Below are 72089 nucleotides of genomic sequence, written 5' to 3'. Positions count from 1 at the left end.
TCTATCACAGACTTCATAAACTACTGGTACTTCCGCTACCTTATGGTGACGGAACTGTACATGGTCGAGAAATGGGAACGAGTGACGATCCGTGAGTTGCCTTCAGTATCTCTCGCAGATTTGTTCTGAGTCCTAAAAACTTCACTTTTCGCCTTTCCAGATGTAATTTTCCTGGTGATCTTCTTACTCTTCTGGTACTTTAACTACTCAGTATTATTATCGTTCACCGGCCGAATCCTGGGAATTACCCCCATTTCGAGTGTTCTCCATGCGGCGACCACTTCAAAATTCTCGGCGGCAGCATAGTGGCAGCTCCCATTCCTTTCAATTCCTTTTGGATAATTCTTAGGATTTAAGTTCTACGTATATTTTCTGTCAGCTTTAGTCTCATATAAGGAGTTTAGTGCTACAAACTGTACATAGGATGTTACACGAATTTCTGCGGAACACGGAATGAATGGGAGTGCGGCGGGGCGAAGAGAGTTGCATGAATCATCCGCGAAATGGTCGCGATAAAGTGGCGATTTTTGTGCACTTTGTAATTAGAGAAGCTATAAAATACATGTTTCAATTAACGCTGGTGGGTTTTATTGACGGTTGGCGAAAGTTAACGTGATTTGGTTCGATGAAACGTGAATGGCAGTGATATCGAAATCAGGGGGACGTAATCAAAAGAAATGAAAATTCCATGGCCCAAGGGTGATAGCGCCAGTTAAGATTATTAATAATCAATTGCGAAATCAAGGCCCTTGAACTAGAGGCGGCTTGAGATAACTTCCACTCTTATCTTTCATGGGAAAAGTTGTCCATGGCTATTGTTAACAGCGAGAAATGATAAAATTTTGTGAAGACGTGGAGGATAGAAACTATTACTGCAATCAAGCCAATTTTTTTAGAAGCAAAAGCACTTAAGAGATCGGTATATCAAGCACCAGGAAGGGGACAGACCTCAGTGGCGCAAGAGCTTAATGGTAAAGGCGCTATCTGAAGGAAGGCTTGGAACCAGAAGAGTCCCTTAGGACAGACGTAAGCCATCTTTATCGGAGCCAGGAAAGCAGGGAACAGAGATTAGCCCACATGAGGGGAATGATCCCAAAAATTCCAAACCTCAACGCAAGGGGGGAGAAATCATAGGCAGATCAGGGGTGCAGGTAGAAATCAGGAAGCCCGCTATTAGCAATGCTTGTGAGGTCAGAGGCGTTCGATTGGCCATACTGCCAAAAACGTTTCCCGAGCAAACATTCACTCTTGAGGATCAGGAAACTATCGAAGATATTTTAGTCAGGCAGATGTGCAAGGAAGAGTGCGAAGTTTGTTTTCACCGGGATACGCTTTCGACTAACTACGGACATACGGCGGACTATAGTTCCTAAATTGCCAGGCTGGGAAGGAGTAGAGTTGCCGACATGTGTTGGGAATTATATACCAGGAGCACACCTGGTGGCAGTATTTGTTTCTAAAGCCGTAACCCTAGAGACGGAAGATTCATGGGCCTCCCGATAGATCTCCATACGCTATTATGGAGAGTCTTCAGCAGCAAAATTAATGGCAAAAGACTTCTCACGACCCGGCGGGTGATCGATCCCAGGAGGCGATCAAATGTCGAATTGTCAACTATAGAGTCGGCAAACATGCCCGTGCACGTGAACGGGGAAAAGCCGATGAAAGACAGTTCGGCGGAGAAATCAGGTGGAAAACCCACCGGGGTCCCCAAGGGCATTTCAGAGGTCAATGAGGTGGAAAGGGCTGAATGAAGCAGAAGCAGTAGACTTGCCCAGTGAAGGGGAGAAGTTGGACGTTTAAGTGTAAGAAAGCGCCATGTCGGAGGAGGAGAGTGATAGTCCGAGAGTTGTTAAAAGTTACAAAAAATAACGGAGCCAATAACCAGCACTAAGATAGCTGACGTAAGCTTCCATCATGCAAAACTGCATCTGCAGTCATTGTGCAAGTTCGAACGATAACATTGGAATAGTGCTGGGTGTACCGGGGGCACATTCACAGTTTGCATGGACGAAGCTTGCAGGTAATTTGGGACTCCTCTTTAGAAAAACCAAGAATTTGAATCATTCGTAAACATAATTTAAAATATATATTCCTTCAGAGTTCCTGATCGAAGATCTGGTGGTTAACCTAGTCTCACTGGAAGCCGGGGGGAGTACTCGAAAAGCAACCGTGGCATCGGGCTACTTCCCTGGAAACGTCATCCGGATCCCACCGGAACTTGTCGCTAGACAGGTGCAGTACTGTAAGAGGAGGGCGCTACCACTTCTCCTCGCTGCGAAGTCTGGGGAAGCAGCGGCACCAATCGAAGAGATGAGTAACTTCTTGAATTTATTCTTAGCAATAAGTCAGAGATAACATAGGGAACAGTGTAACATTCGTGGCGTTTGTCTGAAGAAGGAAGTGAGACATTTATCGAGAATGAGGAAGACAGAGTACATCTGTTTCTCAGGACTCATTTCTTAGGGTCCTACCGCACGGCGGAAGGCGGCTGTCACTGTCGGACACCTCAACAACGAGCAAAAAGAAAGAAAGGATAACTAGAACCTAGCAAACGCGGTATGTTCAGAAACTAGAGGAAAAAAGGAAAAGGATCCTTTTCACCCTAACATCATTCGTAATCAAAAAAGGGGAGAAGGTCATAGACAACTATAATATAACTACCGTTCCAATGCGTAATCCCCTATGTCCGTGTCAACATGCTTACCGAGCATATCAATATGTATCAACTGACGGATGTATTATGCGACACCATAGAAACAAGAGAAATAGCACTGTGTGCGTTTTCGGATATCGAAAGAGCATTCGATAACACATTGCACATAAGGATACAATATGCCTTGATCCGCAGGGGAGTGGGAAACACCCTGGTCTTCTGGATGGGCAGAATGTTAGAGAGTAGGCAAATAGAAGTACCAGGTACAAATTCTATTGTCATGGATACTACTCAAAGTTGTCCACAGAAAGGATTGAACTCAGCACAATAGCCAGGGAGTTACACAAACTGTAGAAACTGGCTTGCGCATGTATTAGTGGGGCCCAACGACATCCCTGGATGTGATTCTCGGATTAATCCCTCTCCATCTGCACATACAAATGCAGGTAAGGAGGGCGATCATCAAGATGGGCCCCAATATCAATGAGGCGAGGAGTTGCCTAAATTGAAAGAAGATTGATATTCTTTCTAGGTGGTACCCGTAATTATTGATACCGAGGGATAACATGGCAAAGGGGTTTCACTTCAATAAGAAATTCGAAACAAGTTGGGGTAACAGGACAAACTGGGAGAGCGTGGCTTTGACCGGTTGATTTCCTAGGGCACCGACGGATCCCTCCATTGTGATTGGTCCAAGGAAAATGTTCTTGAAATCAATGGGTAAGGACACTAGCATATTCCAGGTGGAAATATACGCTATAGACAGATGTGCCCTCTTTAACAAGGGGTAGAACATCGCTATTCTGACCGACAGGTAATCGGCGATCAAGTCCAACCAGGAGAACTCTAAACGGGTATTAGAATGCCTTGAGAGACTAAATACGTTTGGCTCGCACAATAAGGTCTGTATAATCTGGTTTCCAGGCCATGTTGGTTTGGAAAGCAATGAGGCAGCGGACGAACTGTCCAGATAGGGAGCAGGAACGCCTCTACACGGGTCAGGACGGGAAACGGGTTTATGGCACTGACAATAAAAAATGAAGAGGAACGGCTGTGGGAACTGTACTGGGCAAACCTACAAGGAATGGAGCAGTCCCGGGTGCTTATTGAGGAATACGAACTCAAGTGATTAAGAACTGTTTGAACATCGCCAGGAGGAACCTCCGGATTATAGTGGGAATACTCACTGGTCACTGACGACTAAATTATCACCTGGGAAGCTAGGGATGTTTGCAATTTTATTTGTACAGTGTGAATAAATACATCACTATCGGCGTCATTTCGTAGGATTTCAGTTTTTCTCCTCTTACTTCTTCGCTCAATTCATTAAACGATGGTCGAGCAGAATTGCTGCGCTCTTGGCATTTCAAAAGTCTTTTTCAGTCAGTCATCTTTATTTTAAAGAAATCTAGCTTCCGCTTTATTTGCCTTTTCTCATCTTTGTTTAAATACTGATTTCAAATGTGAAAATTTACGCTTGAACTGCTTAACTTCCTCATCAGAATAGTTTTCAGTAGATAAAATACAACTTTCTAGGTATTTTAATTTTTTGCTTTTTATCAAAAAATCACTGTTCTAACATGATACTTAAACAAAAGATTTGTCAGAATAATAATAGTTTAAAAATAGTTTTTTTCAAAATACATTGTTAGTTTTTCTGACGAACTTGGTTTCTCATCTGTAGCCCAAAAAGGGCCGGGAGCGGGCAGCTAATTTGATCATCATCAGCATTGCACTTTCCCGAAATTATTACCCTGATTTCATCCAGGTACTCATTCACAGCCGAGTCGACTTATATCCGACGTCAAATCACGATACAAATCCTACTGCCACCAATGAGATTTGAACCGCCACCTTTCGTACGACAGCCTTGGGCTCTAACCACACAGTTATCCGGACAGAAAGATAGGTCCACTTCAAGCGAAGTTCCGATTAAAACCAGAGCACGGGTCCAGTCGATAAGGAACTGGTAATGACTGTCTATTGTTCTCTATCTACATAACAGCGAAAATAACCAGTTTCTTTCTATCTGCAGTTAATTTTTAGACATTGAATTTTGACCGGCTAAATCGGTAAAATACCCCTACGTAAGGGCCGTCGGCTCTACTACGCGCTTGGGATCGTCACATTATAAGTGTCGGCTACTAAAACTATTGAAAGGGATGTGCAGCCCACGGTATGTTATATGACAGTGGAAATGGTAGACTCGGCTCTTACATGGTGGTCTTAAAAGACATCCAGACTAATTTGGGTAACGACCTATGTGATCGCGACACCACAATGGCCAAACTAACCATAAAAAATAAACAGGGAGATTTAAGTAATCCAATTACTTTTTATTTTAATAATCCGTTAAGTAATTAACACCACTTCTCATTTCAACAATCCTTATAAATATTTAAGATATTTTTAAATTAACAATTCATATGTTGTTTTCATTAATGTACACTTAACATTCTTTTTAATTCAACGAACTCAAAAAGACTTCTCTGCTCAATTCCCAACTTGATATCTCTTTTAAGTCCAACCGAATAATTTAAATTTTAGTGACAGGTCTCAAAAAACAAAATTACTCATCGCACACTTTTCTGAGATCTTCCACTCCATTGGCGTGCTACGCAAAGTGGATAGATCCGCACCATCTATTCGCTCGCACTCGCAACATTCGAAATAAATTTCGAATGCTGCGAATCCTGCCGCGCCACATCACTCCGCCCCCAGATGAAACCTAGGGGTTTCAGCGACTGATCCCCGAACTTCGTTCGCCGTTAATCCACAAAGCGGACACGACGTTGCTTCGGGGCGCACGCGGGTTTCAGCCTGGACAAAGAGACCGCCTTCTTGTGACCATCGATCTCGAGCTGGAAGAAATGTTCTCCCCGCTCGAGAACGCGGTACGGGCCCTCATATGGAGGCTGCAGCGGCTTCCGGACGGCATCCGTCCTGATCAGCACGTGCGTGCAAGTGTCCAGCTCCTTGGGCGAACAGGCAGGTATGGACGAGTGTCGAGTGGGTGGTGGCGCTTTGATGCGTCGGAGATTGTCTCTCAGCAGACGCACCAACCCCGACTCCGTGAGACCCGATCTCTTGTCGAAGACCGGATCGCTTGGGAGTCTCGGGTTCTCCCCGTAAACCAGCTCCGCGGGGCTGGCAGCAAACTCCTCTCGGCGAGTTGTTCGAAGGCCGAGTAGGACGAGAGGCAAGACTTGCGTCCAGGACGGGTCGTCGCGTGCCATAATGGCGGCTTTCAGCGTCCGGTGCCAACGTTCCAACATCCCATTGGATTGTGGGTGGTATGCCGTAGTCCGCTGGCGTTTAAAACCAAGGAGTTTGCCTAACTCGGAGAAAAGGGTGGACTCAAATTGCATTCCCTGGTCAGTGATGACCACTGCAGGGACGCCAAAGCGAGGTATCCACTCTCGACAGAGGGCTTCAGCACATGATTGCGCCGTGATGTCTTTCAGAGGTATTGCCTCAGGCCACCGCGTGAACCTGTCGATGATTGTGAGGCAATACTTATAACCGTGCGAGTCTCGCAAAGGCCCTATTATGTCGAGGTGTATAGTGTGGAAACGCTTGGTAGTGCGGGGGAATGAGCCCACTTCTTTCCTAACATGCCTGGAGACCTTACATTTTTGGCATGCGATGCACTCTCTGGCCCAGGAATTAATATCCTTGTTCATGGAGGGCCAGAAGTATTTTCCGGTGACTAACCGGTTTGTTGTCCTGATGCCGGGGTGCGCCAAGTCGTGAACTGCGTGGAACACTTCCTTGCGAAATGTGGCCGGAATGTATGGCCGAGGTCCCTTTTCCGAGTCTTCGCAGCAGAGCGAGAGGCTTGAGCCGAAGATGGGCAACTCCCGAAATTTGTATTTGGGGTTGGACTTGAGGCTCTGAAATGCTGAAAATTACTCATCGCACACTTTTCTGAGATCTTCCACTCCATTGGCGTGCTACGCAAAGTGGATAGATCCGCACCATCTATTCGCTCGCACTCGCAACATTCGAAATAAATTTCGAATGCTGCGAATCCTGCCGCGCCACAAGATAAAGAGATTCTATGGTGCTCTGCATATTTCCCCTATGACGCAGAGCTATCCAATATCCAAAAAGTAAAGGCATGAAGCTAGATGATTACAAATAGTATGAGAGAAGCTTTCGGAGAGAGATGTCCACCCAAGATGATAAAGAAGGGTAAAACTCCATGGTGGAACTCAGATTTGGCAAAACATAGAGAACGACAAGAATACTTCTCAAACGAGTTTTGGGTTTGATTTAGTCACTGGTTGGAATCGGTACAAAGAAGCTCAGAAAGCTCTAAAAATAGCATAAAGTCGGCGAAACGATAATCATGCTTTTGCGAAGCTACTAACTCTCTTGAGGCAACCTCAAAGCCGATGCGGATCCCTGTCGAAGAACATAGCTAGACACTGGGTTATTTACATGGACCGAGAGGTACACAGAAACTGATGAAGAAACGGCAAATCATCTGCTTGAAGTGCATCTCCCAGGCAGCATTCAAAATCTGATCTCAGGACCGACAGGTGCATACAGCCCTCAACCGAGATTCTGGAATCTGGCATGTAGAGAAATATAAGTCGTTCCATAGATACAAGTCAGCAGGTCTGGATGGCCTGATTCCTGCGCTAGTAATAGGGGGAATGGATGACCTAGATCTAAATATTCAGAATATATACTGTACATGCCTAGCACTGGCTTATATTCTAATTAACTGGCATCATTAGTGATATTTACTCCCAAACCAGGAATGCACATCTTTACGAACGCAAAAAGCTCCCGACCAAGCAGTCTGATGTCCTTTCTACTAAAAGGATTGAAAAGACTAGTAGATCGGTTCATAAGGGGCACATTAATTATAAGTGGCCATCTCACTATGGCCAGCACGCCCACCAGAAAGACAAATTCATGAAGACAGCACTCCATGAGCTCACGTTCAAAATTGAAAAGACGATGTCCGAAAAGTCTTAGGTGTATTCTTGGATATCGAAGGTGCCTTCAATAATGTCTCGTGACAATTTGTGGCGCGGCAAGATAGCATGGAATCGATCCGTTGTTGACCAGTTGGACCGTTCACATGCTGCCATTGAGAAAGATCCATATAGTGAACGGCCAGAAATCTATTGAGGCTGGATGTCTTAGAGGCTGCTCACAGGGAGACGTTCTCTCTGCTCTGTTATGGCTCCTGGTAAGGTTTGGCTCCTGGAGGACGCATAGATCTTTGCACAAGCATTTACGGATATTGTAGCTTTAATATAATAATTACCGGTAAGTTTGCGGACACAGTATGTGACGACATGAATGCATGTAATCAACAGTTGGTGGCTCTGTAACGGACTCACGGTGAACGCTAGGAACTGGACTAGTTATGTTCACTAGGAACGTCAGGGGCAGCTACATGTTACCCACCTTGGTAGAGGTGGAAATCCAGCTGGTACAAAGGAGTACTTCTCGACTTCAAGCTAATGTTGAAGCATTATATCCAAGAATAATATCAGAAATCTGGCAAATTGCTCTGGTGCTGTAGGACTGTAACAGGTAAAAGTTAGGGACATTCACCTCAGCGGAGTCATTGGATGTATTTTGATGTATGCATGCTTCGTCTGGTGGCCAGCTTGACCCAGAGCTTTGACCCTATGATGAGACGTTTCGAGCGGAACAGTTTTTGTAAGCTGAAATAGGCTCTGTTGGTTGACAAGAACGTGCGCTGATTTCATCATCGTTACTGTTATCGGTTGTGACTTTCGACCTTAGATAGGAGAAATTATCAACGGTTTCAAAGTTGTATTCTCCTATCTTTATTTTTCCCGTTTGATCAGTGACGTTGCCACCATATATTTTTGTATTGTCTTCATTGATGTGCAGCCCAAGATCTCGCGCCAACCGCCGCCTGCTCGATCTGGATGAAGGCAGTTTGTACGTCTCGGGTCGTTCTTCCCATGATGTCGATATCGTCAGCATAGGGCAGTAGTTGGGTGGACTTAACAGAATCGTACCTCTTGAATTTACCTCAGCATCACCGATCACTTTCTCCAGAGCCAGGTTAAAGAGGACACATGGTAGGGTATCCCCTTGTCCTAGACCGTTGTTGATGTCGAATGGTCTTGAGAGTGATCCTGCTGCTTTTATCTGGCCTCGCACATTGGTCAGGGTCAACCTAGTCAGTCTTATTAATTTCGTCGAGATACGAAATTCTCTAACGGCCATTTACAGTTTTACCCTGGCTAGGCGGCTTTGAGGTCGATGAATAGATGGTGCAACTGTTGTCCATATTCCAACAGTTTTCCCATCGCTTGCCGCAGAGAGAAAATCTGATCTGTTGCTGATTTGCCTGGAGTGAAGCCTCTTTGGTATGGGCCAATGATGTTCTGGGTATATGGGGCTATCCGGCCTAGCAAGGTAGCGGAGAATATGTTATAGATGGTACTCAGTAACGTGATACCTCTATAATTGCTGCACTGTGTGATATCTCCCTTTTTATGTATGAGACAGATAATGCCTCGTTGCCAATCGTCAGGCAATGATACGCTATTCCACACCTTGAGCACAAGCTGATGAACCACTTGGTGTAATTGGTCGCCTCCACATTTAACCAATTCGGCTGTAATTCCATCGGCTCATGCCGATTTTTAAACCGATGAATTGCACGGACTGTTTCTCCTAAACTTGGTGGTGGTTGTATTTGTCCGCCGTCTTCAGTTGGGGGACCTCCAACTCGCCGATGTTCTGGTTGTTCAGTAGCTCATCAAAGTACTCAACGCATCGCTCCAATATGCCCATTCTGTCGGAAATCAGATTTCCCTCTTTGTCTCGGCAGGATGAGCATCGAGGTGTATAAGGCTTCATCCTGCTGACTTGTTGGTAAAACTGCGCGCCTGGTGCGGTTGCTCCCTGTACTTTCCTAGTTCACAGACTTGTTGGTTCTCCCAGGCTTCCTTTTTCCGTCTGAGAAGTCGCTTCTCCGCCCGACGGAGTTCGTGATATTGATATTGATATCTGCTCAAATTAAGCTAATAATTGTATATTACTATGTTTTTGGAGGACTAGGATTGACTAGAAACCTCCCTTACGTTGATCCTAGAGTTGAAATAATACATATAGACTACAGTATGAAGGATGATATCCCCAAGTGTGATCAAAATCATACAATTACTATTAAAGTTACAGTAGCTCAAAGTTGTCTTCTCCCTATAAATATACTGCAAACCAAAATACTAAATATCAATATCACATTAAAGTGGGCAATTTGACATGCTAAATGTACATGTACATTACGGGCTACGTACAAATAGGACAGTTCTGCATTCAAATATACTTACATGAGAAACAAACAAAACCTTCCACACCTGAAGCGCCTAATTTTCGGTTTCCCGAGTTTTTTAGCTTTTTTTAATGGTTTGTATATCAGTATCAATTACTTGAGACAGATATATGTGTGTTTATGTATGCGCTAATAACGTTTACGGATAAGCGTGCGTAGAGATTTCCTCACATGAGATGAATACAAAACTTTATACCCGAAGCCCCCACCTCCAGCTATCCCGGTGCGGTCCCAAAGCACCGGATCAAGGACATCGGCAATTTTGACAATGATGTGAGGGGGACTGAAGTATCCAAAAGGGCCCTCCCTTGACATTCGTGAGCCTGGCTAGTTCAGAGGGCTGTCATTATTTGTTGGCCGACCTTCACACCCGATTTCGCCATTTGCTTAGAATTTTCGGATAGCTTAGCCTCTTAATCGACCTGGGTCAACTCTGATGATCTTGTGACCAGTTCGCAATCCACTTTGTCATTACAAATGTTTGTTTTTCCAATCGGATTTAAAACTACTTACATAATTCACCTTAAATTATTCTTTTTGTAGTTTTAATGCGAAATGTTGATGTTTAGAAAGATTTTATGAGCTAGACCTAGAGTGCACACTTATTCAAAATAGTGATGATATCACACCTTTCCGGTATTTTACATATTATTCCATATATCATTTCTTATGTATTTCAAGGTCTAGTGGGTCTGATGGATGAATTTTCTCGAATTGTTAAGTTTTAAATTATTAAAATATGCCAAAATATAAGTATATATATATCCAATTCGCTGTTGGATCTGTTGAGATCAATGTACTAAGAAAACAAATAAATGTAGCAATTTCTTCCAATTTCCATAAAAAAAGATAACTGACTGGTATCGATGTTTGATATGTCTGGCAAAACGAGAGCTATAAAACCGGAATTCCTGAAACCAGAATCTGTTTGGTAATTCACATTATATATATGTTACATAGTCGCGAATGGAAAAATGAAACAATTCTCCGTCGTTATCTTGAATATTTTCATTCTGTTCAATTATATTAAATCCTAACGTTTAAAAGATGATATGAGGTGTTTATATGCACATATATACACATATGTGTACATATTGTACTTAAATTTACATATCTACTATTAGACGTACCATACCGTGGATCATTCAAGTAATACTAATTTAACAATGTATTATGGATGACCTTGAATAAAATCATATTAAAAAATCTATTTCACCTTTTGACCCAATTCATGCATGGAAGTATGAGAGCTTATTTTTCCAGTTGAATTGAAGATTAAATATAGTATATTAGATGTTATACGTTTAATTTGGGAGTTTGTTCAAAAATTGTTTTATTGCTTGTGCTACTCCAAGAATGTAATTATCAGAAAAACGATTGCAATACATTGAAATCAAAACAGAAACGCACCAGTCAAAAGTCAAATTCATTTTGACCTTAACTTGCAATAACAATAATGAAAAAAAATTAAGATTAGTGGAAAAAAAAGTATTTTGAGGGTAGTATGCTATAGTACTGGAAGGCATGACCAATTGCTTTTGATCAATGATTTAATTACACATGATATTGTGACGAAAGACATTTTGGAAATCATGTGTAACGTCAGTCAAAACTCGAAATAATCACCCAAGTTTGGTAAGAATAGGGAGAATATTTAGCTGGGTTCCTTAATTATAGATCGACGTGAGTGGGGAATTCTCAGATGAAAGTCGTTTCTAGTAATACAATCGCACTTCTTTCCTGCACATTTTGCTGGGTATGAAAAAGCGGAGGCCCACCGTTACAGTGAAACTAGTTTGACAAGTGGTTAAGATTTTAGAAATTTCGTTTTTCAGCGAATAGTAGAAGCGGTTTCTATAAGTACTTAGGAATTCTCCAAGAAACCCCTGGTCGAGTTGGTGATTTGAAGGATGGCCCCTTTCGGAATACCTATGACATTTGAAACCGGTGTTGAAATCGCATCTCTCGGGGGAATAAAAATAAGTGCCTTGTATATGTTCACATAATTCCGAATATCAGAGCTGATGTTGCGGCATAACACCATCGCAATAAGGAGTAGGGGAGTCCTTTGCATGCGGCTGTTTAGAAGGTAGATTGCGGTTGATCTCCATTTGTCCGAAAATGAGTTGAGGAACTCTTTGCTGAAATGAAGTGATTTATGTACGCGATCTAGGATGGCATGGTCGTCGCACGTGCTTATAATGAAAGAACGACCAGTGCAAAATGTGGGGTTCGACGTTTGAGAGGTTTTGACATCACGCACACGAACAGGAATAATGCTGTATGTAAGGTCATTCATCAGAACCTTGCATACAAGTATGGGCTGATCATCAATGTGAACCGCAGGCAATTCTCGATAGTTCTAATTACCGAATGTATTGGGACTGTCGGGCTCTTACTGATCGTCATGCGCCAAATAACAAGCCTGACATTCTGTCAGTTGATAAAAGGGGTCCCTCCGCGTGCATAATTTCTATCTCCCATAATTGTAACATTGAGCGGAAATGCGCGGCTAGGGAAATCAAAGGACTTTGGAGTCTCAAAAGAGTGGTTGTAGTTCTCATAATATTATCAGCAAAAGGTATTGTATTTAAGGGGGGGGGGGGGGTGTAACGTTTTTAAACTTTTTTTACAGTTTGGTCGATTGGAGAATCTTTTAAGGATATTCTGAGAAAATTTTAGATAAATCAGAGCAAAACTAAGGAAGATACGGTGGTTTAAGTAACGATGTCTCATACATTATTCCACGGTTCGAATGGGAAAAAGCTGCAGCTGCTAATGCATTGGATTCGTTCAAACACACGTATCGTGCTCTTCCCAAGGATGTCTCAGATGCCATCGAACCTATCCATGAACATATGAGCAAAGATGGATGGAGATCCTGGAACGATGTTTCGGAGGTTTTACGAAGAACAATAATGAGAGTTCCAGCCACCTTTTTGGAAAAACTCAGCAAAGCACTTGAGTGGAGCATTTGTCATCATTAAGATTTCAGCTTATGTGGCAGCTTATGTGGGAGCCATGAACCACAACTGCATTGCCGTCGTCAATTCGTTTCCGCTCCCACAGCGGCGAGGCTGGCGGCTGGGATTGGACCACCGGCGCGAATGCACGGTCACTATGTTGCACGTGAGCACGGACGCTAGAACATCCTTAACAGATCGGGAATTCCACGGAATTTATAATTGAAATTTTCATCGATTTCGTGCACAATTCCACAATGTTTTCTTTAACTTTCGGCCGTTCGCGCGGCGGTCCAATCCAGAAGAATGGAGATGCCAAGCCGCTGGCCTCGCCTACGCATGGTGCTCCGAGCTCGAATAACAAGCGACTTCACAGACGGAAAAAGGAAGCCTGGGAGAACCATCAAGTCTGTGAACTGGAAAAGTGCAGGGAGCAACCGCACCAGGCGCGCAAGTTTTACCAACAAGTCAACAGGATGAAGCCTTATACACCTCGATGCTCATCCTGCTGAGACAAAGAGGGAAATCTGATTTCCGACAGAATGGGCATATTGGAGCGATGCGTTGAGTACTTTGATGAACTACTGAACAACCAGAACATCGGCGAGTTGGAGGTTCCGCCAACTGAAGACAACGGAGAAATACTGCCACCAACAAATACACAAGAAACAGTCCGTGTGATTCATCGGCTTAAAAATCATAAGTCGCCAGGAGCCGATGGAATTACAGTCGAATTAGTTAAATATGGAGGCGACCAATTACACCAAGTGGTTCATCAACTTGTGCTCAAGGTATGGGACAGCGAATCAATGCCTGACGATTCGCAACGAGGCATTATCTGTCTCATATATAAAAAGGGAGATATCACACAGTGCAGCAATTATAGAGGTATCACGTTGCTGAGTACCATCTATAAGATATTCTCCGCTATCTTACTAGGCCGGATAGTTCCATACGCCCAGAACATCATTGGCCCATACCAAAGAGGCTTCACTCCAGGCAAATCAGCAACTGATCAGATTTTCTCTCTACGGCAAGCGATGGAAAAACTGTTGGAATATGGACAACAGTTGCACCATCTATTCATAGACTTTAAAGCCGCCTATGTATGACGAATGTTGACGAATCAACCAACAACATCAAACCGCACTGGTCAAACAGGAAGAATAAGGATAGGAGAATACAACTTTGAGACCGTTGATAATTTCTCCTATCTAGGATCGAAAATCACAACCGATAACAGCTACGATGATGAAATCCGCGCACGTTGTTGTCAGCCAACAGAGCCTATTTCAGGTTACAAAAACTGTTCGAAACGTCTCACCATAGGGTCAAAGCACTTACTGTACAAGACAATGATCTTGCCAGTCCTCATGTATTCCTCGGAAACTTGGGTTCTCAGCAAGAAAAATAGCGAATTCTTGGCCGCGTTCGAGAGAAGAATCCTCCGAAGAATTCTTGGTCCCCTACATGAGGATGGACGATTCCGTAGCCTACACAATGACGAGATCTATGAGCGGTACCATGACCGTCCGGTTGTGGATAAAATCCGGCTCAATAGGTTACGGTGGGGGGTCACTTAATCCATATGGATGAGGATGATCCCACCCGGAAAGTCTATAAGGGCAATATCTATGGTAGAAAAAGAAGACGAGGCAGACCCTGCCTAAGATGGAGCGATGGCGTAGATCAGGACGCCAGACAGCTTTTAGGGATATCGAATTGGTGGACCTCAGCGCAAAATCGAGATGTCTGGAGTTCCTTATTAAGGCAGACCTAGACCGGAAGCCGGTTGTTGCGCCGTTGATGATGAGTCGGCTGGCACGACTGTGGCATCAGTATTTTGGGATGCGCATGGTATAATACTCATCGACTATCTTGAAAAGGGAAAAACCATCAACAGCGACTATTACGTAGCGTTATGGGAGCGTTTGGAGGATGAAATTGGGTAAAGCGGTCCCATCTGAAGAAAAAGAAAGCGCTGTTTCATCAAGACAATGCACCGTGTCACAAATCAATGAAAACGATGGAAATATTGCATGGATTGGGTTTCGAATTGCTTCCGCATCCACTGCTTACTTTACTTACATTGCGCCGATGAAAACAATTCTAGATCTAAAACAATTTTCCTTTTCACTTTTACGAATTCTTGGGGAATTTATTATTTATTTATTTGGAGAAGATTATATAAGTTGAAAGAACTGCTCCATTTCATCGCACATCAGCGAACTCCTAGAACACCGCCGAAGAGAAGTTGAGGAGAAAGTAAATCGCTACTGTACCGTTTAGCAGCACTAAGTTTGGCATTCTCAGCCCGTCCGAGAGGACGAAGTAACTGATTATGGGCAGCAATCGCGGAGATCTGCTTGCAATGATACCCAAAGAGGAATTCCGCGAAGTGAAAAAAGCCATGGAGCAGTATATAAGTGAATCCCCACATCCACCGCGAATACGAAGAAAAGCAGTACAGATCAATCCAATCGATATGTTCCTTGTGTACTAAATGTTCTCTGAGTGCATAACAAATGAACCTGCATACGATCAAATGCATTCTATACATCGAAGAAGGCAATGTAGAGAGGGATACCTTTCTTGCGATCTTACCTGAATGGTAAAATAAAGCCAGTTTACTTGTTGGTAATTGTATGGAATGACCAGTCAACCTATGTTATATCAAAGCAATTCTGCTATTTCACCAATCCGATTAATCAAGTGATGTTTCGTCCTCCTAACTAATCCGGTTAAGGAACTTACCAAGTCAGACATTTTTAGTTTTAGAGAGCTCAGTTGTAGTCGCTCCGAATATAGAAAGTTTAGGAATAGCTTTTGTAAGTTAATGGGAGCTATGTGTTCAGATAATATGCGTCGATGATTCGCTGTCAAATTTGCGAAACCTAGTTGCGAGTACACTTTTCCATACGTTGATTGTAGAGTCCTTACTATCTGCACTGCAACGGTTATTTTTCACTGCCCATGAAATATCTAAAGCTCTCTAAAGCTGTTACTTCCACTTATCCAAAAATCTCTGGAGCTGTTTCCCACAGTGAGAAAGAGGGGGATGATTGTCAAGATTTTGAAAAAGGGCATCTGGTCCACGTGTGACAATTGGAGGGATAATTACATGTTCCCTGCTTCCGTAGAGATAATAGCTTAAGTAATATGCCGAGTTAATAGGGAAAGTAACACATCACCACCATATCAATATTTAACCTTTGCTGTTCTGTTTAGCATCTGGAAATGAATATACCTTCATACCAACATCAGATTATTCCGACTCAGCGTGGAACCCATTATTCCAGAGTGATCGATGAGTAGGTCGCCCTAGAAATATGTGGGCAGAACAATAAAGGAGAAATGTTGGCTTCTAGGGACTCCTGGAAGGTTGAACGGCACCGATGGTAACCATATTCTCACCATTGCTTGTAGCATTGATCCCCACGGGGCAGGCTCCCTTCCGACGGCAGCCGATGATCCTTCGAAAGAAGGCAAAGCTTCTGCGAAATGAGAATATGGACGTTGCACCATCAGATGTGGCAATTTCTAGAGAAATCGGAACTCTTCGCGGAAAGTGTGACAGGCGGGTAACAGGCAGAGATTGCTGTGTGCTGAGGTAGGTGTGACCACTACCTAACGAGGTGTGCTAGTCCCACTTCTGAGGATGCTCCACCGACCGATTCATTGCTATGTAAACATCAAGGTCTGCTTATAGCCGCCCAAGGATCACATTGTTGTGCTACATCCTGACCGAGACTTCGGGGGGGTGTTTATGGGCGGTGTCTCAGGTACGGGCTCTCATAAATCCAAATAAAACAAGAACGGTATTATTTATAAAAACGATGAAACTGAATCTTTACCTAGCAGAAATGAAGGGAATAACAGTTAAATTCCAAAGTTAAGAAGTCAAATATTTGGGAGTTATTCTAGATAAAAAGCTTCTTTCAAACAAATATGTAGCGGTTAATATGAAACGAAGTATCATACCTCCTTGTAATAAAAATGAAAATCATTGCCGTGGCAATTCAATTGAATCTCGGTCTTAAAGCGTATTAGAGCACTTTAATTAACATCATAACGACACACTACAGGACTACGGTAGGCGGCGATATGATAGCCCGTAAATATTACCCTGATTTGACTCAGGTGCTGATTCACGCCAAAGTCGCCTGGTAACCAACATCCAGTCAAGATACAAATTCCTCTGCGACAGTCTAGCGCTCTAATTAAGCCATCCGGAAATTCTGTTTTCTGTCTTATATCCAAATAGTTTTCTCTCCAATAAAGCTTTGACTTCTACAAAACTTTAAGAATAATATTATTTAAATACTGTACTAATTATTATTATTCTATTAAGGGAAAGTCGCACCGCGTCTTAGAAGAACTATTGTGCCCCTTTTACTGTTATAGTGTACCTATTGATCATAGTATCTCAAGCAGGCCTGTAACCGTTAGGAACTTTAATATGTTCTCCACTTCCAGATGTTTCAGCTTTTCATGTGGTATTAAGTGTTCTCCCAGATGTATCGACCTACTTTGCACAAGTGCCGGACACTGTCCCAGGACGTGCATAGAGGTTTCGTCCTCCTCCTCACAAAACCTGCAGGCAGTGTCCGTAAATATCCCTAGCTTCCCTAGGTGATAGTTCAGGCGACAATGACCAGTGAGAATTCCCACTATGATTCGGAGGTTCTTTTTGGTGAGGTTTAAGCAATCCTTTGTACGCATGGGTTCGTATCCCCCCATAAGCACCCTGGACTGCTCCATCCCTGGCAGGCACGCCCAATATAGTTCCCTCAACCGTTTCTCTTCGTTTCTTAGATTCATAGCCATGAAACCGTTTCCGATTCCACAGAAGGGTTCTGGCCCGTGTAAAGGCATCCCTGCTCCCTTCTTGGCTAGTTCATCCGCTGCCTCGTTGCCTTCCAACCCAACATGGCCTGGAACCCAAAGTATCCAGACCTTGTTGGACGAGCCGAGTTTATTCAGTCTCTCAAGGCATTCCCATACCAGTTTAGAGTTCGCCTGGTTGGACCTAAGTGCCTTGATCGCTGCCTGGCTATCGGTGAGAATAGCTATGTTCTGCCCCCTGTAGTTCCTTTGCAGATTAAATGAGGTACATTTGTCTATGGCGTAAATTTTCGCCTGGAATATGCTAGTGTACCTGCCCATTGGCTCAAAGTACATTTTGCTTGGACCAATGACACCGGCACCCGCTCCCTTTGCTGTGAGGGATCCGTCAGTGTACCAAGTAAGCAGTTGCTGGTTTAAGCCGTATGTCGCAGCCACGCTCTCCCTGTTTGCCTTGTTACTCCAACGTGTTTCAAACTTCTTATCGAAGTGAAACCTCGTTGTCATGTTGTCCCTCGGTATCAGTAATTCGGGATACCGCCTAGAAAGGATATCAATCTTCCTTCCATTTAGGCAGCTCCCCGCCTCACTCATACTACCGGCCATCCTGAATATTGATCTCCTTGCCGGTATCTGTATGTGCAGATGGAGAGGGGTTAATCCCAGAAGGACCTCCAGGGCTGCCGTTGGGCATGTCCTCATTGCCCCACTGATACACACGCAAACCAGCCTTTGGAGCTTATGTAATTTCCTGGCTTGTGTGCTGCGTTCGGTTCTTTCTGCCCAGATTACCGCTCCATAGGTAATCATTGGCCTTACTATTGCAGTATATATCCTAAGTAGTATCTTCGGCCTGCAACCCCATTTTTTTCCTGCTATGGATCTGCAAGTCATCAGAACCTTCGTGGCTTTCCGACAAGTGTTTCCGACATGTGTCTTCCAGAGTAATTTTTGGTCTAGCGTGATTCCCAAATATTTGACCTCTGTTTCTCGTTTCACCTTAATATCATGTAATGTTATGGCTTTCAGGTGATCCAGCTTACGCCTCCTAGTGAATGGTACTATGGTGGTTTTGGTTGGGTTGATCCGCAGTCCCATCTTCCTGCACCAGGCACTAGTAACCCTTAATCCAGTTTGGATTCTATCAAATAGGCTATCTTCATATTTGCCCCTACAGATTAAAACAATGTCGTCCGCGTAGCCATGGACTTGTATTCCAAGAGTTCATCCACTACCATACTCCACATCAGCGGCGATAGTACTCCACCCTGTGGACAGCCTTGAGTGATGTTCATGATAATAGAATTTGTACCTGTTTGTACCTCTATTTGTCTGCTTTCTAGCAGATTCTGCTGGTCACAAATGTTGGAGTATTCCCTACGTTGTATATTTCTAACTTATTGTTAAGAATAAATTCGAGAAGGTACTCACCTCTACGATTAGTGTCGCTGCTTCCCCAGACTTCGTGGTGGGCGTTGGCATCGCAGCCGAGAAGAAGTGGTAACGCCTTCTCCTCGCAATACTTCGTCAGCTTTGCGACTTGTTCCGATGGAGCCCGGCTCTCGTCTCCTGGGAAGTATCCCGATGCTACAACTGCCTCTCGAGTGCTCCTCTCGGCTTCCAATGGGACTTGGATAGCCACAAGGTCCCCGGTTAAGAACTCTGAAAGACATATGTATTTTAAATTACGTTTGAGAATTATGCAAGCTCTTGGTTTTTCACAAGAGGAGTCCCAAATTACCTGCATGTCTCCTCCTTGCAGACCGCGAATCTGCCCCCGGTACACCCAGGGCTCCTGAGCCAGCACTATTCCAATGTTCTCCTTGGAATTTGCCCTTGCAATCACTGCAGATGCAGCTCTCGCATGGTGGAGGTTTATCTGGGCTATCTTAGTGCTGGCCATTGGCTCCGTTATTGTTTGGAGCTCTTCTCCACTGTCGCGTTTGGAGCGCTTCTCCACTGTCGGAGTGTCACCCTCCTCCTCCGACATGGCACTTTCCTGCGCGTCGCTGTCCACCCCGGGCCCTAGGAATCCTCTTCACTGGGCAGCAGGTCTATTTCCCTGGTTGATTCAGTTCTTTCTGCCTCTATGGCTTCTTCAGGGACCTCGGTAAGTTTTTCACCCGATGCCGCCTCCGAGGTCTCTTTCCTTGGCTTTTCCTTGTGCACATGCACGAGTATGTTGCCAAATCGGTAGTTGATATGACAACTCCGACGTTTAATTGCCTCCAGGGATCGGTCATCTACCCCGATCGTGAGGAGTTTACCCTTTCCCTTCACCTTGCTTCTGAAGACTCTCCATAGTCGAGTATGGAGATCTTCATTTTGAGCAATTAGGAGTCTCATAAGGTCTTCCGTTTCTATTGCCGCGGCCTTTGGCAGAAAAGCCACCATGTGGGCTCCTGGTATATCATCCCCAGCACATGTTGACAGTTCCACCCCTTCCCAGCCTGGCAATCTAGGAACTATGGTTCTAAACCATTTTGCGGTGCCTTCCGTCGCGTAGTCCACCAGTATAAGGCCTGGTCGAAAGCGTATCCCGGTGAACACCAGTTTCGACTTCCAACCCTTGATCATCTGCTTGACGACAAGTTCCTCAATGATTTCCTGTTCCTCCCGCGTGAGTATTTGCTCGGGAAACCTTTTTGGCAGTATGGCCAGTCGAATGCCCTTGACCGCACTAGCATAGCTAATGGCGGGCTTCCTGGATCCTGCCTTCACTCCTGACCTGCCCGAGTTTTCTCCTCCCTTGGGTTCAGGTCTGGATTTTTCGGGAGCATTCCCTTCATGCGGGCTAATCTCTGCTGCTCCCCGCTTTCTCGGCTCCGGTAGAGATGGCTTAGGTCTGTCCTGAGCCTTCTTAAGGGCCTCTTTTGGTTTCAGGCCTTCCTTCAGATAGCGCAGGTACCATTTAACCCCGGCGGCACTGAGACCTGTCTCCTTCCTGACGTCTGTTATATTTATCTCAGACGTGCTTTTGCTGGTCCCTGCTCTTTGAGCAGTGGTGTTCGTTGGCTGTAGTCCACGCAGTATACCAATGCTCACCTTGGATCCACTGCTTGGCGTCCCAACTTCTCCCTTCTTGGGTGTAGTCACCTGGCTCTCAGTAATTTGGAGACGTGCCTCCGCCTGATTAACCAGTTTTGGTGCGGTACGGGGCCTCGCTTTTACTGTACTAATACCTGGCATTTTATTATTGCCAGGAGGATCATCATAGACTTGGGATCTAAAAAAGAAAAATTGCGAACTCTTGGCCGCGTTGGAAAGATGGACGATTCCATAGCCTTAGTAGCGACGAAATCTATGAGCGATACCATGACCGTCAGGTTGTGGATTAATCCGTATGGATGAGGATGATCCAGCCCGGAAAGTCTATAAAGCCAATATCTATGGTAGAAAAAGAAAACGCGGCAGATCCTGCCTGAGATGGCGTAGGTCAGGACGCCAAACAGCTTTTAGGGATATCGAATTGGTGGACCTCGGCGCAAAACCGGGATGTCTGGAGTTCCTTATTAAGGCAGGCCTAGACCGGATACCGGTTGTTGGGCCGTTGATGATGTTGACCAAGATTTTATTATTGCCGTTCAGGATATTGAAAATGAACAGAGTTATGACACAGATAAATTTATAATCGGTCAGACTGCTAGACAGAAAAATCAATATAAATATGTGCTCGTTTTATTTTTTATCATGGAAATATCCAAAAAATCTACTCCAATGGTCCCGAATATGTTCTATTTCAATTCGGGTTGACGAAAATATCAGCAATTTAAATCAAGCAACTTTGCTAATGCGTACATATGGACACCTGTTGAATGTTTGCTAAATATACTATTCACTAGATACTATATACTTTATGTGCACACTAACTTACCCTCAAGAACTCTGAAGTGGTGTGTTTTTTTATTAGAATTCTCGCTGCACGCTTTTTTGGAAAAGGCTTCTCAACTAATGCTAAGGTAGCAGAACTATCGCATATTGCTCTCGGATAATTATCCGGTACATGGGAACTTTCTACATCTTGATCAATGAAAATTCAGTAGGAGACGTTAGAGCGGTCCAACTCTGAATAAGCTCTTCCGCGAGAATTTTCAGATTTGTAGTTATACTGCGCATATCAACAAATTTCTGAGCTTTTGCTGAATTGAAAGTAGGAACATGTAAGCCACTGTGGGGCTAAGTATAGCTCCCCGTGGCTTTGGTTCCCTGCTCCCACTATCAACGATGGCAAATGACGTAGTTGAACTCTGAGCTCCAAGAAAAAATATCAGTTGAAGCGCAAATATTATTTCTGTTCCACAGCAAGAAAGTTGCTTAGTACAAATTTTAAGCTGAGCAGGTAATGTTCAGTATCAGCAGTTGCTAGTGGCTCGTTTTTAACTTCTTACTAAATCGTTGTGAGTCGGTAGTGAACGATGTTTTGGAACTGACCTTAGTGCTGTTGCAAAATGTGGTGCAAACCTGAGATTGTCTACAGAATCTCGTGACAACTTTTTTTTTTACCAGAACGGGTACATGCGGATTTGTATCTGATAGTGTGTTGAGCTTTTGCACTCGGTATAACCTTGTAGAAAATACATAGGCAATTGATTCGGCTTCCTTGACTCCTCCAAAATGAGGTTAGAACTTGTTCGTCAGGTTTCAGCCTTGCGCTCCGTATTAAGTGCATTAAAGGTATACCAGCCGCGACAGCATTCCACCGATGTGAAACCTTTAGTAGCAGAACCAGTACCGAAACAGGAACCTCGTGAAACGTCAAAACTTGCAACTGCGCTCAAGCCTCGTCTGGAAGTGGTATCACCTGTTGCAGCAACCGTGGAAAAAAGTCGAGTGAGTGCTTATTAAGTTATCAAATGTATGATAAATATTAGGAATCTAAGATGCAAAACGAAAATACCGACCATTTCAATTAGAGACGATGAGGTAGCTTATTTCCGTCCAAGGTGAACGATTAGTTAGCAAATAATTAGTAATTACAAGTGAATAGATACATACGAGTATGTGCACATACTATACTATACATGCCATTGAAGCTTATCTGAATGTAAGATATCCCGCGGTGGCATATGGTATTAGATACATACTTAGTTTGTTAGTTTCTCTATAAGTGGAGATAATTGGCGACCGTACTTGATAAAGGAAATATGGGATCTGATAGTGCGCTAGTCTGTATTTTTCGCATAGTTTGCCATAACTGGGCAATGTTTGTCCTTATATTCTAAGATAAGAATTTGGATTTTGTATATGACATGTATATACGATTGACATTCATAAAAGTATAATGGCAATGAGTTGGATTGGCCTTCGGCACTAGTACTGAATGAATTGAAGTCTATTATCATTAAACTCTGCGGCGATCTCTTATCAGAGAATAACGTTTCATTCAAAATATATTTTTGGCTAATTTATAGCTAGGATAATCATGTATGTAAATAATGTGTTTAGAAAGGGTTCTCGATCCTCTGAAGCTTGAGTAGAAATTCGGATAGAAATTAGCTGTAGTAGTCAAAGTCCGGCGTTTAAAATATTTACAAGTTCCCGGTTTGGAAGTAGCAAATTTTTAAAATCACAAACCTTGTAAAGGTTTTTGTTACTGGGTACAATATTGCCTGCCATTCTTTTGTTTTAGAAATACCACAATTTTGTAATGTCCAGGAATTTAATAGTTTGCTAATCATAGGAAGAATTGAACCTATTTTTTTGCTAATGATAGTACGATTAGGACTAATCTTTCCAGTTACAAGTTTCATATTATTTTAAATGCTAAAGACAGCCAAGTATGTGGGAAAAAGGCAAAGTTGCGAGACTTCTAAAATAACTAGAAAAATCTTGCTGGGAGGCCCCATAAGGGCAAAATAATTACTTATCTAAAGGAAGAAGAGAAAACTGGAGTAGAGAAGATAAAAATTGAACAGCATAGTTTCCACAATATGAACCGTAATTTTTTGTGTACTATTTGTAAAAGTGCGACTCTACCGAAGTTCTTGCCAACAAATGTTTGCTTACCTCTTTACTAGTCAGTTTGTGAAGGTGGCACCCGATGGGTTACTTTTTATTAATTTACTGACTTGTAGGGAATCGAAAGAAAGTCCTGACTTGAGCTAGTTGTGAAAGTAATTAGCGGTCGGTATTAATTGTGTGCATCCCTAACTTATTGAGTTGCTACATATGCAGCGTCTCTATATGTGTCAATATAATATAAAAGGAATTCATCCATTAACTCTTCCTATATGTTTATTACATTTGCAAATTATCTGGGTTTACTTGTATCTTGCTTTACATTTACCTTTTTGAGCTAGAATTGCCTTTGTTGCCTTTTTGTTGGTTTACGTCATATTAACGGTGATGGGAGTTCGACAGGGGCAAGATCGGCCTATTGTAGAAGTTTTCTATATATTACGAAGTGGTTCACTACCTGTAAGTAAGACGAGAAGATAATTTTACGTTACATAGGCAACTATCCGGCTTACTCAGATTGCGGACGCAGATATATTTTGAGGGTAATTTATAATGTAGAATTTGAACCCAATCTGCTTTTAGAAGACGTTTACTGCCCAAGCGCCTGAAATTGCGATATCCCCTGCAATTTTTTGTACTTAACCTTATCGATTTCTTAAACAACAGAGAATTTGATACCGGGTGAAAACACTTACCTCCTTTTTAGAGCTGTTTGGATCTTAATTGGAGAAGTGTAACTTATTTAGGAAGGAGAAATACTTTTCGTTTTTACCTCACCTTTTATGTTGAATAAAAAGTTGAAAAAAAAAATATTAAAGAAAATAGAGAAAGCGCTTCTCATGCCGTTTTCAACCTTTGAACATTAGTTAAAAAAAATCACTAATATCTTAACCTTGATAATTTAAGAAATAATATCAGAAGAGGAGTGCATGTAACTTTGTGGAAAAATGTGTCAACCTTTTCAATAATCATACACAAAGGAAAAGAACATTTTCAATAACAGCGCCCAGTATATCGTGCTGCCGGCGGGCTATAGTGCTACTGATTTGAATCTAACCGTCGTTCAGAAGCGACTAAAACTTCACCAAGGAGGACAACTGAAAGAATATTATAACTAATTTTACCGTTGCAAAAAACATGCCAAGCAGTTTTTTGTTCAAAGTTTTCAATTTTGAATTAAAGTAACATATTTTTGTTTAGGGATGGAGGAGTCCTAAGGCTGCATCCTCTTGATGTCGGACGTGCCCAAAGTAAGTAAGTGGAGAGTAACTTGCTTCCACTCTTTTTGGTCCGCGGACTTCTCTTTTTAGGCTTATCAAACAAGTATCAAAAATTAAAAGGGAACGAAGATGGCTTACAGTTTCGTATCAGGGCAAGGGCAACTCATCACTGCTTAATCGCTCCCAAGGCAGAGGTGAGGCAACGTCTAATGAGTTGCCTCTACGCTGGTGCAAAATCATATGCCACCTTCGTTCCGTTTTAATTTTTAAATTAAAATATTTTTTTCTAAGTGAAAATAAAAATGTAATACTTAGACGGCTTAGGCTTTTGGGGGTTCTCTAATCCCTTCCACAGACGATCTAGTGAATTCTTGTTTGATGATAGGACTGGCTGTTTTAAAGCACATATCCCTCTTGATCCTGGTCGTTTTTTAATACATATTTGATTTCTATGAGCGATACCATCACCGTCAGGTTATGGATAAAATGTGGCTCCATTGGTTGCGGTGAGCGGGTCACTTTATTCGTATGGATGAGGATGATCCAGCCCGGAAAGTCTATAAGGGCAATATCTATGGTAGAAAAAGAAGACGAGGCAGACCCTGCCTGAGATGGAGCGGTGGCGTAGGTCAGGACGCCAGACTGCTTTTAGGGATATCGAATTGGTGGACCTTGGCGTAAAACCTGGATGTCTGGCGTTCCTTATTAAAGCAGGCCTGGACCGGATACCGGTTGTTGCGCCGTTGATGACGATGATGATTTGATTTCTAATATAAGGAAGCTTGCTTTCATTCATAAGTCGCGATAAATGATAAAACTCATGGTGATATTTACACGCACCAACGGTCCAAGTTGGACGAGACAAAAGCTTTAAAAAGAAAGAAATGGTAACCAAAATTAAATTTTGGGTAAAAATAATTTCATCCAAACCACACGGTGTTGTTACGTTACGGTAGTCAGTTTATATTTTTGTAACTAATATGCTCCTTCAAGCTTTATTTTATTTTGTAGTCTCCTATCTTTATTCTTCCCGTTTCACCAGTGCGGTTTGATGTTGTTGATTGGTTGGTTTTCGGTGCTAACGTTGCCACCGTATACTTTATCTTGCCTCATTGATGTGCAGCGCAAGATCTCGCGCCAACCGCTGCCTGCTCGATCTGGATGAAGGCAGTTTGTACGTCTCGGGTGGTTCTTCCCATGATGTTGATATCGTGAGCATAGGCCAGTATTTGGGTGGACTTAAAGAGGATCGTACCTCTTGCATTTACCTCAGCATCACGGATCACTTTCTCCAGGGCCAGGTTAAAGAGGACGTATGATAGGGCATCCCCCTGTCGTAGACCGTTGTTGATGTCGAATGGTCTTCAGAGTGATCCTGTTGTTTTTATCTAGCCTCGCACATTGGTCAGAGTCAGCCTAGTCAGTCTTATTAATTTCGTCGGGATACCGAATTCTCTCATGGCCGTGTATAGTTTTACTTTGACTGCTATCATAAGATGGTGCAACTGATGTGTATATTCCAACAGTTTTTCCATCGCTTGCCGTAGAGAGAAAATCTGATCTGTTGCTGATTTGCCTGGAGTGAAGCCTCTTTGGTATGGGCCAATGATGTTCTGAGCATATGGGGCTATCTGGCCTAGCAAGATAGCGGAGGATATCTTATAGATAGTACTCAGCAACGTGATATCTCTATAATTACTGCACTGCGTGGTATCTCCCTTTTTAAGTATGAGACAGATAATGCCTCTTTGTCAATCGTCAGGCATTAATTCGCTGGCCCACGCTGCCGAAATTTTTGTTTGAAAAAAATGTTAAAAAAAAGGTGGTTGACCTGATTCTAGATTAGTGGACACATGTAAACTATAAAATGCTACGCATACAGTGAATGACATAAATTTATGTGGAGTTTAAAACGGAGGGGATGTAATTTTTTTAACATCATGTACCTGCGTGCTTGACATTGCACGAAAGGTCTCAATTAGTACTTTCTCAAGCAGATCTAAATTTTAACGTAAATTACAGAATGGATGATTAAGGGGTCAAAATGAACACACTTAAAGGGAGACAAGACTCATTTGCAGAAATTACACAAAAATGAACATCTAGGCCTCAAAATATGTCCCATTTCAATGTTTGTTGTATTCAATATTTGATAAAGACATAGTCTTCAAAAAAAATCTTAAAACTCCTTAATTTATGCAAAGAAAGGAAGTTAGTTCGTCCTAATTTGTTTTTAGAAAATGGAACAAGATGTCTATATAAAAAATGTCTCCGTTGTGTTCACCCATTTCGGTCAATAGCATGGCGCAGAATCATTTTGAAAGCCCACTTTTCATGCGTGCTCAATCAAAGCTTCGACTGCTGGCAAAAGGCCATCCTTTCTATTAAAAATTCACTTATTTCATCAATTGTCAATATCGATCAAATTGATGCAACTTTTGTCTTTTTCCTGCTCCTCGATAAAGGCCTGCTGCCTCAATCTTTTTTCACTTCGGGCTATTCTGGCCTCTTTTGGTGCTTTTACGTTACGTTTATCGACTGCCTTTATGCATAGTACATCACAACGGTCCGCATGGTTTCTAGCAGCGAGTGAGATGCCCGTTACCTGCATAATGTTCAATATGGTGGGTTTGGAGGTCCAAGTGGCACTATGTGTTGTAATTCCAACAATATTTTTGTTGTGTCAGACAATTCACTTTGATGGGATGCTGATATTACATGTTGTTTTAGACTGCAGTAAAAGTACACATAAATTTTAAAAACTACAGCTTTGTTAATAATAATGCGATTTGGATTGACGATGTGAAAAGGAGACCTAGATTTTACATAGAGGCGCAATTATATTTTTTTCAGATTTTACGGTTGGGTTGTTTCTGAGAATGAGTTCTCTCTTACTAGGAAAATGCATCAAATATCGTTAGAAATAAAATGATCGTGTTGAGTCGTAAACCTCTGAGAAATGCTAGGGCGTTCACTTAAGTCGGCGCGGCAGAATGGACCCCGGTCCTGTCGAGTAATTGGCAAGGGTTCTTGGTGTATGGACGGCGTCCACACGTACGTAAATTAGTCGGAGCAAATCAAATACGTGTCGTCACGCTAAATATTGGCACCTTCACAGGAAAGACTGGGGAACTTGCAGGAGCCCTTCGGAAATGGCGCACTCTATAAGAAACCCAATGGTGTGGTGCCAGAAGCTAGAACGTGAACGCAGTAAAAATAGTTATAAACTTTTCTATTTTGGTAGCCCACACACTCAATACGGTGTTGGCATTGTAATCTCAGATGGTTTCCGTGACGTCATTAAAGAAGTGATGACCGGCTGATGAAGGTCACCATTATATTAACTGGTCGCACTATCCACTTCTTCACCGCATTAAGTGACAGTGGAATTTGTATCGTGATTTGACATCGGATACCAGTCGCCTCAGCAGTGAATGAGGGGCGAGCGCAATGCTGATCACATGACCTCCTACAGTGCACTACTCTAGTGTACCGTTACGGTCTTGAATGAAGTGTTCTAACACACTTCAAGGCCCTGATCCAATATGGATTGTTGCGCTAACGATTATTATTATTTACGAGTTATCACAATCTCAGCAGATGTCCGATTTTACCTAATACTAGCACTAAGTGTCAAGCATTTAGGCTCAGACGATCCTACCTACTTAAAAACTAAAGGGGCGCTGGTGGTAGTGGCCGGTGGTAGGTCAATAGGAGAATCCGTCGAGTACTCCCCGCAATATCGAGCACGTATGCAGAACGGTGTACTTCTACATGGTTTGAACTAGACTGTGCGAAAGTCCCAGGACATCAAGGGAAGCCGTAAGGGAGTTAGGTACTATACCTGTAGCTGACAACATTATGGGAACTACAACCACCCACTCGAGACGACAAATTTCTTTGGTATTCCGAGCCAGTGGTTCATAGTTAGTCTTACCAACTAACAGTACGGCAGGCTTGTTATGTGAAGTGTGGCGATCAGTCAGAATTTGCTGGTCCCAATATATGCTGTAAGCAAAACCATCAAGTAATGCTTACGGCTCATATTGGTAAACTGGACATGTTCCCGTGATCAGCCCATGCTTGTATGCAAGGTTTTGATGGATAACCTTACATACAGGATTATGCCTGGTGATGTATTGCACCGGTGCCATAACAGTACAGCCAGAAATGAGATGGTCCAACGTCTCTAACGCCGAATCACACTTATTGCACTGGTCGTTTTCCACACGTTCTTTCATGATGAGATTTTTATAAGCTCGGTTAGCGACCATGCCGTCCTGAATGGCAAACATGAACCCCTCCATCTCAGCAAAGAGCTTCCCAGCACACAGCCATCTGTTCGACAAATGCAAATTGACAAATGCATTACCTTCGACTTCCATTCATCGATCCGCTCTTGGTCCAACTTCACCTCCCTTAGAAGATTGAAAGATCGATCCTTCAAGTTAAGTGGAGTCAGTCCACAGACAGCCACATGCAAGGGACTGGTCTGCTCTTTGCTGTAAAAATAAGCGCGCAGCGAGTCGACTTGGCGATGATGTTGTGCCGCCACGTCAACCACATCCCTACCTCGGATGTCACGAGGCAGGTTCATCCGCTCCACAGCGGACTTTGGATGATGCATTGGGAATTTGGACATAGTTGACCGTATCCGCCGCTAGATGTTTTCCAGATCGGTCTTCCTCCACGGCAATATTCCGAATGCATAAGCCAGTGAAGGGATAGCGAATATATTCAACGCCCTTATTTTATTCTTTACCGGGAGATGCGACTTCAGTACCAGCTTTACACGTCGCAGGAATTCGGACAGCAGAGCATCCCTCAGATCGAGCATGGGTTTCTTGCAGAATTCCTAGGTACTTGTAGAAGTCTGTCTCGGCCATAGCTTCGATGTGGAGGTCACCAATACTATGCTATGTTATGCTATTATTAATTTCGGCAGAAGAGAAGAAGAAGAAGAAACTTACGGTTACCAACCATTACAAATGCGGAAGAATCGTGGAAACAAGTTAAAAATACGGTCTATGCAACCCTCGCGGTCATTAAGTCAGGTAAGCGGTTCATCTTGTGAGATACTTGGTGTTGGGATGATGATGTTCGAATGAAGGTCCGTGAAAAGAAACGCCTCCATCATAAGATTATCGACGATAAAACGCAGGCCAACTGGCATATAACCACAAATACCAACCGGGAAGTAAAGAAAGCAATCACCGCGACGAATAGATGGCAAGAATATTCCGAGCAGATTCCAACGGAAGAATGTGTTCATCTTCCATTTCCACAAGCATTGCCGAAATTTGAAGCAATACCACCTGTCAGCGACACTGAAGTCGTGGAAGCAATAAAAAGAATGAAATTGGGGAAAGCAACAGGACTCTGAGCTCTGGGAAGTGAAGAGTTGAGAGCCAGCACTGTGGCTCAGTGAATTCTTCTATCGGGCTACTAAGGAAATTAGAATACCATCTAGCTGACAAGAAAGTATTTCCATTTCAATATAGAAAAGGAAATGCAGTCCAGAAGAATGTTCAAAACAGGCGCTATCACTGTCAATTCAATGATAGTGACCTGGCCAGAATCCATGTTGGCCATGTTGCCCACTATGATTGTGAGTGTTAGCCGACTATAAGAGACAACGAACGGCGTCTTGCGGTAATGGAGACGAAGATGTTGCGTTGGACTAGTGGTATGACACGCCTTAATCACGATTGTGGAAAAATTGCGAGTGGGGCGTCTTCGGTGGTATGGTCGCGTAATTCGCATAACGAGAATTGACTTGTGGCGCGGCAAGATCTGCAGCATTCGAAATTTATTTCGAATGTTGCGGATGCGGACGGGTAGATGGCGCGGAACAAAGAACGCTGGTTTCATACACTGGGCGGTGATTTGGAAGTCTCACGTCTGTATCCAGATCAGGCCTTTGATAGAGCCAAATGGTACAACTGATCACGACGAGCCCAAACAAACAAAGAAAAAGAAGAAGTCCTCTGTCACATGAAATTGGTACTTTTTAGTACTTACTCCCTTAATTTACAATCAATGTCAAATTATATCACCTATTTCATACAGTAGTAATAAATACCTTCCACTTATACTATAAATTTTTTCCAAAAAGAAAATTGACATCTCTTTTCGCTGGAACAGGGTTCCGTCGCCCTACCAGACGCATATGTCTACCGAATTTCATCATAATAGAATATGAATATGAATATGGATAAATCCAGTTTCGTAAGGAAGAGAAAACCGGATCCCGGGTGGAAACAACACGTCCTCCTCCAAATTCTATTGTATGATCTAATTTTGTTAAAGTTTCTCTATTCCAGGCCACCGAGAGAACTGTGAACCTGGGGAATCTCCTTTCTTCTCTCTCCTCCCAATTCAGAAGATCTGTATAAATCACAAGGATTCTGTAAAATCTCTTGTTTTTAATATGAATTGAAAGCTAGTGTTTTATTCATTGTATCTGAGTAGAAGTAAATTTTATAACCTAATTTATTCAAGTTGATAATGGTTCAATATTTTACGCATAAATTACAACAAAACTATATAAGAATGCGCATAGAAAGCCACTCTCTCTTATACCATTTTTAATACAAACAAGCACATATTACTACAACACATGTTCATATCACATACGTATGTATCTTGAATTATTGAAGTCACTAATTAAAATGCTTATTACTTGCAATTAATGTAAAGACCACATTCTGATTTTTTTTGCATAGTAGCGCATTCTTGACTATTGGATAAGTATTAGCAAAATTGTCATAAACGCCTGATATTGCCTCTATTAAAAGATTGTTACTTCAATAAATAGACTATGAATTGCGACAATTTAAGATTCGTTCTGATTAGAAAATGCTAAATGAATAGTTGCAGACGAATTACAGAGGAGCAATGGGTATACAAAAAGCAGAATCATCAAAGCGGCAAATATTTGCTAATGCTATAGTAAACTCGACATGCACAACTAGTCTCTCTTGAAATGCAATATCTGTATGTGCTGATTGGTTATGAAATTGACATTGATTACGTGATATGGAAGATTATTATATGTAGTAATTCGAGTGGAAACAGTATATGAATTAATGGCTAGGGATTTTTTTTATCAAATTGTAGTAAATATTGCTCATTTAAATCTTTCTAACGTATATTTTCCAGGATCAGACCTCAGCTCTACTTGACACTTTTGGAAGAAATCATACATATCTAAGGATATCACTAACAGAAAGGTGTAACCTCCGATGTAAGAAATTCCATGTTTATATCGTTCGTACAAAACGTTATCGTATATGAATAACGTTATATATAAAGTTATAAAAGTTGTCCTACAAAATGTTCATAGAAACTGAATTTTCAGGTACATATTGCATGCCTGCAGAAGGTGTACAATTAACTCAGAAGACTAAATTACTTACAAAAGAAGAAATTTTATATATTGCAAAGCTCTTCGTTCAAGAAGGAGTTCGAAAAATTCGGTTGACGGGCGGAGAACCAACTGTAAGAAAAGATATTGTGGAAATAATAGGTAAAGTATTATCACATGTTTGCTAATTTTAAGTATTTCCTGAAAACAATCAAACTGAGAAATTGTGTTAACGAGTGAGGGGCAGCATCAAGCTTGAAACAATAAGTCTATTATCCTATTTTCACTTGTCGAGATTTATGCTTAAAATTTTGAGATATTGACAGACACCTTTAAGAGAAGGGTTTTTAGGAAAATAATAGAAGGAGGGAAAATAAACCAGGTGCACTTAGGGGTTGTTACCTTTAAGGTCCTCAAGCTGCGAAAACTTCAGATTGCTACGCTGGTGGTTACAATGTGTTCTATTGATTTGCATTTTGTTTATGTTATTTCTTTGTTCAATCATGTGATTGATCTTTATTCGGTGGTTTCTTATGTTGTTTCATTAGAAGTTTATTGCACAATCGTAGTTGATTTAAAGTAAAGAAATCGCTCATAACCCTCCCTCTCCGTTTAGTTTGGTTTCATCATAATGTTATTTAACATTGAGAACAACATGCTTTTCATGGCGGGTACTTTGGTCTCCTAATTAGGTCTATGTTTTCTGTCCATTACTTTTTGCAGATTATTAAAATAGGTTTTGGACCCTATCGAACGACATTCCATTTAGTTCAAAATATAGGAGGTAAATGAAGCTTACTTATGTTTTCATAAGTGAAGATTAACTTATGTGGCATATGACACTGTGCTCACTCGCGAACATTGCACTCGACAAAAGGGTTATGTAAAAAGCTGTACGTCAGTAAATGGCAACTTATCCCCAAGAAGTAGGTGTATACCAGAACAATTAAGTATTGATATTATGATTGTTCTAACACTTCCTGCTTCAGTCTAATCATGCTAACATCCTTATTTCGTATCCCTTTCGACTGCAAAGTTGGTATCTTGGCAAAAGCCTAAACTGAGGCCTAATATTCACTTCATTCATTTCACATTGGTGAGCCTAACAAAAACCATCATATTGCGAGGTGTCGCTAATGCTAAGAATATATCCGGCGCCACTCCTTGATGAAGTGAACCTGGTCTCCTTAAATGACAAGACATTATGACTTTTCCTCTCTTTTACAACTTTTTCGTCCAGACTCCAATATATTCAGCAGTAGCTTCTGCATTGTCATCGCGCGTGACAAAATTAATAACGAAAATATAGAGGGATTCTGATTTCATTTTCTCTTTATTTTACTGATTAAAATCAAATCAAATCAATCAAACACACGTACGGAAGAGGGCTACTATTGCGCGTAAGAAAGGAAACAATACTAAACAATTATGTGCACTGCTCGACTAGTAGACTACCAAGGAGAATACGTCCGCACTGGCCGGCGGTCGGTACAAAAAGAAAGTGAAACCGACGAAAATTCATAATACGATCCTCAAAATAATAACCAAAATACTTCTTACTTAAGATCGTCATCCTTAGTTTCCTTAATAACAACCTCCATCTTTCGAGAAGACGTGTTTCATAAAACGGCAGATGTTAACCAGGTGTCAATGAGCTTTTTTTGACACTGCCAAAATCTCGGAAATATAATTAGCAACGGCATGCCCAGTAAGGAATCTCTGGCCGAAATTGAATCAAGAAAAGGAACATTCCGATGCCACTCTGAAACCTTTTTATCTAACCAAATAGTCCAATAACAACTCATAACTAAAACTACATATTTAATCAAACTATACGGCTCTATGTCTACAAGTAGTAAAACTTCTGTTTAACCGCTGTGTCAATGGGAACTTGAATCACACCATCACAATCCACTTTAACTTCCGAAACTTCCACTTCCTGAAACTTATTCTTTTTTTCATCACTTAAAAAAGCGACCTTTGCTCCACAAAAGTATTGGTCATCAACATCCTTTTAGAAGATATAATAACTGGTCCCATCTTCTCGCATCGAGAATGGAACCAATTAGCCACTGACACAATCTGGGAATACCTTCAAGTTCGGCCTGTCAGTTACGTCGGAAGAGCCCGAAATACACCCGGCTCCCAGTTGAATTGAGAGCAGCTAGTCGTAACATCATTAGTTCAATTTGGACGTATCAGGCCTTGAGATGAATATTGAGATATTTTTGTGCGTGAGCATTTATCAAAACCTAAACCAACATGAAATCCGCTCTCATATCCTAAACAGGCCGGTTGGCCGAATCATTTTCCATTCGATTACCGGCCGTCTAAACAGTCAAAACTGAAATGCCTCCCGTCTACATTCTGCTGCCTGTCAAAACGAACTCTTCATGCGAACTGACAGGTTGAAATGACAGGCTTTAGGGACTAATAAAAAGAGCTCGTGTAAATCACTTTACCGTTTCTTGTTTACTTCCTTGGTAGTAGAATATAAACCAATGGCAAAGAAGCATAAATCGACACGATCTGTTTGCTTTCGTTCATTTCCTGCATCAAAGTTTCGTTGAATAATTCGTAATTGGATTCGAGATACTCACTTACTCTTCAGACAGTTCGATACCAAAAAAAAGCGTTGCCCAAAGTAATCTCATCAAAAAAGTAGCCTGCCACACCGAGGAGATTTCGCCACGGCGTGAGGAAGTTGCTTCCTTTCGCTTTATATATGATCTGATGAAAAAAACTAGACTAAAAACTAGAATATATGATTTCAAGGTTGTGCAGAGTCGTCAAGAGGGATGAGTCGGCCAAGTTGGACTCTCTTAGAAAACCCGACGATACTTTCACGAGCTCCAGACTGGATTCAGTACAGACCCTCCTGGAAGTACACCACCCGGGAGAACGGATGAGAGAAGTGGCAGGGGGAGAGTTGGCGGTTCTTGCAACCCCTTCAACACATAAGTGCTGCAAGGGGAGCTAGAACATTGCGAAAGCGGTTGTTACCCATGAAAAGGTGAGAGCTGCCATACTGTCCTTTGAACATTTCAAAGCACCTGGCATGGATGGCATCTATCCGGCAATGTTAAAGGAGGGTATGGAACATTTAGAGCAACCTCTAAGAAATATTTTTCGAGGTGTCTTACTTTGGGCTACGTGCCTTCCTCTTGGCAAAAGGTTAAGGTAGTCTTCATACCGAAACCTGGGAAAGATGACTATTCTAATCCAAAGAACTTCAGACAGATCAGTTTGACTTCATTCTTGCTGAAAGATTTGGAGAAACTGGTGGAGCGTCACATTCGTGAAAAAGCACTTAGGTCGCACACACTTAATGAAAATCAACATGCTTACCAGCGTGGGTAGTCCTGTGAGTCTGCTCTTCATTCTTTGGTCACAAAGATAGAGGATGCAACTTTGAATGGTGAGTACGCGATGGAGGTGTTCGTGGACATTGAAGGGGCTTTTGACTGTGCGCTTTTTCAAAAAATTTGTGATGCTGCCAGAGAGCATGGTGTTGATGATGCTTTAATTAAGTGGATCCAGGCTATGCTAACGCAGAGATTGCTGCGCGCTGAGGTGGGTGTCAATCGCTATCTGAGTGCAGAAGCAACGAAGGGCTGCCCCCAAGGAGCTTCGCCGCTTCTGTGGAGTATGCTGATCGACTCACTGCTATGCTATGCTATGCTATGCTATACACGCTTAAGCTTATGCTGATGACGTGGCGGTGCTTGCTGTTGATCGGGATCTTGGAACGGTGTGTAGGAATATACAACGTGCCATTGATTTAATAGACAGTTGGTGCCTCAGACATGCTCTTTCCGTTAATCCAAATAAAACCACAATGGTTTTATGCACGAAAAGGAGAAAACTGGAAGGACTTTGCCTCCCTGACGTGAGGGGTACTACCCTTCAACTCTCCGAAGAAGTGAAATATCTGGGAGTCACTCTAGATAAAAAACTTCTTTGGAATAAACATGTAGAGGTAACGATGAAACGAGCTCTCACAGCTTATGGGCTGTGCAGACGGACCTTTGCCTCGACATGGGGACTCAGGCCTCACATGGTAATGTGGATATACGTTGCCATCATTAGGCCGATGTTCGTATATGCATCCGTAGTGTGGTGGGTTAAGGTGAGACAAAAAGGTTTTCACCATAAACTAGACGCACTGCAAAGAACTGTGTGTCTAGGTACCACTGGTGCCTTGAGCACGACATCCGGCGCAGCTCTGAATGCACTACTCAATTTGCAGCCCCTGGATATATTTATTCAAAGCACTGCAATTAGAGCAGCTCATAGACTAATTCGATTAGATCTATGGGCAAACAACGGATGTGGGCGGCACAGAGCATTGGAAGAGTTACTGGGAGGACTGAATCCAGTTCTTACAGTGCCTTCCGATTCTCGTGTCCCCATACGTCTATTTGGTAGAAGATATGAAGTCACCTTGAAGCGTAGGGAGGACTGAGAAGAGCCAGAGGACTGCGTGGCGGGATATACGGAAGTCTTCTACACCGATGGCTCAAAAACAGAAGAGGTTTCTGGAGCTGGAGTCTACCTCTCGAATAAAAAAGAGAAGTGGACTTTTCCTTTGGGATAATATGCAACGGTTTTCCAAGCCGGAATTTATGCGATCCTAAGGGCGGCAAACTGGGTGATTGACGAGCGATTAAAGGGCAGACGCATCGTAATCTGCGGTGACCGCCAAGCTGCATTGAGGGCATTGAGTAGTCCTTTGATCACTTCGAAAATCGTTCAGGAATGCAGAAACCGTTCGAACACTATTTCTAGATTCAATGCGGTGGAACTACTCTGGGTATCTGGTCACTGTGGCGTAGAAGAAAATGAAATCTCGGATGCTTTAGCGAAAGAGGGGTCAGTCTCCCCCATGCCGCGACCGGAACCAGCAATTGGAGTATCAGTAGCATTGGCTAAATCTGTTTTCAAAAACTGGGAACAAACTTCTCACAATGACAGGTGGCAGAACCTAAATGCTGCTCGACACACCAAACTTTTCCTGCCAGAACCGAACATGCGTAGCGCAAAGTTTATTCTGTCGAAAAGCAGGAGGACTTGCAAGTGTATTGTTGGCATTCTGACAGGCCATAATTCACTAACTGGGCATATGTTGAAAATAAGAATTACTGAAGATGATACGTGTCCCTACTGTAATGAGGAAACGGAATCCACGGAGCGTTTCCTATGTGAATGCTCCCGCCTATGGACGCATCAGGCATCAGATTTTTGGTGCCGATGTTCTCCAATTGCGACGGGTAGCATCACATCCACTAATGGAAGTCCTGCGATACGTTAACGAATCCGGAATATTCCGTTAGACGAGGGTGGCGAGTACAAAGGGCTAACACGGCCTGAGTGCTCAGAAGCGTGTGATGCTTCTCCCCCACCATAGACACGCACACACACACACACACACACTACATTTTCACTCAATGTTGTAAACATTTCCACTCTCTCCACGTGAACCAGTCACCACTTCCCGTTTACAAGAGATATATATGTTTTTTGTGAGGAATGGATGTTGACACCTTTATGCCGCCCACAGAAGCTAGGATAGACCTTTTCGAATCTCTTAGCAGGACACTTTCACCAACATGCACCCGAATAAGATTAGCCTTTTTGTCCTACCCCCTCTCCTCCTCTTTCGCATGCTTGTAATATGTCTATGATAGAGCATTTTTCGATTTCTTTTGCTAAATCGATATATATTTTATCAAGCGTCCTAAAGGTTCTTGCTGAATACTCTGCAAACCTCATCAGCATTAGCGACACAATAATCGGTGTCTAGTTTGAATCTGCCTTAGTAAGAATTTGAGCCGGCTGCGGCTGTGGCATCGTTCATAAATTTCGTCATTATATCGGGTACTCGAAAGCGGCTAAAAGTTGGCAATTTTTCTTGCTAAGAACCCAAGACTTCGAGGAATACATTGGAGTGGACCTGCACAATAATAGCTTTGATCCTATGGTGAGAATTTTCGAACGGAACAGTTTTTGTAAATTGAAATAGGCTTTGTTGGCTGCCAACAACCCTGCGCGAAATTCGTCGTCATATCCATTATCGCTTATGATGTTCGACCTTAGGTAGAAGAGATTATCAATGGTTTTAAAGCTGCATTCCCTTATATTTAAAGTCTTTAGTTGATCAATGCTATTTGATGTTGCTTTCTGTCTCATTTTTGGATTTGACGTTTCTACCATGTATTTCGTCTGGTCTTTATTAACGTGCAGGCCAAGATCTGGCGCTTAAATGGAGGCAGTTTGTATATCTCGGGTTGTTCTTCCCATAATGTTGATATCGCATAAATCCATGATTGGTTGGACTTGAAGAAGATGATGACTCTAATATTTACTTACATAAGTATTACGGATCACTTTTGATTACTGTCCTGCGAATTAAGCCACCAATAAAACAGTGTGAGGAACGCACTGGCCCGCGGCGCATTAAATGGTGGCGATGTGGTGAGAAGAAAGAAGAAACGACCTCACTCGTACGAATGCCGACCATTACGAATGTGGAAGAATCGTGAAACCAAATGAAAGAGACGATCCACAAAGCAGCCTCTGCAGCCCTTGGGGTCACCAAGCCGGGTAAGCGGTACATCAACCAAGATACTTGGCTTTAGAATGATGATGTTGAAATGAAGGTCCGTGAAAAGAAACGCCTCTACTACCAATTTCTCGACGATAAAACGCCTGCTAATTGGCAAATTTATAAGAATGGCAACCGGGAAGCAAAGAAAGCAGTCGCTGTCACCCGAGCGAACCATTACAAAAATCTTTACGATAAATTGGACACTCGGGATGGCGAAGAGATCTGTATGGACTTGCTAAAAGCCGTAACGAACGTACACAGGATATCGAACACTTCTGTTGCATTAATGATAAGAACGGTACTTTGCTTGCCAACCGTCGAGCCGCAACGGATAGATGGCGAGAATACTTCGAGCAGATTTCAACTGAAGAATTTGCTCATCCTCCACTTTCACAATCATTGCCGACATTTGGACCAGTTCCACCTGTTAGCGCAAATGAAGTCGAGTAGGCAATAAAACGAATGAAATCGGGGAAAGCCACAAGACCTGACGACATCCCTTCTGAGCTCTGCAAAGCGAAGAGCTGGGACCCAACACTGTGGCTCAGTAAATTCTTTAATCGGGTTATTCAGGAAGGAAGAACACCATCTGACTGGCAAGAAAATACCACTGCTCACATATGGAAAAAGAAAGGTAGTCCAGCAGATTGTTCAAATTACCGTCCGATCCGATTGCTTTCTCATTCCATGAAGATTTTTGAACGCATTCTTCACAACCGTATTCGCGAAATCGTTGAAATAACCGTGAATCAAGCCGGATTTATCAAAAACTGCGGAACTGCTGACGCAATACACGCTGCACGGTTACTCACGGAGAAACACCGTGAGAAGCATCGCCCTCTTTACATTGCCTTTCTGGATCTAGAGAAAGCGTTTGACCGTGTGCCTCACCAACTCATCTGGTATGCTTTACGGCAACACTTAGTACCTGAGGAACTCGTGCGCTGGGTTCAATTGCTCTCCCACGATCCGAAAAGTAAAGTTCGAAGTATGGCGGGTGTGTCAAAACCGCTTCCTGTCTCTGTTGGTGTTCATCAAGGAAGCGCCCTCTCACCACTCCTATTTGTTCTTGTTATGGACACCATCACACGGGATATCCAACGTCCAGCGCCCTATAAACTGCTCTATGCAGATGATGTTTTCCTAGCATCTGATAGCAAACATGATCTCGAGCAATTTGTCCAAATATGGAATGATCGCCTCATGCAAAACGGTCTCAGATTGAACCTAAACCAAACTGAATTTTTGACGACCGATCCCCATGAAACAGGCACAATCACTGTCAGCGGCAGTGATCTGCCCAGAACTGAGCGATTTAAATACCTTGGGTCAACGTTATCAGCCAATGGAGAACTGCGTTATGAATGAATGGATGAAGTGGCGTTCAACAACTGGTGTTCTTTGTGATCGACGTATCAACGAACGTCTCGAATCTAAAATTTACCGCAATGTCGTAGATCCTGTTGCTCTCTATGGTTCTGAGTGTTGGCCGACTATAAAAGACAATGAACGGCGTCTTGTGGTAATGGAGACGAAGATGTTACGTTGGACTAGTGGCGTGATCACATCCGAAATGAGGATATCCGCGATTGTTATTTCAGTTTTAGTTTTTAATGAAAAAATATAACTATACAACTTCGGCAATTTAACAATCAAATCACCAGACCTGCGATCTTTCTAGCGCTTGACTAAGTAAGTGTAACAAAAACTGTATTTTACTTTCGCTAGTGTGTTCTTTGCAAGTCGAAATAATGAATGAAAATAAAATATCTTTTTTGGTTCACAAACTATTTAATAACTCTTGTTTTCGTAAATGTATCCGCAACATTTAGATACTTCACAAATTTATATGGAATTTATAAAACGTAGATAGTATTTTTAATTTCTAAATTGCTGCAGGGTATCTGCTGCAATAAAATTAATGAATATTTTGAAAATATCCGTTGTTACTTTCAGAGAAACTCAAGCAATTACCCAAATTAGAAAGTGTTGGAATTACAACGAACGCAATCATGTTAACGCGTTTACTAGTTCCTATGCAGCGAGCGGGTCTTGATGCACTCAACATTAGTTTGGATACACTAAAGGTGAATAAATATGAACAAATTACTCGGCGGAAAGGATGGGAGCGAGTTATAGCTGGAATCGACTTAGCCATTCAGTTGGGCTATAAGCCCAAAGTTAATTGTGTACTAATGAAAAACTTTAATGATGATGAAATTTGTGATTTTGTGGAATTCACCAAAGACCGAAACGTAGATGTACGTTTCATTGAGTATATGCCCTTCACAGGGAACAAATGGCAGACCGACAAGATGGTAACGTTCAAGTAAGTGTTTTGTGTTCACTAATTGGTATGAAAGTGTAGACAATTATTCTTTTTCTGCCCAGGGAAGCGATGGATGTTATCAAAAACACTTGGCCGGATTTCACCAGTCTTCCAAACGGACCTAATGACACGTCAAAGGCGTACGCAGTCCCAGGGTACAAGGGGCAAGTAGGATTTATCACTTCAATGACTGAACACTTTTGTGGAACGTGCAATCGACTGCGAATTACAGCAGATGGCAATCTAAAGGTACTTAGATTTGATCAACAATTAGTGATAATTTAAGTTTAATATCACGAATAATTTATCACATAAGTATATAGGTGAAAATATAATAAGTTAAATAGTCATTCAACGACAGCTTCCTCAAGGATTGAAGTCAGCGCTCTTCTCTTGTGCTCCAGTAGTCGACTTAAAACTTGACTTGAACTCGACATGATCGACTTGATGGCCAATTAATTTTATGACTAATTCTATATTCGAAACTTTGATCCTAAATATATGGCAGTGAATGTTGTTGTCACGAATATTCCTTTTTTACCGTTGTCAGTTTTTAGGGTTTTATGGAAAACAAAACCTTACTAAAATCGGTTTATCGTCTGCCTGCTTGTCTTTTTTGTCGGGGTGGAAATTTCCCAAGACAGCGGTAATTTTATTACAGCGTGTGAGATTTTTACATACTAAAACGAACCCCTAACGACTGCAAAGTATAACGTCGCGGGGTATACATGACGGTGCTTTTCGTGCCTCCTCTGCCTCTTTAAACCTGCTACTGGCTTTCTCAATGTCTCCTCTAGACTCTGAGATGGTTCTCTTAAGGCGGTCTTTCTATAAACCGCGCTCATCTGTTGAACATTGCATGTGGTATGCAGTTCAGCTGCCCAAAGTATAGAGCTCACCACTTTAGCTATAAGAAGCCTACGGGTGCATCGTGGACTTCCACGCCAGAGCTACACCTGAAATTCATCCTCGCATCTATCATCATTCGATTGATTACTGGCCATGAATTGATGATGTAGCTCCTCATTCCTTATGCCACTTCATGATCAGCACCGCCTTTGTTTTGTCCACCGCGAGTGAAAAACCTGCATCTTTCAGTCACTTGTTTGTAGCAGTGATTGCTTCGGATGAATACAGCTCCATAACTACGAGACATTTAGGAGCAGCTTAATAACTATAGAGATATATGTCGGCTATACGAACCGAGTTGTAGGCTACTTTGTATATCCCTTTATGAGTTGGCCACCGCATGCCCACAAAGCCGCTCGAACTACGAGATCGGTTACACATACATTATTGTTAGGATTTCTATGTGGTTCGCTAATTGCAGCCGATTCTACCTCCGATTCGTAGGTAGAGCAGTTCTTTAGCAACCCTACAGTGATTGATTGCTTCAATCATCTTCATTTTCCCACTATACGCCTTTCTCAGGCTAACGATGGATATCTACTGTCAGTCGTGTAACTTGAACTGGACTTCTAAGTCAGTGCAGATTTTTGCGTCCTTGTACTGTATGCGCCTGTGGTTTTGCTTTCTTCGCTTCAGCTACAGAACAGAATTAGATCCTCCTTTTGGTTTCTCTGGATCCGGTTGATATTTCTCCCCAAGTATTTAAAATCAGGGTCTACTTTGATTTTCTTGAGAATGGCTGCGTAGGATATACTACAAGTGCTTGAAATGATGATCGCTAGTTGCTTTCTTTAAGTTGTGGGACACGCCTTCCTGTTTTTTGGGAATCAGCTAATTTCCTGAATGTTTTTTTTTGCATCTTCCCGTCATTTGCTGCACAGACCCCTAAAGGTTCTCATCATATTTGTTGCTTTTTGCATGTTGTGCTTGTGTTTGATAAATCCCGGCAACTCAACAATTTTGGCTCCAAGCAAAATGACCCTTTTAGGTCAGACTTCTGTTCCACGGCTTTTTCTCCAGAGTGACCTACATTCATGTTTCCGCGTGTAGGACGTTTACGGAGCTCTTTTGGCCCACGTTTCTCTCTTACTGCCTTGGATATTGCAAGAAAACTCATAATCTTTGAGCTTCTCCTGAACGAATCTGGCTCTCCATCCTGGCGAGCTCCAGTGACGTACGTTCGGATGTAGGCGGTGTCGCAACGGCTATCTATAACGCCCATCGTTCTTTCCTGCATCCTTCTGCAATTTTATTATGATTGCTTTAGGGAGCGACGCAATGGATTTAAATACCTTCTTGTTTAAGCTGCTGGTAGTATTAGATGACATGGTGACCAAGCTGTCTGCCAACAAGGCGCTTAAGTCGACCCGCCGGTTTTGGTGTTTCGAGTCTTCCCTCTCTAAGGTTCTAGTCGGCTAAATAGCTCCGGATTTGGAAAGGGAGGCGGGTAGGGTCGGACTGATGACAAACACCATCAAAATCAAGGTCCGTAGTCTGGAAGGAAGGGTGCGGGCATCTCGGGAAGTCTTGGGGTAGTTAAAGCGCAAGGTGTGGTAGACGCGTTGTACCCCACCAAGGGGTAAATGGCAACCATATATATATTCGATATCATAAATATCTTAACCTTCTGCCAAGAACTAAGAGTTTTTTCCTCCTACTATTAACCCGGCATTGTAGGACAATCGGAGCTAGGTCCTAGGCTTGGCTAAGCGTGGTTGCTTGTAACATATTCGATGTTAGGATTCATTCCTTGGCTTTGTGGACCTCTCATAGTAGAAAATCCTAACTCCGTTTACACAAATTTTGTTAAACTGGGCCCACGGTTCTTGTACCAGGAAGATATAAGGGCAGTTCTGCAACTTTGTCAGCTTTGCTCCAACTATGATGGAAGAAACTTTGACATGATGCAAGTAAATTTGTCTAATCTTTGTGTTTTTGGATATAAATGTGGTCTCATATAAGATGAAAAACTGCTGCTAACTCAAGAGTCTACTGGGTCTTGTTTGGGGTTACCAGCTTGAGCATGTCTGATAGCAATTTTGCCGTGGATGGATTCGAAGTCTATTGGATTCTATTGAGAACAGTCGATCCGTTGTAGACGCCCCTCCGTTTCAAGGCCATACCCGTACCCGTATACGTATAGGAAAGTGGTCAAGTATGCTCCGTTCATTTTCCATAGGTCCGCCGTCGTTTTGGTATGGTCTGGGTTACTGAAAATGATGCTTCTTCTGATTTGTTTCCTGGTCTCAAATGTTTCAATATTGTGTATGCGGCACATACCTCATTCTTTTTCATATAATTTGCAAGTTTCAATGTTGTCATTTTTTCGAATTGTCATAATCTCGACGGATTTCGGTTGTTAGCTAACACTAGTACAAAGTGTCAAGCAGTCAGGCTTGGACGACTCTGCTTTGGTCGTGGCGCCGGTGGTAGGCTTTCAATGGGAAAATTTGTCCTGCTCCCCCCGCAACTTGGAGCAGGTTTGCAAATGCGCCAATTCTTTTGATTTTCCAAACTAGTGACTCATAGTTCACTTCCGCTATGGGGCAATGATATTTTGCTCTTATTAGGTGAACTATGTCGTAGTTTTGCCCACGAAATGGTTTGATATCCAATATGCTGGTGGCAGTGCTTTTTAAGACTATGGAAAAAATGACTTATTAAAATTGGTTCACTGTCTGACTGTTTGTCTGTCGCGTGTACTTTCCTTAGAGATGAAACCACACGCATGCAGCGGGTCCACATATGTGCAAAAAAGACGATATATTTTTTATGGCATATAGGGGGGTGTGTGGGGTATCGTTAGCACTTTCCGAACCAGGTCTTAGTTTTGACATTAGTTGAAAAGCTAAGTAGGGATTTGGCGGTTCAGAAAGAGATCACTTAAATTAAGGGGCCATTCTCAGACACTACACAGTCAAAAAAATCATGAATACGCCTAAATGTGGCATTTATGCTTTCGAACACTACTTCCACTACCGTTCTGATATCTGTTCAAATAAAGTTAATAATTGTACCTTAATATATTTGACGTCGGATACCAGTTGACCCGAGCGAGCGTAATGGTGACCACGTTGCCTCCTATAGGGTACTGTAATCCTGTAGTGTACCCTGATCCAATTGGATTGTTGCGCCAACGATTATTATTATTAATATATTTTTCGGGAACCGATTGGAAACTCCCTTAAGATCATTATTACATCAAAAAACCAGAAAACCTTTCTTACCCGAAGCGCCGAGGTTTCGGTTTCCGACTTGTTCCAATTAGGACGTAATCTATCTGAAGTGCAACTATTGGGCCATTCACAGACGTCTGTTTGTGAATAACAGAATGTGGGAAGCATGTTAAGCTTTTCTCCAAATTTTTGCTGTTAACAATTTCGAATAACCGCTGACCATTCTGATTGTTCGTTACGTAGAGACTCTACTTGTCTGCCGTGCCCCTGTGTGTCTCCTCCCGTTCACCTTTTGCGTTAAAATCTAAATTTATGCCGTTCAAGTTCAAGGTCTATTCCTGTTATAAAATTTGTCTTTGGCTGTTTTATCCTTCGTCTTCAGCTGGCGCATGGCAATTAAACGGTAACACATTGAAGAATTTTAGCTTTAAATAGCTTCTCGCTGGTGGGTCTGAAAAGAATAAAATGATGGACTGAAGATAGAGGTGACTTGCTTTATTTCTGTTGATCAGATCATAGATGGGACCTTTTGCGACAGTTGATCGTGTTGCGCAATACGAACTTGAATATGTAATGCCAGAGGATCAGGTTGCGATTCTCAGGGTTTAGATCGAGAGGCGTATCCGAGAAAAAGATTACGATTTGCGATTTCGAGCTTCTCAATTTTAGTTTGGAGGTATCAAGGTATTGTGTATATGCGGTTCTTCAGGCGAAGTACGAAATCCCCGAAATGGACAAGAACTTCTCGGAAGTTCCGAGTCACTTCAAGGATCATATCAATTTAATACCGGATGGAAGATATAGGGAACTACAATCTGGTTATTTCCTATGCTGGAATACTGAAAATTACACAATATCTTCAGTTGTGTTTTTTCGTGGTAGCTTTAATTTGGGATGGTTTTTTGATTCTTTCCTAAGGACTCTATTCGAGAAATCGGGAAAACCAACACGGCCTGACGACATCGCATTTGAGCTCCAGAAAGCGAAAAATAATGACCCGTCCCTATAGCTTAGTGAGTTCTTAAATCGGGTTGTTGAGGAGCGAATAACTCTATCTCATCATCGTGAGAGGCATTTCTGAATTTAGAGAAAGCGATTGACAACACCACAATCCGAAAATTAAAGTTCGAAATGTGGCGGGTATATCGAAGCCGCTTCATGTCTCTATTCGTGTTGATAAAAAATGTGCCTCTCACCATCCCTCTTTGTTCTTGTTATGGACGTTGTCGCACGGCACATCCAACGTTCAGCGCCCTATACACTGATTTTTGCAAATAATGTTTTCATAGCTTCTTATAGCAAAGCTAATCTTCAGGAACTTGATCAAAAATGAAATGATGGTTCCCAGACTAAAGCTAAATAAAAGAGATTTGTCGACGATCAATCTCAATGAAACAGGCATCACCACGTGACCTACCCAGAACTAGGCATTCAAATATCTCGGATCAATGTTATCAACCAATAATATGATGATATAACGCCTTTCCCGTTAGTGCAGCTTGGATGAAGTGGCGTTCTACAACTGTCATTTTGTGTTAAACGCATCAACAGACATTTAAAATCCAAAATTTACCGCAGGGTTGTCCTCTATGGCTCTAAGTGTTAATAACAATAATCATTGGCACATCAATCCAATTAGATCAGCGCCTTGAAGTGTGTTAGAGCAATTCATTCAAAACCGCAACGATGCACTACACTACACTGTATAAGGCAATGTAGTCAGCATTGATTATTACCCTGATTTGACTCAGGTACTCATTCACAGCTAAGTCGACGGGTATCCAACGTCAAGTTCTGAGTGTTGGTCGACTATAAAAGACAATGAACGGCGTTTTGCGGTAATGGGGGTGAAGATGCTGCATTGGATCACGGTCGTAATACGCCATGATCACGTTCGAAATGAAGATATCTACGATCGTTTTTTTGGTTGCACCGATTTTTGAAAAACTGCAAGGGAGGAGCCTTCGATGGCGTGGTTATTAATTCACAATAACGAGAATTCACTTGCCGAGATTTATCTTAACATCAAAGTCGATGGCAACGACTAAAAGGCCAACCGAAACAACGATGGTGTGATACGTGGGATGGTAACTTGAAAGCTTCGCGACTGCATCCAGATTAAGTCTTTGACCAACCAAACAAACAACTTCGCTTTTGAACTGGATAAAGGCTGAAGAAGAAAATATATGTAACTTATCTCTTGTTTACGATACACAGGGTAGAGACTAGAGGTGGGAAGTCAGAAGGTTATTCCTTATAAAGAGGTAGAAGATCTTCGGCAATGGTCTCCTTTTCTGATTTATTGCAAGGAAAGTAATGAAGCTTACCGTTTGAATAATGAGTCCTTCCTTCTTTGACAATTAATATAGTAACTTCCTCTGTCTCTAAATAGACCCTTGGCCGTCTCAGTCGACTAATAAACTGTTATTCAATTTACTTGTTTTTAGGTTTGTCTTTTTGGGAATAAAGAAGTATCTTTACGTGATGCGATTCGAGGTGGCTGTTCTGAGAGCGAACTTATAGAGTTGATATCCAGTGCTGTGAAGCGAAAAAAGAAGCAACATGCAGGTATGCCCAATGATTTTTCTTCTCAATTAAATTAAAGTTTTATGATTTCTTTTGAGGTAAGAGTGAATATAAACAGGATACGAGTACTCTTACTGAGCGTATGATGCATGTGATACTAATTAATTTTTACTTATAGGAATGCTGAATCTATCTCAAATGGAAAACCGCCCGATGATTCTCATCGGAGGCTAGGAAATTTTTCTAGAAAACTAATAACTATTTTATTTGGAATTTCATAAAAAAATCAAAAATGATTCGCGTAAGGTTAGTTGAGTTTGTGTTGAATGAGACTAAATCAGTTTAAGCAGTTTTTTCACTAATTTTTTATGACATATTTCATTGTCTTTGGACGCCAATGTGTAAATGTGGCATCACATGAATCGTATGGGGTTTAAATTAGGAAATGAGGGATCGTATATTACTATTTCGTATTCAATTAAATGAACAAGCTGGTCCAAACTTTAGCCATTTTCTAGCCATATTTCGGAATTTTACGTCAAATTTTGTGTTATTTCTATAAAATTTCGTATAGATCCCACATTTGCTAAGCGAAAAGTTCGCATAAGGTATTGAATCTGTATTCTCTTCTTTGCTTTCAATTCCATTCATTATGCTAACGTTGGTTATCAATATATATATATATAAAACATATAAGGACACTTTCGAATATGTAAATGTGTACTTCATCTTTTTCAGCACCACTACCTCAACGAATTCAACAGCCACTAGTAGACTTTCCAATTTCTGTATTACCTTCATTACTATTCGGATTTAGAACTTCATCTTTAAAAATGCAGCAAACACGGAATTATCATAATTCATCAACTCTAAGAAATAAAGCCTTAACCCATGTAGATTCTCACGGCAAAGCGAAAATGGTGGATGTATCTTCAAAGGGTGTAACTGCGCGTATGGCCCAGGCTCAAGCGACCGTTTACATTGGACCAGTCATAACAAAACTTATTCACGAAAATAATATTGCAAAAGGAGACGTTCTAACCATAGCTCAATTGGCAGGGATAATGGGTGCCAAACGAACAGCCGATATCATCCCCCTTTGTCACAACATACCATTGTCTTCCGTTGATGTCAGAGCGGAACTTGCTAAAAAGGAAGAGTGCGTGGTTATTCTGGCTACAGTTCGCTGCCAAGGAAAGACTGGCGTCGAAATGGAAGCATTGACAGCTGCATCCGTCGCTGCCCTCACCGTTTATGATATGTGCAAAGCTGTTTCACATGATATTATTATTCGAGATGTGATGCTAATAGAGAAATCTGGAGGGAAAACGAAATTCAAGCGGCTGGAAGATGATGGTTTTACATTGAATTATAACAAAGAACCCATGGACCTCAAGGAACCATTTTATCCGCTTCATCATTGAAAGTTTACGTTTCAAGTCACTACTTTACTATAAATAAGAACTGTGGATCAAAAATTATAAGGCAACGTATTTTCAGTATATTGTTAGACATTATATACATATACATATGTTTTTTAAAGGACCTGGCTAGAATTAATCCTATTTTTATATTCATGCTCACGTAGCTATTGATAAATTCACTTGGAAAATAAATACTTTTATATAAAGATACTACGACGCAAATTTTGTATACTTTGTGTTTTGTTTTTCAATTACCTTACCATTAAGAATACTTTTTCTTGGGCGTATGATTTCTGGGTAGATTCCTAGCTCTATAACAGCCCTCCGCATTTTTATTTGAGAAGTTCAACGGAGTTTGAACGTCACATGATCAACAGATTTGGCCTTAAGTTAACCTTCTTCTTCTGTGTTCTGATATTTTCAAGCTCCTTATCTTGTAGCCGTCACTCTGTGTTAGTTGTCTATTACCTTAAGGTCGGAATTAAAAGGCTAGCATTACGTTGAAAGCAACAATTGCTTGGAGGCACATCAAATACGTGATCAAGATTATGCAACGAATAGTGTAAACTGGTTAAACAGATCGTTTCATTATATAGTCCACTCACCAAGGATTCGAAGATCGATTTTTCAATGTTTCTAGCTTCTAAATATTGGATATATGTATACCCATATCTATATGTACTATACATCTATATTATATGGCGTAGCCATGAGTTGATGAAAGCTTGGAGGTTTCATTTTCTACGTACTACTCCCATATTACAGCATAGAGAGATCATTGACATAATCGCCAACGAGGTAACAATCGGTGCCTGGTCTAGGACTACTTTAAGAAGGAACTCCAAACATCTTCGTTTTGCGCCGAGGTCCATTTTCCATACCTATATACTTAGAAGCTATCTAGCGCTCCGACCAAGTTATCATTTCACCCGAGTTGGAGTTGCCAAATTTTCGTTTTCTTCAATAGATTATTATTATTCTGTTAAGAAAGTTGCGCTGCATCCTAGAAGAATTATTGTGCCCCATTGACTGGTTATAGTATATCTATTACCTCAAGCAGGGCTAGAACCGTCAGGAATTTTAATATATTCCTTACTTCTAAGTATTTCAACTTTGCATCTTGTACTAAGTATTCTGCCAGGTGTCTCGACCTACTTTGCACAAGTGCCGGACACTGTCCCAGAACGTGTATGGACATGCACAAAGCCTGCAGGCAGTGTCCCTAGATATCCCGAAGTGATAGTTTAGCAGGCGGTGATGAGTGAGTCTTCCCTCTATAATCTGGAGGTTGTTCATGGTGAGATTTAAGCATTCCTTTGTGTGCTTGGGTTGTATCTCCCCGCTTGGGTTCGTATTCCCCATAAGCTTAGGGGTATCGCTTAGTAAGAATATCAATCTTCCTCTGATTTAGGTAGCTTTCCGCCTCCTTGAAAATTCCGGTCGTTCTGAAGATCGCTCTCCTCGCTTGCATCTTTGTGTGCAGATGGAGGGGTGTTAATCTCAGGAGGACCTGATTGTCCCGTTGAAGCATATCCAAGCCAGTCCTTGGAGTTAGTGTAACTCCCACGCATCCTCCAGAGTAATTTTTGGTCTACTGTAATTCTCAAATATATGTCCTCTGTTTCTTGTCTCACCTCCATGTCATGTAACCTAATGGCTCTCAGGTGATCAAGCTTACGCTTCCTAGTGAATGGTACTATCGCCTTCCTAAACTCTTAGTCCAACTTGGATTCTATCACATAGGATATCCTCATATTTGCTTGTACAAATTAAAACAATGTCGTCATCGTACCCCTGAACTTTGATTCCAGTATTTATTAGCTCTTCTAGGAGTTCATGCACTGTGGACAACCTTGAGTAGTATTCATGACAATAGAATTTGTACCTGTCGGTACTTCTATCCAAAAAGCAAAGGGTTTTCCCACCCGTTTGCGGATTAAGGCATCGGATATAATGCTCCCATACAAAAACGCACACATTGCTACTTCTTTTGTTTCTATGGCTAACCGTCCTGCCCAATAAGCGTGTTGATATAGGGGATTGCGCATTAAAACTATTGTAGTTGTCTATTATCTTCTATGCTGTTTTGAGTACGAACGATGTAAGACAAATTGGTCTGAAAAATTTAGGATGAAAATGATCCTTTTTACTCACTTTCGGAATAAAGAACACTTTTCTCGCGTCCATGCCCTTGATATATATCCCAAGGCTATGCTGCTCTTATCACCCTTACAAGAGACTCTAAGATGACTTTTTAGTAGTGCTGGGAAGATACCATTTAATCCGGGTGATTTCTGTGGTTTGAAGATTCCCACTGTCCAACTTATCTAAGCTTCGGAGCATAGCTTATTTACTAATTTCCAGTTCCCCTTTCTTCCCCTTTTGTTTGTTGTTGGGCTGTCGGGCAGAATGTTATCGCCTTCCGCCATGGGGTAGGTTCCCGAGGAATGAGTTCCGCAAAGCATAAGCACCCTGTCCTCCTCGTTCTCGGTAAATGTTCCATCTTCATTCTTCAGGCAGACAGAAGACACTGCCCTGTCATTAGCTATAGCTTGGTATAGCCTGGATCTCTTTTGTTTCTCTGATCGGGTTGCTATACGCAATTAGTGCATTTTTGTACTTTGGCTAGTCTCCGGTTACTTTTGTGCGGTTGGAGAGTTTTCGCACCTTTCTTTCGATTCTTGCTAGGTTTCTGTCCTACCAGGGTACATGCATTGATGTCTTGGCCGGATAGCTTGCCATATATGCGTCAAAGACGAGTTTGTTGATATCTTCTACCACTGTTTCCAGTTCCAGTTCCGGTTCGCAGCTGATATCACCGCGTTTTAGGAGAGGCACGCTGTTGCTCAGGTGATCCTTTTTAATTCGGAGTTGTCCATAATGTTGAATCTGATTATTCTATGACCTAACATAGAGGACTAATCCGACAACTCCCAATTTCTGACCGGCCTTTTCATCAGAATATTCCCTAGAGTTATGTCTAGCACCTCTTGTCAAGCGCTGGTCACGAATGTTGGACTGTTCCCTATGTTGTACATTTCTAACTTATTGCAAAGAATAAATTCAAGAAGGTATTGACTTCGTTGATGAGCGTTAGCATCGTAGCCGAGGAGAAGTGGTAGTGCCCTTCTCTCGCAGAACTTTACCAGTCTAGTCACTAGATCTGGTGAGATCCAAAAATCGTCTCTTGGGAAGTAGCCCAATGCCACGACTGCCTCTCGAGATCTCCCCGGATTCCTGTGAGACTTGTACAGCCCCTAGGTCACCGGTCAGGAATTCTAAAAGATATATATATATATAGTTAAAAGAGCCCACGGACCCTCTTCCCGCCCAACCGGGCCTAGGGGCGACCAACCTAAGGATGGGCTGAAGGCAACATCCAAAGGCCCGCATCACAGCGATGATGCGTTTTAACGCAAAGTGTGTACGACCATGCGAAAATGCATTTCTACATCCCGATTGTCGCAAACACTTCAGCCAATGACGCGGTGGTTCCACACTACAGAGATGGATTTTGAATCGAAGACAGCGCGGATCAGGACTGAAACCCATTAGGTCAGATTGTTACCGGATAGGACTCTTCGGACTATAGCACAGGTTGCAAGGATAACCGCTTTTCGCATCTCCATGTATAGTCCAGCCCTAAGATCGAGCGTTTTCAGCGCTTTATTTAAGTTCTGCGGGACTAATCCCGTCGCTGAAATTACTACTGGGACTACTTCGATCTTTTGTAGTCTCCAAGTCTGCTTCATATCATCTGCCTAGGGGCCATAGTTCTGGATATTTTCGTGCTGTTTTTCAACAGTGTTCCGATCCAACGGTACGGCTACATCGATTATAAAGCACGCTCGTTCTTCCTTCAGAAGCAGAACTAGATCGGGTCTGTTATGATTAACACGTAAATTACGTTGAAGAATCATGCAAGCTCTTCGTTTTTCGCGAAAGGAGTCTCAAATTACCTCCTTGCAAACCGAACTCGATCTTGCAATTGCTGTAGATGCAGTCTTTCAAGTCAAGTCAAGTGCCCAGGTATATTGCAAAATCTATAGTTAATTTGGAAATTTCGACTTTTGATTGCCTCCAAGGATCGATCATCCACCCCGATCATGAGTAGTTTACCTTTTTCCTCCATCTTGCTTCTGAAGGCTCTCTATAATCACGTATGGAAGTCCTCATTCTGAGCAATTAGAAGGCCCATAAGATCCACGGTTTCCAGCGTGGCGGCTTTAGGAAGAAACACTGTCACCATATGTGTCCTTGATATATCGTCCCCAGCACACAATTCTACTCCTTCCCAGCCTGACAGTTTAGGGACGCAGTGCCTCCGTCGCGTAGTATATGACCTGGTCGAAAGCGTATTCTGGTGCACACAAGCTTCACACTCCATCGCTTGCACATCTGCCTGACGGAAAACTCTTTGATAGTTTCCGGCTACTCACGAGTTAATATTTTCATCATTTCCCCTTTTCTTGGGTTTAGGTTTTTGATTTTTGGAGCATTCCCCTCCGTAGCTTTCCGCTTTCTTGGTCCTGATAATGATGGCTTAGGTCTGTCCTGAGCCTTCTTAAGGGCCTCTTCTGGTTTCCTTGCCTTCCTTTAAATAACACAGGTACCATTTAGCACTTGCACAACTGAAGGCTGTCCCCTTCTTGACGTCTGATATATTGATTTTGGAGATGCCTTTGGTTGTCCCCGCTTTTTGAGCAGTGGTCTTTGTTGTCAATGTTAACCTTGGTCCCACTGCTTGACGCCCCAACTTCTCCCTTTTTGGGTGTAATCACCTGGCTCCCAGTGTTGGGGAAATCTGCCTCCGTCTCATTGGCCAGTTTGTGGGCGGCACCGGGTCCTGCTGGTTTATTGTTATTTGTCTTCTTTGCATTCTTGATTGGTTTACTCATTTGATTCCCAGCAGGTCCGCCGTCCCATAACCCCCATAGTACGGTGAAGTCAAAGTTACTCACTGAGGCGACCAGATTCGTTCGAATACAGTCAATTACCCTCGAGTACAAACTATCCAATGGGTACGGTTCACGTAACACCCTGGAATGGGGGAGGTCTTTTTCGACCCCCAGTCTAGATGCGTAGCGTTTTTTTTTGTTTTGCTACTATTAGTAGGAGCACCTAGTAAAGTGTGTGGCTTTCGCCATTCACTAACGCTTTTGGTAGACGAGAGGCTTAGTTCCTAAAGAGCCACATATCACGTTCGAAGAGACATACCACCTTTGGAGCGAGACAACTTGGCTTCCAGGGAACTCTACTCCGCGTCAGTATATCGTGCAGACCACTGCATGACTTCCATTATAGATGGACCGGATTGTTTCGATTCGCACGGATTAGATAACCCGTCCAACGTAATTGTTGAACCTTACTTTATCCACAATCAAACAGCCGCAGTATCGCCCATAGATTTCTTCATTGGATAGACTACGAAATTGTTCATCCTTCTGTTCGGGATTGAAAATATTTGCAGGGATTCTCTTCTCGAACACAACTAGGAGCCTACAAGTTTACTTGCTAAGAATTCAAGGTTCAGAAGAATATATGAAGTCTGACAAGATCATACGCTTGCACAATAGAAACTTTGACAGTCTTTTAAACTGAGATCCTACTAGCTGATAACAATGGCGTGCGGATTTAGCTATCGAAACTTTTATCGATTGGAATTTTCGACCATAGATAGGAGAAATTGTCAACGGTTGATGATAGCGTGATATGTTTATTATTTTTAATTGACCAAAGTGGTTGGATGTTGCTGTGTTCCTCTATAGTACTAACATTGCTACCATGCATTTCGTCTTGCTTCCATTAATATTCAACCTTAGATCTCGGACCGTCTGTTCAATCGATTTTAAAGTCGACGAAAAGTTGGTGAAACTGATGGCCATATTCGAAAAGTTTTTCCATAGACTACCACACAGAAAAAATTAGATTCAGTACCGATTTGCCCATAGTGAAGCCTCTTTTGTTTGGTCGGATAATGTTCATGGTCGTGCAGGGTCATCTGAAATATGGCGGAGAATGTCTTATAAATGGTCACCCATGTAATACCTCTATTTTTGCTGCAGTGAGTGAAATCTCTTTTCTTGCGTATAGGACTTAACACCTTTGTCTTTGGCCGCTGTTCCTGTTCCTATCGCTCTAGTATGGACATACAATCGGAAATCAGATTCGCTTCGCAGCTGGTGCTGTTTCCCTTTACTTCTCGAGTGTTGGTTTTCTCAGTTTTCCTTTTCTTGTCTGTAAAGTCGACGAAGTTGAGCGATAAGTGTTGCGCGTGCCCGCGTTCCGAGTTTCCTGTATGGCGCGGTAGGAGGCATTCTTCTATTCCATTATATATCATAGTTGTCAGTCATCCCTTTATGGTGTATGGTGCATCAACTACTCATATGCACCATGGTACATGATCCGTTGAAATGCATTTCAATTTATTCCAAGACTTCCCGAGAACTCTACATTCCTGCTCTACTGTTTTGCGCCAAGCACTCCGAGCGACCCACTCAACGGCCATCTTGGGAGAATGGGTTCAACTGCATGGCGTAGCCAGTCGTCACCTTGAGTGAGTGACTTATCTATTGCTACTTGACTTATCTATTGCTAGCGAAGGTGAATCTAGCGTTGTTAATGCGTCGAGGGGCATCCAGTTCGGTCCTCCACTCACTCCAAATACACTCCTTGTCCGAGTTGCCGAAAGCTTTCCCGAAGTCAATGAAGAGTAGGTAAAACGAAGATGTAAATTTCAGGCACTGTTCCCAAATCTGTCGATCAAGCTTTCGATATGTTTTTTGATGCGTTCCAAGATTATTTTAGCTGCTATCCTTGCGACGGCCAAGAAATAGCCAGATGCCGCTCCAATTGTCACACTCAAAACGGGTGCCCTTCGTTGGAATTTTAAAGATCGTCCCCATCTTCGGATTTCCAGGATTTTTGTGCAAGTAAAACTGGAAAATCTACCGAAAATCCAGGTGCAGCCGTTTTACTCTGTTTGAGTGCATTAATGGCCGACTTGATTCTCTCTCTTTCTTTCTACTTGGAGGAGCAATTCGTATCGGCATGTTACGACGACTAGTTACTTTATCCAGAAGAGGCGGAACTTCACCGGATGTGATACGGTTAAGAATGATGGTGAAGTCGGTGAAAAACCATCGTTCCCCTCATCGGCTGTTCCTCATCATGGATGAGAAGTCAACTGTTAATGTGCTTCGCAGGACCATCGAAAGATTTGCGGCGAAATACAAGTTCTTTCATGGTATTTATAAACTTCGGCTGGTATCGCAGCAGTAGCGATCAACAGAGCCTTCAATCCCTTCCGTTTATCGATTCGGTTTCATGATTCCGCAGATGTTCTGACGCCCATTCCGGACGTGGCCGACGACCAGCGTTGCATCCGAGGAAAGATGGTGGCAAAATGCTAATCGATATTCTCAGGCGGGTTACTTAGGGTATCTGCTATCCCATCAGCAAGATAGTTCCTCCACTGTTGAGCGACTGCTGGATTATGCAAGTGGTCCATTTTGAACTTGGGGGTCGCAGCTCTCCAACCGCGCGAGAAGTAGCGGGTGCACTACGCATGCGGAGGTAACCACCCATCAGATAGTGAATCCTTTCAAGGCCGATGGCAGTGCAATTGCAAAATCTAGGCCTTAAAATACATAGAATTCCGATACCTGCTCAAATAAAGTTAATAATTGCATATTGTCATATTTTACATATTTGATATTTACCCAAAGGGGAGAGGGGCTCTTAAGTTCATTCGAGAAGCACAAAATTTGGTACTATTATAAGTAATAATATAGTACACAATTTTGGAAATCCTTCAAATCTTAACAAAGATGAAAATTTTGTATTTTACGCGAACTTTTGTCGTTTTTGTGTGGGTAGGTTAGGTGAATGTACTGCCGATGAACCGCGCAGTTTATCTGCCTCTTGGCTTATTTTGCCGGGAGAGTTGCCACTCAGTTAGTGTACGTTTCCATTCTTCACAAAGAATCACTTCTCTTGAGTCTTCGCGCGAAAAGGAAAAATGCCCTTCTTCAGGCAGATGCTTGGAGCAGTAGATCTAGCCGATGGTAAAACACCAGTTTGTATCCGTACAATACTGTCGATCTAGTCGGCATTAACTATTCAGGGTTTACGTAGAGCCCCAGTCTTCTTGGTGATAAGTTACCTTATTTACCTCGTCGACTAGGTTCTGCCAACAGCGAGTTTTAACTTTCGACTTTTAACTGCCCAAGCGTTTGAACGGTGGATTGCTCGGCCACTCGGCTTATGTTCGAGTTTAGTTGCTCAGTTCTAGTGATTTTCTCTGGTTTTTTTCGGAACAGCACACACATTGCCAGCCGAGTCTCTTTGCGGGATTTCCTCTGTATTTGAGTGTACGCATCCCACTGTTTCGTCCAGGTTTTCAACCCTTGCTGCACCTTTAACTGGGTGCTTTCACTCATACTGCAATTTTCTCAGAGCGAAACTGAAGTCATCCTAGTCAAATTCAAGGTTGGAAAAGGAGGACGATAAGGATAAGGGATTACATCATTCGTGCCCATGCAATAGCGTGATTGAGAAATTTAATCTTAACCCTGGGAAGCCATCCTTCATGGATTGAAAACTATTCTTCTTATTATTAGTGACGTCCTTCATGCGGCCTTGACCGGGAAACGTGGAGAAACTTAATAGACAATGTCAGCATAACTCCGCCATGCTATTAACATAAATAAAGTGCTGAGATCAGGGAAAGAGATAAATATAGTTGGAGTTATTTCACTGTACTAAATACTACTAGGAGAGATCAAGCTCTCCTAGTGGCAGGTCCTGCGACAGGTCGACCAAGAAAATGCATACAATGTCGTTGAGTAACAAGCCTCGGAAAAATCCTAGGGCGTTCACCTCAGTCGACGCGGTCCGGTTCTGTCGAGAAATGGGCAAGGGTTCTTGACGCATTGACGGCGTCAGGACGTAAGTTAGTCCAAGCAAAACAAACACTAAATGTAGGCACCCTAACTAGAAAGACCAAGGAACTCGCAACAGCCCTTCGGAAAAGGCTACGTTGTACATTACGGTAAAAATAGTTATAAACTTCTCTATTCTACACTGATGACTATATCATCATTACAGGCAACTTTAATGACCACGTGGATGCACAGAAAGAAGGCAACAGATGTCATGGGAAAAGAATACATGGTTCATCAAATGATTGTCTCATCTTCCTTCATTTTATAGTGGAGTGAGTAAATCGGACCAAAGTCACAGACAACAAAGCAATCCCTATGAGACCATCACACCTCAACATCGGTCAATGATTGTCGTCCTGTGAATCAAGCTACCGATAAAATAGCGTGAGGAATGCACTGACCCGCCGGGCATTAAATGGTGGCGATTACTAATCATTACGAATGCGGAATGCGGAATCGTGAAACCAAATTAAACACACGAACCGCAAAATGGCCTCTTCAACTCTCGGGGTCACCAAACCAGGTAAGCGGTACTTCAACCTAGATACTTGGCTTTGAAATGACGATGTTGAAATGAAGGTCTGTGAAAAGAAACGCCCCTGCCACAAGTTTTTCGACGATAAAACGCTGACTGGACACTCGGGATGGTCAGAGATATCTGTATTGACTTGCCAGAAGCCGACATTCACACAAGCAATGCCGACATTTGGAGCAGTTTCACCTGCCAGCGCATCTAAAGTCGCTGAAGCAATAAAAAGAAAGAAATCGGGAAGAGCAACAGGATCTGATGACTTCGCATTTGAGCTCTAGAAAGCTAAGAGCAGGGACCCAGCACTGTGGTTTGGCGAATTCTTTAATCGGGTTCATCAGGTAGGTAGAACGCCATCGGACTGACAAGAAAGTGCCACAGTTTTAATATGGGAAAAGAAACATAGTCCAGCAGAATATTCAAATTACCGTCCGATCTGGTTACTTTCCCATACCATGAAGATTTCGTGAAATTGTTGAAATAATCGTAAACTAAGCCAGATTTGTCAAGAACTACGGAACTACTGACGCAATACATGCGGCATGGTTACTCATGGAGAAACATTGTGAGAAGCATCGCGCTCTTTACATTGCATTTCTGGATCTAGAGAAAGCATTAGATCGTGTGCCACACGAACTCATCTGGTATGCTCTACGACAACACTGAGTGCCAGAAGAAGTAGTGCGCTGGGTTAAATTGCTTTGCCACGATCCGAAAAGTAAAGTTAGAAGTATGGTGGGTGTATCAAAACCGCTTTGTGTCTCTGTTCGTGTTCATTAAGGAAGGGCCCTCTCACCACTTTTCTTTATTCTTGTTATGGACACTATGAGACAGGATATCCAAGGTCTGGCGTTCAACGCGTTACTTTATGCAGATGTGTGTGTTCGTGGCGTCTTATAGCAAAATTGATCTCGAGCAACTTATCCAATACTGAAATGATTGTCTCATGCAACACGGTCTCAGATTGAATCTGGATAAAATTGATTTTTTTACGACCAGACCCCATGAAACAGGGAAAATGAGTGACCTGCTCAGAAGCAGCCGATTTAAATATCTCGGGTCAATGCTATCAGCCAAAGGAGAACTGCGTTATAAGTTTGCTTCACGTACTGGCGCAACCTGGATGGCGTTCCACCACTGGTGTTCTTTGTGATCGACGTATTAACGAACGTCTGTCGCTTCCTACTAGGGTTCTGAGTGTTAGCCGACTATGCAACACAATGAACGGCATCTCGCGGTAATGGAGAGAAGATGTTGTGTTGGACTATTGACGTAACACGTTTTGATTACATTCGAAATAAGGATATCTGCGATCGATATGGGGTTGAACCGATTGTGGAAAAATTGCGAGAGAGGCGTCTTTCACACTAGTGAGAATTCACTTCCCAAGATTGGTCTGGACATGGAAGTCGATGGTAAGCGACCAAAAGACCGGGCGAAACAGTGGTGGCTTGATACGCTTATTCGGGATTTGAAAGCATTGAGGCTTTTGGTAGAACTAAATTGCGCAATCGATTAGACGGGCCGAACCAGCTTGTGAACAGGACAAAGGCTTAAGAAAAAAAGAAGGTGTTTTCTCAACCAGGTGCATGACGTCTGCTCATTCTCTTAATGAGTCATGGACCTTGGCCAAATGGTTCTGAAGGAGATAAATAGAGCAGGACTGAAGATACACTGCAGTACGTCCAGAGTCCTCTGCATATTTAACATATTTATTGTCTAAAGTATGAAAATGAAGTATAATTTAATCTGCTTTGCCTTGATTTGTAATAAAACCCCACCTTAGCTACATTGTAGCATTGTAGGAACCTGGGAAGGAAATTTTCCCCGATGTCATTCAATATCTTTCGAATCCAATGCATTGTTGTTTTATAGTCGTAATTGCATACATAATATCAAAATTGAAAGGGAAGTTGAAATTTGTTTGGTTTTTAATAAGAATCCGTTCATTCGTCACACGCATTTTTCTCGGAGTCGGTTGGCGATTGATACCAAATTTGGCAAAAAGGTGCGATCTGTGAACGTAGACGCATACAAAGAGTTACGTTGAATTTAAGCGGGGGTCTCCGCACATGCAAAAGAGGGGTGTACATTTTTTGCCACCAAGTCTAGTCATGGTCTTAGTTTTGACATTTGTTGGAGAGGTGGGGATATGGAGGGTGGAAAGTGGTCATTTTTTAACGGACCCATTCTCAGAAAGTGCCCAACCGGAAAATCTGAAGAAAATCAAGAGGCTACACCTATATGGTACCAAGGCTTCGAAATTCCTTCCGTACCGATATCTGTCAAATATCCTTCATACCGGTGTTAATAATAGTATATTACTATAAGTTTTTGTGATTGGCTGAAAAACTCCCCTTAAGTTCATCTTAAAACCATGCAGTAATGTAGGCTATAACATAGAGCACGATCCTACCAAGTTTGGCGGAAATTGCACTATTACTAACAAAGTTATACTAGGTCGAAGTTGTCACACTCTTTGCAAATTCAAGACTGTGAATGTCAATATCAATTGAAAGTGGATACTCATACATAATATATGTATATAATACGTGCTACGTACTAATGGGGCAAACGCATACTCATATGTCTTTAAGTTTAAGTTTTTTTTTATTTTCAATAGTGTCTTACTTTCTAATACATTATTAATTACATTCTAGTTTAAATATTTAGCTTATCTAACTTAACTGTATTTCAGTGGGTGGCTATTACAATTATTTGGCCTACCCGACTTTCTGTGTAATTCTTACGTTATTATTATTCTGTTACGGAAAAGTCGCACCGCGTCCTTGAAGAACTAGTGTGGCCCTTTTACTGGTTATAGTGTACCTATTGATCATAATATCTCAACTCTTACGTTAATTGTATTAATTTTAATACATGAATCTTGACATTTATTTTCAACTGAACTGAATTATTTCAAAACTGCGCTTGCACTAAAAGCGCCAAAAGGCATTACTTACTTACTTAAAAACTAATTAAATCTAACTAAGTCTAAACTTAATCTAACTTAATCTAACAATAAATACTTAACCTACTATTTACAATAGCACATTACATATTTTGTGCTTAACCTCGAATCAAAGAGGGAAAGGATGGTGGGTTTAAGGGACTCACTCACTATTTGGCAGGGCCTTAGGAAGTTGGCCAATGGGAGGTGTTACCCTGTTGGTAGAGTTGCCGTATTAGTGGATTTGGGTTATTTTTCGTTCTTTCGAAGAACTGTTCCACCAAGTTGACAACGAATTCTCGAAAAGGTTGTACTTTGGCGCACCGATAAACTTCAGCGTTTTTTCCAACCTTCTTGGTCTTCCAATTATAGGAAAGACCAGTACAGTGCCTTAAAATCCGGCGTTCGAATGCACATTTGGACATGGTTCGGGTGGAGCAAGTGATCCACGTTGGCGCTCCATAGCAGATAATGAGTCTGATCAGGGTCTTGTATAGAGTCAGTTTGGCCTTGGCTGAGTTCTACCTTTTTTCGAAGAAGAAAGTAGATCCTACTGAGTACATCGCGTGCCTTACCGATAGCGAGCTCAAGGTGTGGCTTGAACTTAACGAGTTCGTGAAGTTTAACTTCTAAGTACTTTATGGTATGGGAATTGCTCACTATAGTGTTTCCGATCTTCATTTTTAAGCGTTTAGCTTTTCTGTGGATTCCTCTAGAACCTAGGTATCTAGATTTCCTCCGAAAGGTGCAGAATTGCATTTTGGCCTCATTAATTTTAATGCCCCATGTCAGGTAATATTATTGACGCTAAGTCTTGCTACGACAGTGTCGTGAAGGTAGCTAAGTGCATGTTGAGTTCCGTGTTTACTGCGGAACCCGAACTGATGATTGGGTATAATCTCTTTGAGATTGCAATATTGGACTAACCCGATTGTCCATGCTTTCTCAAAGAGTTTGCCTAGATTGGGCAATAATGATACCGGTCTAAAGTTGCTAGGCTCACTAGAGCTGCCTTTTTTCGGATCGCAATTATTTTAACTACTTTCCAGGTGGTGGGAAAGGAGCCATTATTTATGCAGTTATTAAATATTGCCAGCAAAAATGTTATGGAGACTCGGGGAAGTTGCCTAATGACGTAATTAAGAATTTCGTCAGGTCCGGCTGACTTTTTACCGTTTAGGTTTGAGGTCAAGGCCGTGGGTTGTGATAAACTCAGGAAATTTTTTTGCGAATCCGTTGGTTTTACCGAGGAGTTCGTTTGGGAGAATGTCACTGGCTTGTTTGAATGCCTAGAGACGAATTCGGCGATAGTTGTTTCAACCATTGACACTATTGCCGGATTATTTTGAGGCGGAGGGCTATTGAGCTGAGACTCAAATGATTCCGCGAGGACTTGCGCCGTTCTGGCGTCTCCGCAGATTGGTTCTCTGTTCCTGGTAAGAACGAACTCATATGTCTTTATAAAAGAAATACATAAAGCCTTTCATACCTGAAGTGTCCAGCTTCCCGTTTCCCGACTTGTTCTTGTTCTGCCAATACTGTTGGGCTTGGCTGGTTTTCCTTATTTTCATTGTGTAGTTTGTATTACGTTGGAACAAATGCTTTGGTGCTTTCATTGTATCGTCTGATACCTGTTTACTCTCCTAAAATAATTGTTTGCAATGTAGGAAGTGCTAGTCACATTACGCTATATACAAGGACATAACCTGAAATACAACAGCAACAGAGCCGAAAGACTCCACACTTTTATCCCTTAGTTGAGCCGATGAAGCTACCAGAGAGAGTTGAACTAAAGCCCTCAACGATTGTACAGTACCCTTAGGTGAGTCTCAAATAAAACGATATGTAAGTTGAATCATTTACATATACACATGAAGAAAATTATGAAAACTAAGTAGCGACTGGAGCGGTACGATGAATCGCAAAGTGTTAGTGTACCCACGGACGCATTCTCCATATTGAGAAGTGTGTGCAGTGGCGTCATAGCGAAATAAATTAAAAAATAAATCCAAACAGGTGAATTTAAAATCACATATAATTATTTTAAGAGTAACGGTAACTGATCACTCACCGGACCTATTAGGCAAACTTGATTAGCACACCTCCCTTTCCTTTTTAAGTCATGAAGAGTAAATTCCAATTGTGATATTTCCCACAAATCCATAATGTTCCATAAGTCCGTAGCTATTTTATGTGTATCTCCATATGAAGATGAGATAAATATCCAAATTTGTCCAATCACCGACAGGGCAATAATTTCCGGAGTTAATCTTCAGCAACGCGGAATTAATGTTTTTCTTGGCGCCTATTAAATCATGCGAACACGATCAGATGAATCACTTTCGGAATGAAAAGTGAATAAAATCAATTGACTCGATAGGCAAAAACTTATTTGTCAGTGTCAGGTAAATTAATAAGGATGTGCCTAACCGCAAATGTTATGGACACGATGTAATGAGTAAGCTTGTTAAATGTGGTTTACCACCCAAGAAGCAGAACACTACCATTTTCAGTTTATATCATTCACATTTCATTTTGCGAGAATCACACCTGAGGTGGAATTGATAGTTTCATTGACAATCAAGGTACATATCATTTTTGAGGTTTTGTGTAAAATAAAACCTTATTAAAATCGGTTTACTGTCTGTCTGTCCGTCTGTCTGTTTGTCCTTCACGCGCATTTTTCCCGGAGAGGGTTATAGCGATTGACACCAAATTTGGTGAAAAGGTAGGAACTGTGAAAGATCACGCATACAGTGAGTTACATCCTTTTACGTTGAGTTTAAGGGTCTCCATATATGCAAAAGGGGAGTGTACATTTTTTTTACCAAATACAGTCATGTGGTGTATCAAATGAAAGGTCTTGGTTAGTACTTTCCGAAGCCGGCCTTATTTTGACATTTGTTGGAAAGGTGGGGAGTGCTGTGCGTTGAAAGTGATCATTTCTTTAACGGGCCCATTCTCAGAAACTACCCAACCCAAAAATCTGAAAAAATCAGGAAACTGCCACTATTTGGTACCTAGGCTCCGAAATATCTTCCATACCGATATTTTTTCAAATGAAGTTAATAATAGTATACTCATATAATTATTTGCAATTGGCTGAAAAACTCCCTTAAGGGGGTCATCCCGTGTGTCGGGTCCGCGGAATTGAATTTTCTTTTTGGCATGAATTGTATCTAGATATAGTGTAGAATATATGGGCAAAGTGATCCGTTGATATTCGGAGTCGTTCGGAAATTATAGTGTTATACACGTGATAAGTCATATGTCGATCGCCGTAATAAAGCTCGTATTTATCCGAATAACTTCGAATGACTTCGCTAAAAGGACAAGAATTGAAGCCAAGGCTGTACATGTGTTTCTTTAAGAAACCTAAGGTTTACGGACTAGGTATAGCAGGTTAGTGGTCAGTTAAGGCTTTATGGCTAAAATTTGCATTCTACTTTTTAAATGCGTTTTTCTCGAAACTGCATGTTGAAAATCGGCTGCCATCATAGCCCAAAATCTATCCAACAAGAAAACGTTTACCTTTTTTCTTTCAGATAACCACAGCGCCCTCTAGCGTGACAGCAGAAAAACACCTTTTTTTGGAGATGTGTGCTCTGTATTTCAATAACGAACTATGTAATCGAGCTGGAAAAACTACTATGCACGCTCAAGATATTATTAAATCTATGGTGAAAAGTTCGTTCTTCACAAAAAAATTCTAAAAAGGCCAAGAAACACGGTCTTAAGTTAATCCTATTACCACAAAATGTAATGTAATTCTACCAACTTTGGTGGAAATCGCAGTATTACCAACAAAACTATAATAGGTCAAAGTTGTCGTTTCCCCGCAAATTCAAGACTATAAAAGTCAATATTACCCGAAAGGGGATACTCTCACATAATACATGCATACATTACGTGCTTCGTACTAATGGGGCAAATCCACATTCAAATGTCTTTATATAAGAAATACACAAAACCTTCCATACCTTCCGGCTTTCCAACTTGTTAGATTCTTCCCAATGATCAATTCGAATATTAACGAAAATAAAGACATTGTCTTTTTTGAAGCTACATACATAAATTGTTCAAATAGTCGCATATGTTATATTCTTATAGTATGATCACATGAAAACAAATGTTATTCTAGCTACCATTCAAATGAAACTGTCAAGAATGACATTTGCCACCCCAGTCCCATGTTAAACCATTAGCTGTTTCTACGGGCATTGAATGCAGGTTCGCGCCTCCGATGTGTCGCATTGAGCCGTTTTGGAAAGACGCTCAACGGTTGCCAGATTTGATTCAGCCGTTGGTGAAGAGCGGTGCCAACCGCTTTGTCTAAGGCATTGACGAACACAGCCATCAGTGCAGTGAGGAAATGTCAGCAGTGTTGGATCCACAAGTGATTGCTTGACCGAATCAAATGCATGCACGCCTCAGCAGACCACGCAACCTCGTGGGAGTCTTTAGAGATTTTTCAACGATTAAGTTGAAAGTTGCGCTCCAGATGTTTCAAGTGCTCAAATTCTGAACTTCAAGCGACCAAAACACCATCTAAGTAGATGAAACAAAGTTCAAGTTTCGCAAGACAGAGTGGATGAACCTCTGGAAAGTCTTCGCAACGTTGCACAAGCCGAAAGGCATCCTGGTGACCTCAAAGAGTCCGAAAGGTGGGCAGATAGCCGTCTTCGGAATGACTTCGGGATCGACAAGGATTTGGTGATACGTCTTGGCTAGATCCAAGGATGTAAAAACGCGGCAGTTCGTTAGTGAGTGCGCAAAATCATGGATGAGTGGAATGAGACATCGGTCTGGAACTGTCTGAGCCTATAATCTCCACATGGTCGCCATTCACCCTTTGGCTTAGGGACTAAATGAAGTGGAGAGGACCAATAGCTATTGGATGGTCTGCCGATATCCTGTTTCATTAAGTCTTCAAACTCTCTCTTCGCAACAGCAAGCTTCTGGAAAGCTGGTATTATTGATGTGGTGCTGCAAATCGTGCTTAACCGTCTTGGAGAAACTACTTTCTGTAGTAATGTTGTACTTTCTGAGGAATGTGTGAATGTGGTGGTCGACAAGGTCCTTGAAAATTATCGAAAGTGTGCCATTTTGGCAGATAAAAATTTTCCCTGACGTCTGTAATGAAGTTGCGGCTAATATGGGGATGCTAATGTCCGCCAGAATGAAACGCCACGAAAAGGCTCGCGCAGTCCGAGACTCATATCCACTTCCTATAGCCATTGGTGCGGATGGGAGAAGAGTTCGCCATGTTTTTTGTTGCGCTAAACGTGCATCTAGTGGCACATTTAGTGCCTTGAGCTCTGTATTTCCGAGAGTACCAACAAACCGTCGAGGCTGATGAGGGTCCCGTCGTGCGACTACCTGAGCGCCCATTTCGGGAAGCAGACCTCGACCATGATTGCAATCGAGATCTACCTCCCGAACGCAAAGTACCAACCGTCGGTGCGAACTTTGTGATCGCGTCGGCCAGTGTCGTCATGGTCTTTAGCATGGTCTGGCATAAATTTCCAGAGTTGTGTCGTGGGAAACTTTTGCGACCACGGGGCGCCCGTACGCGTAGTGTACCTTGTCAGCCTGTGCAGCTAACACCTCCAGCGATCCCGTGTCCGCGCAGGCTGCTCTCCGGGAGTCGCTGCAGCCAGAGAGACTTCAGCAGGTCTGAGCCAACCTTATCCCCATCCAACTGCCTCATTTCACGGAGCAAATGGTTGGGGTGCGATCGCCTAACGTCAACTCGCTCAGCAAGTGATTTAGCTTTGCTTCCTCACATACTAAAAGGCCCCGAACTAGCTGCTCCTTCAGGTGGACGTATGAGTACTTTTCAAGTATGTCCGATTGTCTCCTGGTCGAGACCGATGAGGGCGTGGTTGAACCGGGTGGCGCCAGTGCAAATTGTGCTTCCAGCCGTCTGAACCACGCAGCCTGATTGCGTCGCCAAAAGGGAGGCTCCCTAACCGCAACTGTCGCCAGCGGTAGTATCGTGCCTTCTACGGATTTGTTTTCGCGCGACATATTCTACTGATTCAGGGAGAGCGGAGAAAAAAAAGCGAAGGGACGACACACCCGAGCGAAGAACGGCTGTTGAATTATTGAATCAATAATTTCCGCAGCCACGCGGAAAACGGTCTGCAGAGACCGGAGGGAGCAAATGACTAAAAAACTAAAAAAAAACCCTGTCGGCCGTAGCAAAGTTACAAAAAATATAAATGTACCCAAAAAAAATCAAATATGAAAATGAATAAAATAAAATTGAATAATATATTTAAAACAAGTCGGAATACCGGAAGCTCCCTCTGGGTATACAGGTTTTGTATTCATCTTATGTAAGAAACTTCCACGCACATTTTTCTATCCGTATATAGCTACAAATCCAACATACCCTTTCTTCATTCGTTCATTCCTTTTTTTCCAAACTACAACTACTATATACGTACAAATAACAGCCATAGATATTATTTTCATCCTAAACAAACATTTCCGAATACTATAAATATATGTGCACGTATATAAATTGATCGTATCCATATTTCCGATTTACTTTGTGCGCAAAAGCATACATATGTATAATACATATATAGTACGCATATTAATTACGGCTGGTTTAATGTACAAATATATCTATCTTAGTCACCACCCTCACACTTCACAAGTACGCATATACTATATGCCTACATACATACAAGTCTGTTTGGAGTAATTGATAGTCATATACAAAAGACTAAAAAACTAAAACCAAATAATTCTTTCCAATCCCATTCATATCAGCGCACTTCCCTGTGGTATTGACGAATTGATATGGGATGATGACGTCATACACGTTGCAGAATGCACGAAATTCGCAAAAAATGGCAAAGTTTCACCCCCTATAACCTTGTTAATAATAGTTGGATTTTCTTCGAACTTGATCAAATTGTGCACTATATTATCTATTACACCCACGCCTGTACTCATGGTACGAACATAAGGGGGTTGCCGGGTAAATTTCAAAAATGTGTAAATGTACTATTATTAACTTTATTTGTACAGATATGGGAACCGGAGGTATTTTGAAGCCTAGATTTCGTGATGCACTACTGTGCTTTTTTTCAGATCTTTCGGTTGGATAGGTTCTGAGATCGAGACCTGTTACATTTTTTGATGGTCATATTTTGAGCCCTCACTCCCCTAGGCTTCACCCGATATTAAATATGAAACCAGTTTCGATAAGGACTAATTGAGCCCTTTCATTTGATATCCAACACGACCACATTTTATGAAAAAAAATGTTGCACCCTCTATTCACATGTATGGGGAGCCCCCTTTGAACTTAACGCAAAAAGGCGCCACATGCATGCATGACAGAAGACAGACAGACGGGCGGACAGACATCGACTCCATTCTAATAAGGTTTTGTTTCACACAAAACTTTAAAAAGGAAAAAAAAGCAAGTAAGGGAAAAAGGAAATGAAATTAAATAAAAATTTAAAAAAAATTGAATAGAGTTGCCTGGATTCTGATGCATTCAATTGTTGTTGTTGCTGTTGGCTATGTTCGTAATATGTAACTGCGAATGGGATTAGAAGTGTTTGGTGTTCTGTGATGTTTGCCGCGCAGCAGGGTGACCCCTTTCGGATTTCCCCACTCCTCTCCTTTGTAGCCAATGCCGAAACTAATACTTACTTGGGGATGTACCTGTCCAGATTGTTAATTTGATACCCCACATGGCAGTATTCGCTTGAAAGAAAATTGCACTCCTCTTTTACATTTGTGGGGACCCGCCTTTAAGTTCAACGTGGTACAATTTAATTCACCGCATGTGTGTGGGTTCACAGTTCGAACCTCGAAGGATAAGCACAACTTCAAGCTATCGAAGATGGTGTGAGCCAGTAGCGCCCTCTATAATTGGTTGTACGAAGAGGAAAGACGTGTCAAGGAGAAGTCTAACCTTGCCATTCTAACAGTGTCATAGGCAAGTTATGTGACACCTAACCGTAGTGTTAGCACCATGCCACCAAATAAAAGAGTCGGGGAGAAAGACGGTAATCTTTCAGGGAATTATGCGCCCAAGAGGAAAAAAGTATGCTAGCAGTTCCAGAGAACGGAACTAAAAATGCGGAAAGTGGAAAACCTTCGGCTCATGTGCGAGCCTCAATAGTCACAGGGAAGTGGAAGGGGAACGATAATGGTGGTTGGACGTTAATAAAAAGAAGAAGAAGAAAGCAAAAGTGCGAATTCACCCAGAGGCAATTGTTATCCCGAGTAAGAGCAATTTGTCGTCCGCGGAGATTTTAAATAAGGTCAAATCTGATCGGACCTAAAAGAATAACTTAAGTTGGAGGAATTAGTAGAAGAAAAGCCAATGGCAATACTCAAACGGCCACAATGCGACTCCACTTGTAGTGGCAACCTAGAAATTATTGTCGGCCGGAAAAGTTCGAATCGGATGGGTAGTTTGTTGCCTGCTAGAGCAGGTTTCAAGTGCCTCATGTTTGGACACTTCACTAAGGAATGCATTAACGGCATTGATCGATCTGATCGATGCAAAAGGTATGAGAAGAAAGACTATATTGCCAAAGTATGTAATAGGGACTTTAAATGAATATTGTGCCAAGGAAAGGAAGGAAGGATAATCGGCATTTTACTGCAGTGGTAGATGCTGGGAATTTAGGAAGACGTTGACTTCAATAACAAAATTAAGTTAATTCACATAAACCTTAATCATTGCACGGTACTGCAGGTTTTACTATAGTAGACTCATGGGTAGTCTGAGGTCGAAGTTGCCATCGTAAGTGACTCTCTTAATGAAGCGGCGATATGGGCGCGCGTCGACAAGCGATACAATGTTCCATGAGTCAGTCAGCCAGTGGTTTCTTGTTGGAAAATGAGCGGTGCGTACGTGTGCAGCTGCTATGTCCCAGCCAGTCTCACATTATCTAAATTCGTTTCGTTTATTTTCGACGCAAAGTGACGAAGCCTAAAGCTGATTTCCGTAGACTTCACCGCTTGGGCCCTCGAGTGGCTGAAGTATATTAGAGAATTTTGCTTAGCTGGATTTAGTTTTGACCAATGAAAGTTATGCAAGCACCCTTCGCGAAGAGATGTCTTCTTCAATCGTAGACTTGACTTTTGTCGGCCCTGTACTGTTATGTCTTGGCACGTTAGCGAGGACTGAATCCAGTAGCGATCGCCGGGCAGACCAGGGAAACAGGATACGCAAAGCTTAGAAGGGCAGCCCTGGATGAGGGAAGCTTCTTGGAAGCGTGGCTAGACCAACCTACTAAGGGAGGCGGTACCACGGAGAGAGCTCTCGATGTGGCATAATGAAGCGCCAACTACTGGTGGAATAGTGAATCGGCCAGTCTTCGATTAGCCTGCCTTCGAGCCAGACGAACGGCTCAGAGGGTGGTAGGCAGAACGAATCTGGGACGAAGGGGCATGTTTAAAAGGAAGCCTGCAAAAGCCTCAAGCTCCACTGGAGACCGGTGATCCTCGCAAATCACTTGCATTTGTTTCTTGTTGAAAATTATCCGGGGACTGTTCCCTCAGCAAGAGAGGAGCATTGACACATTTCAGAGATCTCTGAATGTGACGACAATTCCTCCAGTAGAGTAGAGACAACAAAGCTCCAGGCCTGTACAGAATAGCAGATAGAGCCCTTAAGCTCGTCGTCAAATGCAGACCGGACATGCTCGCTCAGTTGTTTTAAGCGTCCATGTCCGAAGGGATATTTCTTACAGCATGGAAACGTCAGAAACTGGTATTGCTGCCCAAGGCTGGTAAAGCTTCAGGTGAGCCATTCACCTATAGAATAATATGTCTTCTAGATACTATGGGGAAAATGTTAGAGCGCATAATATACAATAGGTTGCTCGAGGTCATTGACAGGCAGGGAGGCGTTTTAGAACGGCAATACATGTACCGTAAAAGCCACATCACTCATAGATGTCATAAAATTGGTTACTGGATTGGCTGAGAGCACGATTCACGGAAAGGGTAGTTCCAGCAAATATTGCGTGGCGCTTACCCTAGACTTGACAAATGCGTTCAAATCGGTCAATTGGAAGGGAAAACTCTGGCAGCGACCGGTGTTCCCACCTACTTCGCCACTATTGCTGATAGCTAAGTAGCAGAAAGCAGGCTTTGGTATGATACAGATGATGAACCCCAGGAGTACGTTGTCTCTGCGGGTGTCCTACAGGGCTCCGTCTTTGGAACATTATGTACAATGATGCACTTAATCTTCCGGTTTCGAGGCCATAGTAGTGGGCTGCGCCAATGATATAGCATTGGTTGTAGTAGCAAAGCATCAAGAGGATGCTGAGTTGGACTCATGCGGAGCAATCAGTGCTG

General features: G+C 42.2%; 2 protein-coding genes across 3 annotated transcripts in view; both read left to right on the top strand.

The window, feature by feature from the left end:
- The window catches only part of LOC119649445 (serine palmitoyltransferase small subunit B), a 687-nt gene extending 111 nt beyond the window's left edge, over positions 1-576 (top strand). Inside the window, exons 1-2 of the mRNA XM_038051596.1 lie at positions 1-91; positions 161-576. The exon at positions 1-91 is cut by the window's left edge and continues 111 nt beyond it. Coding sequence (XP_037907524.1) covers positions 1-91; positions 161-306 — 237 coding nt within the window. The 3' untranslated portion in view covers positions 307-576. The remainder of the gene's footprint in view (positions 92-160) is intronic.
- Positions 577-22136: 21560 nt separating this feature from the next.
- Positions 22137-49526, top strand: LOC119648230 (molybdenum cofactor biosynthesis protein 1). Of its 2 annotated transcripts, none has more exons than XM_038049850.1 (7): positions 22137-22633; positions 32143-32227; positions 32342-32509; positions 40911-41283; positions 41346-41532; positions 47816-47936; positions 48633-49526. In XM_038049850.1, exons 1-7 carry the CDS (start codon positions 22418-22420, stop codon positions 49316-49318), a joined length of 1836 nt encoding a protein of 611 aa, XP_037905778.1. In that variant the 5' UTR covers positions 22137-22417; the 3' UTR covers positions 49319-49526. The 2 variants fall into 2 exon arrangements, with proteins under 2 accessions (XP_037905778.1, XP_037905779.1); XM_038049851.1 differs by lacking the exon at positions 48633-49526 and adding an exon at positions 48073-48171.
- Positions 49527-72089: the final 22563 nt, after the last annotated feature.

Source organism: Hermetia illucens, chromosome 2 (genome assembly GCF_905115235.1).
Source record: "Hermetia illucens chromosome 2, iHerIll2.2.curated.20191125, whole genome shotgun sequence".
NCBI classification, from domain to species: Eukaryota; Metazoa; Arthropoda; class Insecta; order Diptera; family Stratiomyidae; genus Hermetia; species Hermetia illucens.
The sequence above is the reverse complement of the archived record's forward strand: the minus strand, read 5'-3'. Positions and strand labels throughout refer to the sequence as shown.

Coding starts and splice junctions, on each gene's coding strand:
- LOC119648230 (XM_038049850.1), top strand. CDS start 22,418: ATGAGGTTAGAACTTGTTCGTCAGGTTTCAGCCTTGCGCTCCGTATTA. Junction 22,634..32,142: donor CAACCGTGGAAAAAAGTCGA/GTGAGTGCTTAT, acceptor TATATTTTCCAG/GATCAGACCTCAGCTCTACT. Junction 32,510..40,910: donor AGATATTGTGGAAATAATAG/GTAAAGTATTAT, acceptor TGTTACTTTCAG/AGAAACTCAAGCAATTACCC.